General features: G+C 39.4%; 2 protein-coding genes across 2 annotated transcripts in view; one reads left to right on the plus strand and one right to left on the minus strand.

Annotated features, from left to right (window-relative positions):
• The first annotated feature begins 21,265 nt into the window (after positions 1-21,265).
• Positions 21,266-59,591, plus strand: LOC111668801 (dynein axonemal heavy chain 11). Its single transcript, XM_087178950.1, has 82 exons — positions 21,266-21,590; positions 21,772-21,915; positions 22,067-22,260; positions 22,350-22,539; positions 22,644-22,743; positions 22,848-23,059; positions 23,237-23,458; positions 23,548-23,715; positions 23,864-23,980; positions 24,080-24,217; positions 24,309-24,424; positions 24,564-24,759; positions 25,211-25,315; positions 25,461-25,856; positions 26,437-26,769; positions 27,430-27,684; positions 27,779-27,948; positions 28,029-28,251; positions 28,412-28,528; positions 28,645-28,731; positions 28,822-28,980; positions 29,210-29,293; positions 29,422-29,580; positions 29,675-29,797; positions 30,318-30,440; positions 30,951-31,175; positions 31,260-31,351; positions 31,443-31,569; positions 31,662-31,814; positions 31,903-32,136; positions 32,469-32,600; positions 33,059-33,219; positions 33,331-33,487; positions 33,598-33,743; positions 33,840-33,956; positions 34,042-34,180; positions 34,386-34,478; positions 34,590-34,784; positions 34,866-34,943; positions 35,050-35,182; positions 35,304-35,431; positions 35,746-35,894; positions 36,154-36,304; positions 36,398-36,529; positions 37,046-37,219; positions 37,798-38,002; positions 38,254-38,419; positions 38,537-38,639; positions 39,119-39,358; positions 39,444-39,605; positions 39,720-39,913; positions 40,261-40,423; positions 40,910-41,033; positions 41,302-41,444; positions 42,316-42,477; positions 44,045-44,278; positions 44,429-44,575; positions 44,704-44,817; positions 44,903-45,046; positions 45,899-46,081; positions 46,207-46,308; positions 46,415-46,549; positions 47,811-47,984; positions 48,150-48,385; positions 48,520-48,642; positions 51,232-51,436; positions 51,584-51,748; positions 51,980-52,120; positions 52,429-52,599; positions 53,025-53,147; positions 53,236-53,429; positions 53,520-53,668; positions 53,747-53,874; positions 54,228-54,455; positions 54,550-54,741; positions 55,781-55,909; positions 56,715-56,957; positions 57,055-57,237; positions 57,325-57,440; positions 57,677-57,789; positions 57,867-58,007; positions 58,125-59,591. Exons 1-82 carry the CDS (start codon positions 21,375-21,377, stop codon positions 58,370-58,372), a joined length of 13,386 nt encoding a protein of 4,461 aa, XP_087035076.1. The 5' UTR covers positions 21,266-21,374; the 3' UTR covers positions 58,373-59,591.
• Positions 59,592-61,175: 1,584 nt separating this feature from the next.
• The window catches only part of LOC111668812 (rap guanine nucleotide exchange factor 5-like), an 18,931-nt gene continuing 8,017 nt past the window's right edge, over positions 61,176-72,089 (minus strand). Inside the window, exons 4-18 of the mRNA XM_023424947.2 lie at positions 70,309-70,387; positions 69,960-70,104; positions 69,772-69,869; positions 67,395-67,425; positions 67,106-67,184; positions 66,683-66,832; positions 65,972-66,069; positions 65,482-65,604; positions 65,174-65,352; positions 64,826-64,916; positions 64,671-64,721; positions 64,280-64,367; positions 64,063-64,127; positions 63,921-63,975; positions 61,176-63,505 (exon numbers count right to left, since the gene is read on the minus strand). Coding sequence (XP_023280715.1) covers positions 63,387-63,505; positions 63,921-63,975; positions 64,063-64,127; positions 64,280-64,367; positions 64,671-64,721; positions 64,826-64,916; positions 65,174-65,352; positions 65,482-65,604; positions 65,972-66,069; positions 66,683-66,832; positions 67,106-67,184; positions 67,395-67,425; positions 69,772-69,869; positions 69,960-70,104; positions 70,309-70,387 — 1,451 coding nt within the window. The 3' untranslated portion in view covers positions 61,176-63,386. The remainder of the gene's footprint in view (positions 63,506-63,920; positions 63,976-64,062; positions 64,128-64,279; positions 64,368-64,670; positions 64,722-64,825; positions 64,917-65,173; positions 65,353-65,481; positions 65,605-65,971; positions 66,070-66,682; positions 66,833-67,105; positions 67,185-67,394; positions 67,426-69,771; positions 69,870-69,959; positions 70,105-70,308; positions 70,388-72,089) is intronic.

Below are 72,089 nucleotides of genomic sequence, written 5' to 3' on the forward strand. Positions count from 1 at the left end.
TAGGTAAGGGCCTGAGGTGTTGGCTGGTTAGCTATGAAAAAACACTTCCGTTGGATTTAAGCGCTTGCAACAAGTGCCATTACACTAGGTTTTGGATGATGTAGGTGGGGGGTAGGAAGATTAGATGGAAAATAAATCCTGCATGCAGCTAGCTGCCGGTAGCCCGCTGGGCATGCAGCCTCTGAATAATCATTGCTGTAAAAGCACGTCAAATTTCCCCCAATGGACACAAATTCGCTCCTTCTATTTTTCAATCGCAGATTTAGAAACTTAAGGTGCTGTGTATTGTACTTGATGACTCTGGGGTCACAGGCACCAGGGGGGCAAGGGAGGGGATTTATCAATCAGGACTCCTCGTCTTTCTAAAGCTGAATAAAAAGCGACCCATGAAGAGACAAACCAGTCCCCTTTTAACCAAAGGCTTTTCTTATTCATTAGATCCGGATTCTGGCTTCTCCCTTTACCTCCTTTTCTAGAGAAGGAGGCATCTCAAGCATAGAAAACCAGTCAGTGGAAGGAGACAAAATTCAAAAAGATCCATGAACTAAGGTTTAGGATAACGTCATAGACAGTCTCCCTCTATGGCTGACCGAGGGGAAATAATAATAATTGTTATTATGAGATGTTTTTGTTCACTTATCATAACACTTCAAACAAAAAGTTCACAAATGTTGAAATGCAATAATGTAGAAAATATTGCCACAGTAGTTATAAAAGGATTAACATAAAAATTGTATTTTTTATTAAATCCTATTTTATAAAATAGCCTCTCATCATTAGCGACCCAATGTTGTTTTGCTGTTGATCACTTTCTTTTTGGATATATTTTACATAAAACATGTGCAAATATCAATTTTCTGTTTGTGAAACAGAGAAAGACTTAAAACAACAATGTGGATTCAGTAAGTGAAGTGTGAAAAACTACCTTTTCCGCCAGCATCCAGACAACTGTCGCCATGACACAACTTTCACCAGCATCACAACTGAGTCAGGGCAAAATAACTGGCAAAAATGAAATACACTCTGTGCAATTTATACACTCTTTAAATGGCTCACAAACTGTCAGTGTTTAATCAGTGTCTTCCTCAGATGTTTTGCTACAGTTTCCTTATCAGTGATTTTCACATTTTTGCAAATCAAATCCAAGTTGTTCAAAGCTGATGCAAATAAAAGCACAAATCACAATTATACAAAATATATGATTCATTCTGGTAAACACTTTAAAAACGTAATTTCGGATTTTCTACGCATCAAACAGTAATTTTTAGACTTCAGAGAAAGAAAAAAGTGATAATAAAAAGCATAAATAAGAAATAATGATTTATTTTTCTCTCTCCCATAATTTGGTGAATGAACCACAGTGGGGATTCAGTTAGAAACCTTTCTGACCTAAGTGGATGAGGGTTTAGATGAGAAAATCCACCCTAAGTAAACGACTTCCCATGTGACCTGGGGCAAGTCACTTAACCTCTGTCTTCATGCCCACCACCCAAGTTTAAACAAGAGGATTGCTCAGTTCCATCCCCATACACTCTTCGGGTCCCCTTAGACCAAATCATTTTGCTCAGGGTGAAAAGCCCACTACACACAGCTCTCAGAGTAAACAAACATACCATTTTTTATTACAATACCCAACTTTTGACTACCCCTAGAAGTCTCATCTAAAGCAAACATAAATAATTTTGCTGAAATTGCTGCGTTCGTGCATATGATTGCTACTGGTTATCCAACTTAAAAAAAAAAAAACATGCAACAATTGCTCCTGTGCTGGTTGGATGTTTTGAACAAAAAATTTGAAGTCAATTTGTGCTTTGATCTGCATCTTGTCCTCTCACAGCAAGAGGAAAATATAGTGCTGATATTCACATTGTTTTAGATTTGTGATTCTTTCCTTGGTTTGTCCTTTAACTTTTGTGAATCTTCTAGAAACTGTTGCAAGCCAATGAGGACCACAGATGCCTGTGAATGTAGCATTATGGCCCAATCTCTTTCTCACTCCCTGAAAGACTGTTTAAATGGTTTGGTTTATTATTGCCCAAGGAAGGCTAAAGGCTTCTGTCAGCATTTGGGAATCACTGCCTCTTTACTGGACAGCTGTTCCGGCCTTACCCCACTTTTCATATGGATATGTATGTTAATGACAGGCAATGGACTGGAGATGAAGAGGCCTGAGCGCTAGGCCCTCTCTTCAGCGCACTTCTAAAGCTTCCACAAAAGGAGCAGTAAAAGAGGCTGCAATGGTGAAGCTCCCACTTTTGTGCCCTGAATTAGTTCTGCAAGCAATGAAAGTGATCTTTTCTGGACGACAGGGGAAGTCTGCCGATGGCTGGACCAGCTCATTAGCACAAAAGTCTGTTGGGACGTATAATTGACTGACACAGATCCCCCGCCTGTCACAACACAACACAGGCTGTGGGACAGAGCACATACAGAAAAATACCTATCCTCTTCAAAACTTACCTAACAGTTTACATTAGAGCTGCCCTCCCCCTGTCTGTAGGTGCTGTTGTGTTTACTTCCTTCATGCAAATGTTGCATCCTACTGACGGCTGTGGAGCACTGCTTCCTCTTGCTGTCAACACTGTTGATATCACATCTATTGACTTTACCCAGTGGGAAAAGAAAAACAGATATCACAATCTGTGTGTGTGTGTGTGTGTGTGTGTGTGTGTGTGTGTGTGTGTGTGTGTGTGTGCACCACCCTAAGACTTCTACATTAAAGAATCCAACAAAATTGAGGGCAAAATTTAGATTTTTCATTATTTAATTCAAGTTAAATTACAGCACTATTTTATTTGTAGGTAGTTTTTGCAATGAATGGTTGGATTTTTTCATCTTGTTTTTTTGTGGATATTTACTTTGTAGAGTCTTTTTTAAGAATAAATTAGCTAAGATGTGCATTTACTGGAATATCAAAATTGCTCACCTGATATGCAGCAGGAATCTCTTTCTTTTTTGTTTCATTTATAGCCTGGAGACTAGAGTAACAAACATGCTCAGCACACCAGAAGCCCCTAATGGCTGCATCATGGTTAAATTGACTGGAAAATGCTGTTTTAATTTCCATGTTAATTGAAATGGACTAATTGTTAATATATTCTGCGAGCAAAGTACCAAAATGGAATAATTTTCCCAAAATTTAATCCATTTAGAAATTGCTTTGGAACTGATTGTGGTTTCAGGATGTTTGTCTGGCCATGCATTAAAAATGAATTGCAGATAACTAAATAATTCAAGTCTCATAAAGTTATTTTAACTTTTTGCATAGCAGACATTAATAGATTTTTTTCTAGTTAAATTCAGAGACTTGGACAGTGTAAAGGAGTCCACTTGAAAACAATTGCCATTGTTTTTCCATTTTTAAGCAAAAGAATTTTGTCAAGCAGCTAAATAGGGTATTCTTCATGGTCTCCCTTCTTCACAGGCAACTATAGAAATTAGCCCTACGTTTCTCGGCTCTCACACATGGATACACACGCTTGCATGGACACAAGAAAAATTTCTTTTCTTCTGTCAGCATTCCTGGCCAACAATGGCTAGATTAGTGGACGTGAGGGCCCCCTCGGGGGCACGTATTGTGGCACAGAATACCCTCGGCAGGAACAGCTGGTAGGGGTTAATGGCTACTGAACCTCTCAGCCGGAGCCCTTTCTCTATTGTGTGTTCCGCTCATGGGAAGGAAGGAGGCCACTGACAGCTTCTGGGGTGTGAGGAACCCTCAGAACAGCACCCGGGTCACCCCAAATGGGGAGCAGGGCAGAGGGTGGGGGAAGGAGTAAGGGGGAGGGGGACCTTGATGCTGAGGGTGGTAGGATGGTGGCAATAGGGAAGTCTCTGTGGACCAGAAACCAAAAGCTGCACATCAACACAGCCAACAGTGGAATTAGCATCAGTGTATATTCAGCAGATAACAATAAGGGCTGGACAATGGGAGGTGCAAACTGTACACAAGGAGAGGGCGTGACGATGACAGTGGGAAGGGCAGGGGGCAGCTCTGTGGAGGCTGAGTGACATCAACCCATCATGTGATTTGATGTTTACATGAAACAAAAACACAACCAGTATTATTTTTCATTGCCACTTTACCAAAATTCAATGCATGCCAAAAAAAATCTATTAGAGTATATTTGAAAACCTGACTTTTATTTTACTAATTGAGAATATTTTCACTATTAAAATGTTTGTGTGTTTTTTTTTTTTTTATCTAAGTAATCTTCTGAAAACAGTCCAGGGTAATGAGCCTCACAATTTGTATGTAAATGTAGGCCCTACTGTATACTGGAAAGAAACAAAAAAACACCATCAGAAAGCACTGTCAAAGCTCCCTCTCACACAAATGATGTCTGGTCCGGAGTCTTGTTGCATCTTAATGATCCTGTTGCCTCATTTCAACGATAGCCTGATGTGATCTAGGGCTGGGGTCACTCTGCCGGGGCTTCTCTCCTCCTGTAATGGCCCCATGCATTAGTATTCAACTGAAGATACACAGGGGTAAGCAGTCCTTAGATGTGCTGCCTCTTTGCTGTCTGTGTGTTTCAGCCATAAGAGCAGCTCTCCCCTCCAGTCCCTCTGACGTGTGTGTGTGTGTGTGTGTGTGTGTGTGTGTATGTATGTGTGGGGCCTGTCGCTGTGTCTTGTCAGCATCACAGGGCTCGAGCCTTGCCACCCAGAGGAGCCCCTCTGTCAGGGCCAGAGGGACCGCACCTCCGATTTAATCCCTCAGTTACTCACCCCCCGCTGGGCAGCGTGGAGAAACCCTTCTCCCTGATCCATCCAAGCCTCTCACACCAGCGGCCACACTCATTAGACGGCTGATTATGATAGTGTGCCGGTGTAATGTTTAATCGAGTCTGACACCTGATTCGCCATGTTACAAATCCTGTCATGCAAATTGAGCCATTTGTGTTGTTTGATATGGAGAGATGGGCTATGAAATGAAAGATTAGCCCTGAAATGAGGCACGGGGGACGTGTGCCCTCTGCTCCTGCCGCTGTGATTACAAAGATGAGAACAAGCATCTTTTTCCGTGCTTGTGTATTGCGTAGGGCCAGGACACATTAAATTAACATGGTGTTTTTCTCCCCACAGGAATCAGAAAAGCAGCCTATCAGTGAGAAAATGTCTCATCTCCCCCTGCAAACAAGGGCAGGATAATGGGCCTCTGGGAGCATTCTTTGAAATCACACCAGTGTGTGACAACTGATGTAAATAATTCAAATGTCCTCAGCCCCCTCAGGTTGTCTTTGCATGATAGAGGCGATATAGCATCTTATGTGGCTCCAGTGAAATCAGTCTATACATGAAATATTTCTATAGCAAATCTTTTAGTAGTGGTAAAAGTCATTGGTATGCTGTGGGAAAGTATTTCTATTTCATTGTAAAGACGAAACAAATTGCTGATCTGAGTGCTGCATTGAATTGAAATTGTAGGGGGTTGGTTGACATACAGATGGGGTAAATGAAATGGGGAAGTGCACAACTTGCCATTTTTCACTGCCCTGTAATGACACTTGTTTTAAGAATGACCGCTTCTCATCTGTAGCAAAAAGTGACAGTCCGAACAAGTGCTCTCGAATGTCTCGTGTGGCCCCACTTATCAGCCCCCTCACTGTAAACATTTCATTTCCTCATCCTGTCAGAAACGTCTTTGTCGCTGGTTGTTGCTCGGGCTTTAATCTGAAAGACAAAGTCGGCCAGATAGCTCCCCCGCTTTCTATTTGTCTTTTGCTTCCTCCTCTCTCATCTCTTGTGACAACCTTGTCTTTACAGCGACTTAAGTTCATGTTCCAGTATTTCTTGGCCTTCATTGAGAGTGCAAAGGTCCTTTAAAATATGCTCTTTTAAGTGGCTGACTGTTTGTCTCTTTGTCAATCTGAGGTTATAGTGCTGATGTTTATCTCCCGGTCAACAATGGATTACATTACCGCAAACACTGTCAGATGCTTTCACTCGCACAGGGGCTTTTTTATATTCACTCCAGTGAGGATATTTGTGCAAATTAAACACTGCTATGATTTCAGTGTCTCTGGGCAGACAGCCAAGACTCAGTTGTGAGTTATTGCAGCAGCAGAAGCCTTTTATGTGAGTCAATTCTCGTCTCAGTGGAAATCTACCTGTTTTTACAAGTCATCTCCTCTGAGAAACACCTGTACTGAGCAACAGGCCCATTGTTTTCCTCTTAGCTACATCGTAAAGATTGAGAGACCAGAGAGACAACACCAGGCAGGTTTGCTGAATCACTCATCCTTCCTGGCGCCACTCGGCTGACTGAAGAGTTCCTGTCAGAAGCACTCCATCATGACTGATGTTGGACTAGAGATGGTCTAACTTGTTAGCACCATTGCATTGGGCTGTTTTGCCTCACACAAAACATAAGCTCATCTTTTGGAACCATTTCAATATGAAGTCTCGTTGATTGATGATTGCTAAATTATCGTTTTTCTCAGATGGTTAAGTGACAAAATACAAATGATTTATCTATCACTTGAATATTTTGGTAGATGGGAAATTCAGCACATAGAGAGGAGTTGATAGGTCTGTGCACATGATTTGAATATATAAATAAAAATATAATAGATCACATTTCTGTTTATTTCTGGTTGAAAAACAGGTTTAGTCAGAAGTCTTTTTATTGTGAAGGACAACAATTTCTCTCCAGCAGGCAGTGCAAACACAGTGTGACTTATTTTCAGCCTAAGTTACAGTCAAGCTCCTTTTATCCATAGTTTGAGTATAAAAGAGTGACTTGCTCTTTTCTGTTAAATATAAATGTTACTGTTTTCCCAAACTGCCGAGAATATTGTAAAGTTATTGATTAGTTGTCATGTTTGGCGGCTCTTATTGATGGCACAAGAATGTGAAAGTAGCCAGCAACCTGGATGTAAAGATCAGGATTTATTGCCCAGAATCTCTTGAACAATTTTATCAAAAGCCCATTCCACTGTGACATTTTTTTTCTCCCATAAATCAGCGAGGGGAAATCTATCAGTGGACAGTAGTGAGAGATAGATGAGCAGAGGGATGAGAGGGTCAGCAGAGATTTTTCACTGGTCCTCCCCGTCACAGCCGCAGCCCCATTTTTTCACCTTTATGAATTGGTCTTTTACTGACTGTCTGGGCTTTTAATTTGTTCTACACACTTATAAAAAAAAAAAACTCTGAACATTTAGACTTTGCACATAAGATAATGTATTGATTGTTAAAGCACTGGTGCATTGGGTTTCTGGCTCATATTTAGATAGCACAAACTTTAGATGAATGGTTCCTGGGAGATGGATCAACCCCTATATTATTAATATCCTGGATATATTCGATTTTGGCAGCAAAGATATGAAGCTGCATCAGGGGTCTTAATACACATAATTCGTAAAATCACCTCAGTGAAAATTCAAATAGCTTACATAAAGAGACGAGCAAACAGACAGAGTTTGTATAGCTGTTAACATTTTGCAATAATGACAAGGTAGTAATGTATGGCACCATTAGTCAGACATTCATCGTTGTCCTCAGGCACATGCAAGAGAGATGACATTTCTCAATATAAAGAAAAAGTATTAAGGGTGAGGCATTACCAGGAAAATGAAAGAAACGCACGCACACAGAAACAGTTAGTTCAGATAAGGATCACATATTTTTTGCTTACTTTGTTTTAATTGTATCATTTTGAGATATATTATTTAGCCACGTACTAGAACAATTAAGGGGTTTTTAAATGGAAACTGTTTGGAAACAAAAGCATACCATTAACTTAGTTGCTTTATTAAAATTTGTCCAAACAGAGTATTATGTGGTCTATCTAGAAACAGTATTCTGTTGACCATGTAGTTCCTTTTTTTTCTCTTTTATTTGATGGATTTATCCCTTTGTCATTACTCTCAGTGCTGTGTGTTGGTGTACCCATAGTCCATCTACCCAATCTGACTTGATTGAAGGCCTTCATTTGCTATGCGGCCATGTAAAGTAGAAGCCTTGAAATATCACACTGACCTTGGTGCTCCTTTCTGATTCATTTTTCCCTGACACCCTATCCTGCAAAGGAATTTCTCAATAGATAGACATCCGACTGACATGCTGGTACAGTAGCTCTTCCCGTAATTTTCAGATATAATTCAGTGATGAAACATCATGAAGTTGTTGTGCCACAATCTAACTTTCCTTTAGTTGGTGTAAAATAGTGCAAAATGCATTTTGTTTATAATAAATATAGGATTTTAAATGCATTTTCTGCATTTACTCAATTATTCAAAGAGATTTTATGCAGTTACACCTACTGGGAATTTTTTACATGTCTTTTGACACAGTTTAAGGGTTTACACTCACCATATAGACAACTTTGTTTATTGTACTGGATGTTTTACAAAGGCCAGTAAATTATGATTCACTAGAATGTGTGTTATTTTCAAAAAAAAATTTTTTGAAAATGAATACAGCATTGAATTTGCTGACATTTGCTGTTGTTAATGATAATGCAGATATTTTATAGCAAAAGTTTAAATATGAAGTTAGACCAGAATGATTTAATACATATATATTCATAGTTGTGTACTGATGTTAAGATTTTGGAGGCAGATATGTAAATATACTTTAACAGCACACAGTTAAATAGCAAAGTAATTGTGTTTTGTGTAGATTTTCAAACGTGTAACTTTAGTGTGAAAAACTGATCCTCACTATATTTTGGAGAATGTCTTTCTGTGTAGGCACATAACTTGCAGCCCTGTAAAATGGTTTTGTAGTGAAATGGCTCCACGGTGTTGTCAGGTGACATTGTTGGCATACTTCTTTCCTGTGCCCTCAGGAACACAAGCAGTGAACACAGAGGATGAGTGAGCCGCCTAGTGTCGTCTACCTGTCTGATTTACTGTCCTGCTGCGTTTGAAGTAGGACAGGCGGAATTCACTTCACTCTGGTTCTTTGTGATCAGTCCTCCCAGATTACAGCCCAGGTGAGGCCCCTCACCATCAACCACAGGATATAGGAAGTACCTGTCTGTCATAGCCCCTGGACATTGCCCCTGAACTGGCTTTCCTAATGTCAGCATGTGTAACATTGCGCTTATGTTTCAATGTACAACAGCCGTCTGCTTATAGATGATTAATTATACATGCGGTGACTAACTTTAAAGATTACAATGTAATGATTTCACAATCCATGACAAGTTAAAGTATGCATGTAGCATGAGAATAGCCTAGAGCTGTGGCACTGTGGTGTTTTAACCTGTTGTGGACTCAGACAGCACAACATGAGCCTGGCGTCAACAATGTTTTCTTTGTCAGACCTGTTCAGCGCATGGATACACAAGCCAATACATGTGATGCGTTTGGCTGTAGCTCTTTTTAACAACAAGCTTTTTGACAGCAGTTAACAGTCACGGCTGCTGGCAGCAAACGCCTCTTTGTTTAAATGTTACTGTTGATGTTTCAGTGTCGACTGTTGGTCAAAGAATGGAAACAATTTGAACCTAAAACTACTGATTTATCAACACACAAGCCCACAACATAGATGTTCAGACACTATAAGCCCTGCAGACCACATATGCCTGTACATGTATGAATCAAAACAGCCTTCCTGGTGTTTATAGAGCGTCAAGCCATGCTAAATATTTATGTATTTTGCAATTCCCCAGTCTTCCCACCTAATCAGTCACCAGTGTATATGGGCTTCAGGACAGAGTGATGTTGGTATGGTGTGGCTGATTAGAGTCAATCAACAGGGGGTGAAACAACATTTCCTTCAAAACAACCACACGGACAGAGGTCTGGAATTTCTCCTCTCGGCACATCGGCTAATGGCGCAGCCAAATTTTCATAGACCAAATGACAGCTTGATTGTGAGCAGCATGTTCATGTGGAATTGGGATGCTGATTTGGTGCTGTTAGATGGGAATCCAGGAGAGGAAAAACATCAGATATAATCAGCATCTCTAAAAGTTAAACAGAACACCAGCATCAAAGAAACTGATTGGGGGGATTGTAAGGGAGCTGATCTATCCCAAGAACAAAAACAGCCTTTAATCTGACATTTGGATGTGGAGCGGCACAATCAGACTGTTGAATCAACAACATCATGTATTGTCATTATATTAATTTGAAACATTGGTAGAAGTTGATATTCAGACTTGATTATGCAGGCAGGGAATTCAGAGTCATTTAATACACCAGCAGGCTGGCAGAAACAAAGAAAACACTGTTACTAGAAGGAAAACTGGAGTAGGTGCATGAGTTTGTATAGTTAAAGTAAGTAAGTAATTATTATGTTGTATTTCACATGTTTCTGAGCCCATAAAATATATAAAATTATACATTAACTCGACCTGCTGCCTAAATATCTACACGAATAACTCTGAATACACTACTACTACTACTACTACTACTACTACTACTACTACTAATAATAATAATAATAATAATAATAATAATAATAATAAAAAAATAATAATGATATTCCATATTTCTTTCTTTCTTATACTTTCTTACTTGCTCATTCACACACACACACACACACACACACACACACACACACACACACACACACACACACACACACACACACAGACTATGGACATGATTTGCAGCAGAGTGTTGGATTGTGCAAAATGTATTTTGATAACAGGACAAATTAGGCTGTCATATGAAGGGTGAAGACCAGTGATTTTCTAGCACTGTAGCAACAGTAATGAGGTCTACTTGGCTGTTGGTGTGTGTTGCCTTGGCGTGACCAAGTCTCCGTCCACACCCCGAGTAGTCTGAAATACTATTTTTAGAATCCACATATTTATGTGCTGAGACACTACATGTCACACACAATTGATTTTTTATTACCAAACTTTTTTTTTTTTAAGGCACACTCGCTTTTTTTTTTCTCAAACCAAAGCTATTGAATTGTTTTTTAATTTAACCAAAAAATCATGTCTATACAATAACACAATTAGATAATGCAAAACGAATTATAACAACAATATGTTACCTTTTTTTCACAGTGATGAGGTCAAAGGTCAAATTCAAAATAAGAAATGAGATTTCAGATGCAAACACAGTCTTTTATTCAACAATAAAGTGGATGACCGCTGTGAAACAAACATCACTACAGTGACAAACATTACCATGTGTCAGATAAGAGACTTTCAAGCATCTTTAGAGAACTAAATAACTGCCATTGATATTTTAGCATTTCAATGGCTGCCATAACTCTCAAAGCTGTCATTGTTTTTATTTAAGGCCTTTGCTGCTGGTATCAGTTAAGTTTCCCATTGAAGGGGAAATCAGAAGAAACCAACATTTAAATGAAGGATAAGAGGCTTCTATGTGTCAAGAGCTAAAAGGAGCTGTTTTTGTCTTGCAGCAATGTATTGCCATTTCAATGGATTACTTCAAGGGAAAAATAAGTAATAGTGACCTCACTCACTTACGGAAGCTAATGAATATTGTTTTCTCATAAAAAGGACTTACCCCTCTCAATTTATTTCTGCATAATTGATATTTCTCCCTTGTTGACTGACACTTCATAATAAAACATGCACAAGAAGTGTTTTTCTTTTTTCTATTTAGGGAAATTCAAGACAAAAACCGGCATTTGCACTTATCATCAGTAGTAAAAGTTAATGGACTTTTGATTGAATGTTTGTCTCTTTATCTTCCCTTGGATGACCTTTCAAAATAAATGTGTATTTTGTCTTTTGAGTGCATTCCACTTCACCTCATGTAGTTTTATAATATTTGGTTATAACAAAGGTTCACACACTTTGGGAGAGCCAAAATGTCAATTCACATAAGGTCATTTTAGGTCAAAGTTTGGTTTTTGGATCACTTATCCATCACTGAATAGAAAATAATCATTTGCTGTTCCTTGTATCAAAATAAGATGTTTGTATTAGTCCATTTTTTTGATCGCTGTTTTTTGCTTGATTATTATTTGGTATTCTTTTTAAAGTATACTATATATTAACAAATGCATCCATTCATATTCTCTGCAGATCAGTGCAGTCAGCTTTGTCAATATTAACTGTTCCAACTGTGTATGAACTTACAGTGGATTGACAAATCTTTGTGTGTGGTTCTTGAGGCAGCAGCGAGTCCCAAATTGAATTACATGCACATTTCTCAGCCACAAAGGGGAGCCATCACTAATTAAAACAATGTGATTGATGACACTGACGCTTCATGCCAAAGGAGGATAAATCACTCTCACAGTCACTTTGCTGCATTGCTTCCTGTCTCCACACCACAACCTACTGTAAGTTCGACACTTCCGCAGCCGAGAGGAATAAACAACTGGAGGAACACAGCGCTGTTACTGATGGTTTGTTTTTAATGTTTTGTTGTGCATTATGTCCTTAAGTCTGTAGCTTCTTAGTCCCATATGTGAAATAATCTGTGGAAACAAAGTCACTTGTGAAGGCCAACATGGGTGTATGCCTCTCTGACTAATGTATATGAATTTGTCCCTCTATGAGCATACAGTACATGCTCTTAGTTACGTTAAGCCAAGTGAAACTTTGACCTGTTAAAAGGGAAGCTGTCACCCTATCCGTCCAGGGACAGCACTTTGTGAGTAATCGCTGTCTAATGGCTTTTATACTGAATACACACAAACCTATATGCGCCTACTCACACTCACACTTGTAAAGCTTCTGATCCTTCAAAACCAGTAGTTTTATTAAAATCCTTTATAGACAATATAAAACAGGCTTGACAGAGGTTTGCTTGAAGAAACTAAGATCAGAGGAACCATAAATGATTAACCATAAGTGTCCACAACACCAATTAGATAACAGGGAGGTCAGCTGATTGGTTTGTTCAAGATTTAGATACACTATTATCAAATCTGTTCCATTTTTAAAAGGAAATCTTGAAATAATAATAACTGATTAAAAAGAATACAATTCCTGGTTTAGTATATAGGTGTACTAAGTACAAAGTACTTGTTACAATGTAAAAATTGTGTCAGATATCAAGTGTCTGTACTTTGTACTTTTGTAATTTCAAAATTTTCCACTCAAAGCAGTCTAGCTGGGATATTTGCTCAACATTCAACTGTTTATTTTTACTTCATTTCAAATTTCACAAATGTTTATTTTCATACAATTATGCTGAGAAAATATTAGCAGGACCACTAATACCTCTTCTTGACTAGAGCATTATTTTTCTGTTTCCACAGTGGCTTACAGAATATCAATCCAATTAAGGTCTGACAGAAAACTGAAATCAGCGCAACTTGGCACATGTAATTTTAACAACAGTCCTTCTTGATAAAAGTGTTTTCAAATAAAAGACCCAAACTATAGAAAGAAGTTTCTCCCCCTTTATAAATCCCTCAAAATATGATCACACGTATGCTACCACCTTTCCAGCACATGTCCATGTCGACTCTCTCTATAGGTGGACTATTACAGTGGTTTAAAACTGCTGTCTATGGCCAGGAACAATTTTGCGCTCTTAAGCTGCATACAAGTCAGATCCTGTCAGTGGGTTAGTTTTGTTCAAAGGACCAATTAGTGGGTCCTACCTTAGCCTGCAGCTAAAAGGCCTAATGGTGGGGGCATCCACCTGAGAGGTACAGAGCTCTCCCCACTGGGCTTTAATTTGAGAGAGGGGTGGGTGGCAGCTTCTGAGGCTTTTACCATTACACAGGACTTCATTGTGGCTGCTGACCGTTTGATCTTAAAATAATTTACTTAATGATCTCACCACGGGAGCAATTGGTGCTGCTCGATTAGTCTGCAAGGTCTAATGGACATGGGAAAGAAAGAGGAGGAGAAGGGGAAGGTGGGAGAGGGAGAACGGGGAGGATGGGGGGTGGCAAAGTAAGGACTAAATGAATCTGCTATGTAACCTTGGGGAGGTACATTTTTTAGCATAAATTCAGAGGTGAAATTCTGACAGTGCTACAGAAATTCAGGGTATGTATCAGTATGAGGCGTTGCAGCAGTTTAACAAACCAAAATAATAAGGAAACAAATGTCAGTTATTTATTTGCTCTAATATTTTCACATAAAAGGCTAAAAAAAAAAAAAAAAGACAGTGACATTCAAACTCACACTTTCAGTTTGTGTTGAAAGTATGACTGTATTGTGTAAATAACAATACCACAAAAAAGTCACTTTCATGAACAAGATTAAAATTGAAATTTTGAGATTTATGATATTCAGAGCAACAATAATTTCAGTGTAATTTGGATATACAATTTACAAAATATTTTTTCAAAGGTGAAATTCAGTATTTACCTTGGGATTGACTGAATTAAGAATATTTCATTAACATGGATGTCTGTTCTATTATAATAAAGAGCCTAAACAGTAATTTAAATCATTTAATTTAATTTACATTTGTTTACATTTAAATCCATTAACTACACATAATTTCAGTCTGTAAGACCAAACATTTAAATACTCACTCCCTTCAATTCTGATCAAAGTATTATCTAACATACTGTATGAAGACTAACATGAGAGTTAGACAGCCCAAACCACAACGGCTTCAGGGATTCACTATAAAGAGGAGAGTTGAAAAGGTCACTTCACTTCCATCACACACTCAGCTACAAGACTGAAAGTCCTTCCTGACCTATGCGTCTAGATAACAAGTCAACTGGGGTGGGGTGGGGTGGGGTGGGGGGGTGTCTAATGCAGCCATTAGAAGACGAGATAGTTGCCGTTAGGTAAGTTGGTGCAGTTTACAGTAATCCCTCTGGCAAAGTATGAAAAGCGGAAAAGGGAGGGTGGGTGATTACCACAGATCACTATTATTAAATCATGCACGAAGGTTGTTAGAGCACATGAAGTTGTCTGTGACATGTCATGACAAAATCTGGCCCACCGGCAGGAAGAACCCAAATAAATCTCTGAATGGAAAATTTTTTTAATGGGAAGATGCAGCATAATTAGTGTCATCAAATTTAATGATGAACTACATCTGTTTCTCTTGTCAGCACTATAACCTTATTCAGAAAATGCACAATTACAGTAATAGTCAAATGATAGCTGCTTGTGCCTATGGAGATTGGCACTGCTGTACTTTTTTTTTCTTAACACATGCCAAAACTATCAAAGACAAAAATGAGAAATAAATGTAGCATATCCGCACAACTGCAGTGCACAGTGTTATTGTCATTCATTCACACAACTTTTAGTCTGACAGCAATACCAATGGGAAGTAAATCACTTTTTTCCCTCTTTATTTCTCAAACTTTATGGAACAGTAACTTAAAATAAACACTTGATTTCACTTTGCATGAATAAGGGATGATCTCTCAAAGCTAAATTAAAATATCAAGTAGATGTCCAATGATGTGGTGGCTACAGAGAGGACAAACACTTGAGCTCTGAATGAATGGCATTCAAGAGTTTGCTCTCCTGATTTTATGCTGAGACTTTTACTGTGACATGAGCAAAGGTCGACCTCTTCACTTTAAAGTGGGCATTAACCACACAGTCAACAATGTAATTAACAGCCAATATAACTACTGCCAAGGAATTTTCAGGTTTATTTTACATGTGGTAAGACGCTTATATATTATTTCTTCATCTCTATTATATTTTATCATCCCTATAAGAATAGGGAATTTTATGAAACATTCTAAAATTTAAATTCACCAATTTCCTTTATATCTGTTTTATATTGAAGTAAACCACACACTGCGTATCCTGATAATGATCCACTGTGATACTGTACCTCTGCTGGAAAAACACATGCATGGATGTTTGTATAATAGCTATCTGACTGTAAGGCCTCAGATGAATTTTAAACATTTATTGACCCATCCCCCCAGTGAATAGCAGTAATCCTTGTGCAGGGCCCTGCCAGAGAGCACGAGGTGTGCATATTAAAAGTTTTTACTGAGACTCCACAACACCTGTGATCTCTCACCATTGAGCCTTGCACCACAAGAACATAAATCACAGCTTGTGAGTGGAATATCTCATGGAGAGCCAGCATTCCACAGCTCGTGCTGGGATTAGGAAATCAAAAGGGCACGCGCTCTGCAAATGCTACACAAGGCCCCAAGGAAGCCAGCGTGTTGAGAAACAGCCAAGGAGGCTCACTCAGCTCTGTCATTTATAATGGTGCCGGACTGACAGAAGCCCCTGGGACATTACCGCTACAAACCCCAAACCACTGACTGTATGTGCCATCCAAACAAGTACAAATTATGGTCTAAACGAAGCGGAAGAGCTACTGCAAATTGCAGGAAGCGTTCTCCTGTGTCTTCATTATCTTGTTAGTTTTTAGATAAATGTATTTTCAGCAGCATGTGGCTATGATGATCACCCTAAGAGGAGTTAATCTTCCCTACAGGGACAAGCAGAATTTACCATTTCACGTAACATCATATGTGCAAAATTATTTTACAGGATATGGATATGTTTGCTTGTCATATAAGAAAGGCTATAATCTTGTCTCAGCAGGTGTGTGTGTGTGTGTGTGTGTGTGTGTGTGTGTGTGTGTGAGATTAACATTGCGCAGAGGACATCCATGATTTGCCCTTCTGTATAGTCCATTATGCAGTCTCCAGGAAGGGAACTGTACAGTGAGAAATCCAAGCATTTGATATGCAAAAATGCTCTCTATGTATCCTTGCCCTGTGTTAGTCAAAACATTGATGAGATTAATTTGCATTTATGGAGTGAAAGATTACACAAGTACACTATATGAGGAATAAAGGGCCCAGCTCAGGTTAAGGCTGATTGACAGCAGCATTGTCTGGTTGGGCTTCACTTCATTTTGAGAAGCCCACAGTGACCTCAGGCATTATGGCCATGGGGGCAGTGCCAGTGTCTCAGGATGCTGATTAAGTGGGATCAACCAGCCCCTCAGTCACAAGTGGCCTGGCTGTCCTCAGGGGAGTCCTACCTATAAGCGCCTGGACCCAGCTACCTTCACAACACCCACACCCCACCCTGCCTTGTAGATACAATCATGCACATGCAGACATACCACAGACACATATGCATCAAAAAGTGTAAGGTGGCTTTATGTGCCATTTAATAATGCTGGAGCATTAAATTAAATGCAGTTTTGCACAGAAGACCTAAACCAAAACTACAAATGATGCTAACAGCAGAGGTCTACCATTTGATTTTATCTGAGGATTTTCCTCAGTTTAAACCACTTAAACCAGTAGGCTTAAATTTAAGCATAATTCATGCCATATGCTCTAATACCAATGTGTGTGAACTGACAAAACAATGGGGGATTGTACAACAATTGTAAGGTAATGGGTGTCCTTAAATCTTTTGTTTCCCAGCAGAGGAACACTTAAAACAAGCCCTTCAAGATAAGCGGCCGGCTGTTGTACTGCGGCTTCCCCGGTCCCCCAGGACAACATATCCATCACCAGATGCCCTCGGGTGTGGGCTAACAAATTTGTTCATTCTGGGGCTTACATAACACCCCAAGAGCTTTAGCACTATCTGGTAGGATTTTGTGTGATCTGCCAACACTATCAGGTTGAGCGCACAGCAGTGCTGTTTTTTAACATTTCATTACAGGGGCGTTAATTCACCACAGTGCAAAATTCCCCACATGTTGTCTAGGCTATTATTTACCACCAACACATCAAAACTAGTTTATCGTGTCTGTATTTCCGGAGACAGATGGAGCAATGACTTATGACGGAATGACTGACAAGATATTATTATTTAGTCAATGTGATCAATTATATGGACGACAGGCCACCAAACAACAGACGCACGCAGCGTGCTTGATTTCGGGGACCTTTGTCAACCAACTGCTTGGCATTTATTTCACTTTTACGTAGGTCTATAACAATAATAACAATAGTAATAATAATAATAGGCAAAAAAAAAAGAAATTTCGTTGGCTTTGGCAAAATGAAATCTATCTATCTATCTATCTATCTATCTATCTATCTATCTATCTATCTATCTATCTATCTATCTATCTATCCAAAATGAACACAAACTCAAACTGTCTACTCTCCGCGCTGGATCTCCAAGTCCCACGGACCTACGTGAAGATCTGTCAAAAGAGAAAAGCCAGTGCCCTCTACAGGACGCCACAGATGGTGGCAGTGCAAACACCGAGGGGCGCATGATCTGCTCTTGAAACTCACATACACCATGGTTCCCAAGCTGTTGTTGTTTTAAGTAACTCCATTTAATATCGTAATATTTTTTCAATTTTCACTATCTACTTTATCTTTATCACACAGGAAAGAAAACAGTAAAATAATTTCAGAAGCAAAAATTGATTTTCCATGTCAACTAGGACATCGTCTAATTGTTTGGGGACAGAGAGTCAGGTTATGTTGTTCACTCTGAGATGAATCTGTGATTTTGTGCTATACAAATACAACACAGCTACCTCATTATAGGCTATATAAATGTTTTTCACTGAGAGTAGGCCTAACATATACCGACTCCTGTAGAGGGCGTCTGTGTGTTGTAGACCCTCTGACAGCCATGGGTCAGTTGTTACATATGCACACAGCAGGTGACTGGTAACTTCGATTTGATTTATGCATGCTACAACAGGATTTAATCATGTCTGTACCTTCAGTTTATAACTGTGAATTGTCAAAAACAGCTACAAGACAACAGAAACAAGAAAAAACGTGTGTAAATTAAAAATGTGTAAATTAAAAATTATAAGCAGCAGTAGGGAAGGTAGCAGTGAAAATAGAGTTCGGCAACCTAATATGACTTATTGTTGTCACTGTAGATGCTGCATTTCCCTGTCTGTACTTGGTCTATCCCTTACACAATATCACTAATCTGTCTCAATACTGCAATTTCCATTCATTGCAGTAGTACTATATCTAACTGCTGAGTTACTACTACTACTACTTCTCTTAGAATTGGAAATGAGATTCTAGTGAGCTTTTGGAAAAATCATTTCAAACTGTAATGTACTGATATTTACACACAGTAGCTTGGTTCTGAATAAGGAAGTGCACATCATTAAAGAAATATAACTGATTTAAGTCTCAGATAACACATTTGCTTGTTGGATTGACTGGGCTGTCATGATGGAGTGCTGTTTTGGGATTCAGCTTGGGAATCAATACAGCATCATCAACAAAACTCTGTTGACATTGCCAGTCATTGATGAGCTGCTTCATATTACAAATGTATGTAGTGCAATTTTTGAAGGCCAAAAGACAAAGTGCCACACATACAATAAGAGTACAGACCATTATACATACACAGTTTCAACTTGCTTTAAGATATATGAAGTGCAGTATTATTAATTAGCAGATGGATCCAAGAAAACAGATTATGCAGTACAACAGGACACCAATTTTAATACCAATGACAATGGATGCAAGTGATGAATGAACTTAAATATTTACAGTCAGATTGCAGCACATCCTTTGTTGTGGCAGACTGCACAACAAGCAGTGGATGGAGATATTAGAAGGGCTAGCTCAGCAGTGTAACAAGTCTTGGCAGTGAAATGGTTGAGGCGGTAGGTATAGTGCCAAGTTTGAACAGCGTTGTTTGCAAATGAATAGTTTTTGGTTGCTCAGTAGGGCACATGGTGCAATCTGTCTTGCACAGATCAGAGGCAGATGGCTGAAAATAAATTGAAAAAGATATTTCTTTCTTTCTTTGTTTTTTTATTGACAGGGAGGCCAAACTATAACAAAGGGAAAGAAAGATACACACACAGCTATAACTATACATGGAATGCATTATGAGATGTTGACCTTTCTCTCTCCCTCCATAATGTGGTGATATTTGTAATGATCTTATCCCATTTGAGGCTAGAAGGGTTTTCTTAGCAAATTGAATGACTCATGTTCTCAACCATGTTAACATCTGCACTGATTTTCAGAGTAAAATGAGCGTGTGGATTACATCAGGAGCCATCTTCATCTTAACTGCTTGAATGCATTGCTTCCAACTTGTTATTACCACCATGGCAACAGGCAGGCAATCTCTTCCTCGTAGGTGGTCTTGTCATTGTTAGTGATGAGGTCCAAAACTGTAGTGCCACCTGCAAACCTGCGGAGTTTGTCTCACTCTCCTCTCCATTTTCCCGAGGCTCTTTTTTTTGATGTGAAAAAAAAAAGAAAAATAAAGATATAGAAAAAGATGGAAAAGAAATCATGCTACAGTAGTGCATTTTCTAGAAATTGTCCAAACTATTATCAGTGCTTTTGCCAAATCCCTAGTGTATCTGAGATATCTTTATAGAAAAATACTTAACTTTAAGCATTCACTATTAGCTCAGGATACCAGTCAGCCAGTCAGTTAATTGAATTTCTTAGCTGCTCTAAAAGTACAATTTGTTTTTTTATTTCAAGCATTCAGACCCCCAGGCTGCTCTGAAATGAGGTGTAGTAAAGTGCCTTGTAAATGGCAGTTGCTGGGTACACTGCTGTGCTGCTAAGACAACAGTCAAACTAGTCACACACTCATATATCACATACATTTTACTACAGTCTGCTGCTCCAACACATAGGCCCCTTCATGTCCAGTCCTGTCCTAAAGGGGGCATATTTGTCATAAAAGGGACCACAAATATTCACCTGCTTAAACCAGGAATGTTTGAATACACTGTAGGCTACTTCATTGGTCAAATGACTCTTCAGTATAGGTCACGGCATACAGTACATATGTCAATGAGTAGAAACTTCAAATAGACATGAGGTTTGATGTCCATCAAACTAAAATGAAAATTATTCCAGGCTATGTATAATTTCAAACTAAACTATTTTCACTTTAACTTGAAAAGCACAGCAGCAGTCCTTTCTCTAAGCCACATCTGTGACATGCTATCCAGTACTGTAGGCCTATATAGCCTGCCCTAGTCAAGTCAAGTTTACAACACATACCAGTTATTTGTTAGAGCACTTACCAATGATAAGCCTACATAGATTTAACTAATTAACATTCAGCCACAAAGCAGAATGTTGTAACAGGCCTAAAGCATGCAGCAAGTTAAAACACAACAGGGCAGGGCATAAAAGGTAGAAAGACAATTAGGCCATTTTAACTCATGGACTGTGGGAAACAAATTAGAGTATCCTTTGCAACTATATATATTATTTTACTCTAAGTAAAGACCTATAACCCACATTGATATGTCATCTTAGATAATGGTAGAGTCATAACGTTAACTGGGAAATATGATCATATAAGAAAGTTTTTTTTCACTTTAGAGCTGGTCAAGGCAACTGGCAGTGATTGAGGGTCATAGTTGTTGCTAAGCAACGGAATGCTGAACCGCCCCCAAGACTCTACAGCTCATACCAGTCCTCTTTGCACACAGACACATGTCGTGAAACTAATGTAAAACGAAGTTAATATTTAAGGAGAAATTATCCGGAGCTTACACGAGTAAGTTTTCTCTTTTCCCCGTTTTGTTGAAGGAAGTGACGGGGAAGAGGCATGTCATGGGCGTAGAGCAATCATGTCCGACGACGAAACTGTGCCCACTTTTCTTGAGGACGTCAGAGTAAAATTTGTCGAGGAAAAAGTTTGTGGGCTACTACGACTGCAGCGTCACACATGGGAGAAGAATGCTGTCAACGAAGAGTTTCAAATTCTTCTGAAAGACTTCCTTGAAAAGGAGTCTGTAATATTTTTCTCCTCATCAAAAAAAGGTTGTCTGGTTGCTTCTAAGGAGGTACGCCTGTAACATTACATACTACATTCATAACTAGCTTAGCATGTATACGCCTGACAAATAAGCTAGCTAACGTAAGAGTAAGAAATGTTATAGTTTTTAGCATGACAGATTTTATTTGATTACTTGGAAGTCCCTTAACTGTTTGTATTGAAATCTTGTTATATTATTTCAAATGCAGGTCCCATCTGTTGCTCAAAATAAGAAAATCTATTTTCTTAAGAAGAGAGTTGATCCTATCAACTCTGAAAACTACAGGGAACTCCTGCTCTATGGCCTCTTGTCTCCATCACCGCTTCTGCAGCTGTCAAGCACAATTGAGCAGGTGACTGTTATACCCCTCCTTTCATACACCTATCTCATAAACAGGCATTTTACTGTATCTGCTGTGAATTATACATATTGTTATTTTTTGTTGTCGTTTCTAGCTTGCCTTTATGAGCTCTAAGTGAATTCATTTTGTTTCTCTTTGCAAGGTATGCGTTCCACTGCTGTCAAACAACAAAAACCATCAGATGTGGCCAAATCTGATGTCTGAAGACATTATTCGACATGTTGAAAACATTTGCAGTATAACATCAGTTGTGCAGGGACAGGTTTTAGGGAAAACTGTACTCCCTGTCCCAACTGCGACAGATTGGATGGAAAATTCATACAGCATCTTCAAAATGTAGGAGAACACATATTTTGCTTTTGTTTTATAGGCTGTGAGCTTTGTTAATACAAAGAGTAACTCTCAGTATGTATTTTCACACTCAGGTATAATAATCATGACAGGACACTGGCCCACGCCATAGAGACCCAGGTCATCAACTGGACCAATCTAATCCAGAAGATTTTAAAGGAGGATTCATCAGATCTATTTATGACAGGCTGTAATCCAGGGCCCGATATAGAGCTGAAGTTTTGGGCTTCCAGGAAGAACAATGTACAGAACATTTATCATCAGGTATTCTCTCTTTTCCTCCTGATCTTCACTAAAATATTGTTTAATTTATTTTTGTCTCCTGATGTTCCAGTCTTTGTTAAAGTGTTTGGAACTGTCACTTGTAGCTTCAGAGTCCCATTGTTCAAAAGATGGCAAAGATTTTGGAGATGATGGATAGCAGCTATCATCCAACAATCAAGACACTATTTGGAGAAGTATTTGATGGTAAGATTAGCTGGTCTCTTTCTGCAGTTTGCACCTTCTCAAATGTCAGATATACATAATAATGTGATTACCAAAACTTTTTTTTTTACCTCAATCACCTCAAGCGCTACAAGAAGCCCAGGACATTGACCTCCATCTACAGCCACTGCATGCACATCTATCTCAGCTGGAAAAGGAAGAATTTTCTAACTTAGAAACATTCATCCCTGCACTGTTTCACACTCTGTTTCTGATCTGGACCAACTGCCAGTCTTATCAAAGACCAGCACGCATTGTGGTGTTACTGCAAGGACTTTGCAATCTCCTCATTGAGCAGGTAAGAATCCTCATTGCAAACTCCTGTTATGTTGGTTTACATCAAGTGACACATACATGTGAAATTATTGGAAATATAATTAGACAGTGCATGGAATTTTAATCACCATTACTCTGACTTCAGTTATTGGCTGTGTGTGTGAACAAATTCACAGATATAAAATCTTTCACCCTGTAGGCATCTACATACCTCTCTGCAGATTTGCTGCTCAGAGAGGATCCAGTGGAAAGTCTACAAATGGTAAAGATGGTAATACAAGTCTTCAGATGTTTCAGAGACAGTTACCAGACCCAGAGGGAGAGGTTGGCCAACCATGTGAAACATGCACCCTGGGATTTCCCATCTGCCATGATTTTTGCACGTTTCAACCAGTTCCTTAATCGTATGCTACAGCTGGAGGTGAGATCATTTTTTATTTTTTTTGTATTCAGGTGTCACAGTGAGGTTGTATGCAGTTTTGTTTCCAATTCAATATGTTATCTTTGCAGGGTTTGTTTGACATTATGCTGGACTTTCAGAGGATGGAAAAGCTGGAATTTGGTGGACTTAAAGGGAAACTATACAGTGAGCATGCTGCTCAGATGTACAAAGAGTTCACTAGCCACTGCCAAGTGTTGAAGCACAGTGAAAACAGCCCATTTGACTTAAACTCTCAGGTGAAAATGTCTAAAATGTCGTTTGATGACATTTAAAATGCTACTTATGAATTTCATGAAGAGCTTTTGCACACTGTAGATTCGGTAAATTCAGCTGAGATTCATGATGCAGAAGTTTAACTGAATTAATTGTTAAATTTGTCTTAAGGATTTTGAAAACGAATACAAGGATGTCAAAGCATGGATTGTAGACTTTGAATGCCACCTCGCCAGCCTTCTATGCTTGGCTTTTAAGGATTGTTCAGGACTGGAATCAGCTTTCAAAGTAAGCATGACTGGATAATAGTGGGATATTGATGACTTAAATATTAATATTGCTAGTTGGTGATAATTCTACCAATATCTGTTGTCTTTTGTTCTTTAGCTGCTAACTATTGTTGGACCCTTCCTTGAGAGAAGACAAATTCGACAGATTTTCAGCCCCAACTTCCTTCTGCTGCAGCAACATTTCAGAGAAGAGCTGGAGAAGTGTAAATGTCTGTTTAAATCCCAACTCTATCAGGTATTCAATGCTGAATTTGGATGTTAGTAATATCTATTCAAGGCACTTCAACTGAAAAATTATTTCTTTTCCATTCTCTTTTTGTTTACAGATGGAGAGAGGCCTGACTAAGAACATGGCTCACACATCTGGAGCTTTGAAGTGGGCAAAAATGCTCAGAGAACGTATTCAAACACCATGGGAAAAAATCAGATTACTATTTGATAGGTCAGTAAAAACACCTCAATATTTCAAGTGAATGAATGAATTAGTTACCAACACTAGCTAGCCAGATACATTGATTTATTGACAGATAGATACAGTTAATTATCAACGGTTAAGCCATGACTATTTGCAACATTTCTAGGTCTGCAGGAGGTGTGGAGATGGCAAAGGAGCACAACATGTACATAGAGATGATGAGTCTCCTGGACCAATATGAGTTGGACATTTACTCTGACTGGTGTAATCGTTTAGAACAGGCCTGCTTGATAAACCTGGACCAGCCCCTTATCTCCAGAAATACCTCATCTGGCCTGGTCTCAGTCAACTTCAATCCAAAGGTAATTGATGTAATGTCCCTGCAAACTAGAAAACACTCACAGTGCAACCATCCTCCAATGCTGTGAGACTGATGTAGTAATGTCTCTCTTAGACAAAATTGGGATCATTGTTTCTTTTTTGTTTCTTTTTTTGAACAAAATCCCTCAAATGTTTCAAACTCAGATGCAGGACAATTTGCAGGTCAGTTTTAATCAATTGACCCTGGGCTCAAGCTCTATTTCTTTTATTATGAAAATATTTGTACAGAATTTTTTAACTAACTGCTGACAAAATTGATAACAAGGGGAAAAAATTTAACCACCTTGGCAGAAGGAATAGTTATTTATTATAGTTATTTAATATAAGTTATTATATTGTCGAAAGGTTTCTGTTAGTTGAGACAAAACATTTTGCCACCACCCCACTGTGATTATGCATATGAGTTAATCACTATTTCCTTTCAATTCTCAGCTGACTGAAGTCTTGAAAGATGTGAAGCACATTCAGACTCTCAGTCAGGTCAACATCCCTGCAGCTGCAATGACTGTTTTTGATAAGCGTGACATGTTCACAAAGGTAAGAACCAAGCCTATTACTTTAGGGGCTGCCTTACACTCATGCACACCTGTACGAATTAAACAATAAGGAGCATGCCTTTCTTATTATCCTTTACATAGAAGAAACTGAAAATATATCTTTTCTCCACACTTGCATTTTCCAGTATGTGACCAGTCTGCAGCTGTTAGTACAATGGTACAATAAACTCAAGCAGACAGTGCTAGAAGTAGAACTTCCTCTCATCCAAGCTGAGCTGGAGTCAATAGACCTGCAGCTGACCAGAGCAGAGACTGACCTGACATGGCAGGATGTGGACTGCCGGAGCTTCATCAGCACCACCAAAGACCTGGTCCAAGACCTCGTATGTCGAGTCAGTAGAGCCAAGGAAAACTGTGAAGCCATTCAGTCACTGATGAAAGGATGGAGTAAACAAGCCATGTTTTGCAGAAAAGACAACAAGAGAGGCTGTCTCATACAGCTGGAAGACAGAGGAGACCGTGTCAACAAGAAGTACAGGGACATGAAGAAGGACGGAGATTCTATCCATGAGCTTGTGCAGGTGCTTATGGCTGAATTTATGATAAAATTCACTCGTGTGTTATAAAATTTTCAATACAATACTTGTTTTGCTCTACTGTAAGTAAACAATAGAAGTCTGAAAGGACTAGCATTGTTCCAAAGCCTTTTACTGAGATATACATCCTAATCAGATTACAGCACATTTAAAGAACAGTTCTGGTCACAGGTAATTTAAAGCTTGTTTATTCACATTTCATTCAGTTCATGATTTGTTCTTTTCTAACCTTTATTTGAGCTGTTACATGTAACATGTTCTGTTCAAATTTAAAGTTTTAAAATACATAACAGAGTTTTTGATGCTGTTAGTTTATGATCTTTTAGTTCTAAGCAGTTAATTTTTTCTGACTGAAATAATTTAACTTGATATATTTTAACATGGTCAGATACTTAGGAAGCGATGTAAATAAACATCCTGTTTTTTGTTAAATCAACGAAAGCCTTAAAATAATTAAATGTAACAACCTGTACTATCACTAGAAATCAAAAGTGTTATAAGTACAAAGCAAAAATATTTAGAGCTTTTGTGCTGACCATCTCTCCGATGTCCTACATTTCATCAGGAGAATATGGTCCTTTTCCATGCTGACCCTGCTTCAGAAGCATGGCAGTCTTACCTGGAATATATGGATGAAATGCTGGTGGAGGGGCTCTTCAGCTACCTCAGCCACTCTCTTCAGTTCTTTGTGGACAACATGGAGTCATGGCCAAACCAGGGCCATCTGTTTGATGCTCAGTTGATGCTGAATGGCTCAGGAATGGTCCTACTCCCCTCACTGGAGCGAGATGCAGGGGATGGCCTCTATGAACTGATAGAGGGACTGGTGGGGGACATCTTCAAGACTTCAGTTAATATCAACAGAGTGGCTGCTCATCTGAGCACGGAGAGCTACCAGGTACTGTGCTTTGGTTTTTGAATGTTAAAACAGACTTTTTTACATAACACACTGGTTCTATTCTGTTAACATTTGTTCCCTTTTCACCTGTGCTGGAAAACAACTAGAAAATCAGTTCTTTGGTATTATTGCAAAAGTCACACAGTATATCAGTGTTTGTTGCAGACTTTTGGATGGCTGTCTGTCAGACTCTCATATTAATAATAAAATAAAATAGAATAATAATTCACAGAATCTCATATTAATAGTGAATGCTTGCCCTTGTTATAGGTGTTTATAGACCTTAGGCTTGTCCCTACCAGAGCAAAGACTTAGGCTTTCCTTTTTTCTATCAGCAAAATGAATGAATGTGTATATAAACCACGTGGCATTGCATGTTGTACAGGTGTTATCTATTTAATTATGATATGCTTTGATACTTAATTGAATTTGTAAGAGGCACGAGTGGTATCAAGTAATTTTCTGTTTAGCAGTCTGACGGCTGTTTGTAAATTGTTTAATATAAAATAGTTAAAATAAGTCATAAAAAGTATTTTGTACTGACAAGAAAATATATTCACCTTCTTTGATAGCTGAAACTTTTGAAAGTCATTATAGTGTATTCCTCTACAAATATAAGACACTCCAGATGTTATATGTCATGTAATAAAACTCTTACAGGATGTAATGGATGACATGCTAGATTTGTTGGACCTGAGACACGAAATAATGGAGAGAGTGGAGAACGTCCTGAGGAAAGCCATAAATTACCAGAGAAAGTTTGACTGTTACACCCATCTGTGGCAAGATGACAGGGCTGAGTTTCTCAGCCAGTTTCTCCTGTATGGACGTGTACTTACAGCTGAAGAGATGGAGGCTCATAGAGCAGATTTACTCCCTGAGAGCCCGCCTACAATCGATAACTTTAAAGAACAGGTAAAAAAACACGGCTTTTTTAAATCATGAATGACATTTTCTGTGCATGGCAGGCATCCTAATTGTAATCTCTATTGTGGTCTTAATTTTACAGATAGATTATTTTGAGGATCTCTATGCTGAAATTTCCAAGCTTGAAGATTTCAGAGTTTTCAATGGATGGTTTCGGGTGGATATCAAGTTCTTTAAAGTCAGCCTCCTTAACACTGTAATGAAGTGGAGCTGGCTTTTCAAAGAACACCTCCTGACTTATGTCACTAACAGGTAAAATTCATGTCTGAATGGCTATTAAATACAGACCAAACTGTAACATCAGTTCTCACTGTGCGTGCTTTCCCACTCAGTCTTGATGAGCTGCAAACATTTGTCCAAGCCACTGTTGAAGGACTAAACCATCCTTTGGCTAAAGGAGACCACCATGACTTGGTGGAAGTTATGAGTCACCTGCTGGCTATCAGAGACAGACAAACTGCCACAGACAAGATGTTTCAGCCTCTTAGAGACACAATAATCCTCCTGGAACGATATGGAGTGACCATACTAGATCAAGTCTATTCTCAAATGGAGGTAAAGAACGGAATGGTTTAATGCTACTCATTCCTTGCCATTTTCAAGTACCAAAATAATAAATACGTGATCATTTATTCAGAGACAAAGAATCAGAAAACTGCATTTTGATTTTTATGGCCATTCAACCAATAAGAAATCAAACAAATTCTCTCCATAGGAACTCCCTGAGAAATGGTGTGGGGCTAAAAAACTGGCTTTAAAAGTGAGGCATGAGGTGGCACCCATGCAGAATGCAGAAGTGATGGTTTTACGAAGACAGTGCATGGCATTTGAGGTGATAAGTCATTTTTAGCTCTTATTTCTAGAAACATCATATGTGCATCCTTTTGAAGCTATTGTATTGTATACCCAGTGTGAAGACCATTGAAATAGTACCTGTTATTTTTTCAGGTAAAACAAATGAAATTCAGGGAGCTGTTCAAAGCAACTGCACCCTTCAGTTACAATGCAGTGCATCCCTACATCAGTCTGGAGAAAGTAAGAGTTCAGCCATTGTTTCATTATAGCATTAAAAAAACACTACACTACATTCACCATGGATAATAGTTGTCACATGTTGTTTCCTAGTCTGAAAATGCAATTCGAGACATGGAGAAAGAAGTAGCAGAGCTTCAAGAGTCCACAAATCTATTTGATGTTACTATTCCTGACTACAGAGACATCAAGCTCTGCAGAAGAGAGATCACTGTCCTTAAAGAACTGTGGGACATTGTTGTGTTTGTGCAGGTGAGTAGCTTAATGTATATTGCATACTTAAATGTCTCTATTTGTGATGAAACGGTAATACAGTTGAAGGCCTCATCACCTCACCACGCTACCCCAATAATTCAATAACTTGACCAGCCTGTCCTCGTGGAAGCTGTTATTGATTCTTTGAATACCCTGAAGACTCTAAATGTCCCCATTAAGCACCCTCAGCCCATTGACCCCTTCGCATGTGACTTTATCTATACAGAGCAGTGTGAAAAACTGGACAATGACCAAATGGAGACAGATAAACGTGGACCAGATGGATGCAGAATTGTGGAGGTTTGCCAAAGTGAGGTCACCAACAGTGCTACATCACACCAGCACATCTCTCCTGCTGTCTTGCTGTCATGCACCATTGCTGTTTGTAACAGATGCCCCTAATAACTAATTATGTTTACCTGCCTTCTGTTTGTGTAGGACATACGGAAGCTTGACAAAGAGGCTCGTGCTTGGGATGTGTATTCTGGGCTAGACCTTTATGTAAAGAACCTGTTGGCATCACTGCGGGCCGTGATTCATCTACAGAATCTGGCAATACGAGAGCGCCACTGGGTGCAGCTAATTAGAACAACACAGGTGCATAAGTACACACAGTAGAGGTCTTGCTATAGAGCATTGTTTTTCTTGCATGGTAGAACTTTGCATCATGAAAATAATTCTTTTTAAATAGATGGACATAACTGTGACTGACAGTACCACCTTGGAAGACCTCTTGGCTCTGCAGCTCCATTTGTTCGAAGACGAAGTTCGCGACATAGTGGATAAGGCAGTCAAAGAAATGGCCATAGAGAAGGTTCTTCTTGAATTATAAATAAATGCAAACACATTAACATCAAGTCTTTTACTCATAATGATCAGTTATATAATGTAACATACTATACCACACAGCATTTCTTGACAGAGCGCCGTATTATGAATAGGGTTCCATATAACCTCTTGAAAATTGAGGTCTAGATGTCCTGTCTAGATGTCCTGTGAAAGCCATGCATATCCAAAGCATCAGCTTTTCATGAGTTAAACACAGGTCTTTTTTCAGATAATGTAATTGATAATGTATTTCATATCAGATCATCCAATTAGTTTATTTAGCATAAGAAAAATTTAAATTTTCTCAAGCCATAAATGTACACCTAATCCTGCAGATTACCTGAAATATTCAAAATTACCCAATATGGAGAGACACAGTTTTCATTGGACAGCTAGAGTCACTATATTTGGTTATAGTTATTTTAGATGTATAGGTAGTTGGAATTACAGTTACACAGTTTGAATTTTAACACTTATCATTGTACTGTCCATTTTTTACATTTCAGGTTGTAACAGAAATAAGTCAAACATGGGCATCAATGGAACTTTCATATGAAGATCATTACCAGACCTCTGTGCCACTTCTTAAATGTGACGAGGAACTTATTGAAACTCTTGAGGATCATCAGGTAAATATTTAAGTTACTGAACTCGTTCTCAAGACCAGTTGTCTGTGAGAGGCACTGATAGTTAAGTACTGAATAGAGATGAGAGTGCAGAAAGGGGCCGCCCCGTTTGACTGTCTAACAGCACAGCTGAGAGTAGAGAGGTCCCTATTGAGTCCTTAGATTTATAGCTGCTGTAGGACACAGGGCATTGTTGCACTGTGGCGGTCTTTGTACGTGTACACCAGATGTATGGGGGTGGGGGGTTATAGCCAGCAATTAGAAGTCTTGCCACTTTAGTGCTTCCATCTTTGTGTAAACAGACTGTTTCCCTCCCCCACCTTTTTATGGCATGGCATTCTGATGAGGTTGAATGTGTTTGGAAATTAAACTGATACATGTTATGATGTCTGGTAATCAAGATATGACTTTCTCTTGCCACCAGTTGGGTGGTAGTTTGGTATATTTGAGTTTCACATTGTACTAATTCCTTTAGATAAACTATGCAAATTTTTCGATGTTCTCATCCTCAAGGTTCAGCTCCAGGGTGTCTTTCAGAGCAAGCACGTAGATCACTTCCTTTTCCAGATGCTTGAACTACAAAAACAGCTGACTGTGGCTGACTCTGTGCTGATGGTCTGGATGGAGGTCCAAAGGACATGGGCCTACCTGCAAAGCATCTTCAAAAGCTGTGATGACATCTGCCAACAGCTGCCTGCAGATGCACACAGGTTCCAAGCTATAGATGGAGAATTTAAGGTCTGCACATATATGCCAGTCACGCAGTTATGCAAATTCTATTGTCCTCATGATTGTAAACATGAGGATTTTTGGTTCTTTCAGGAGCTAATGTTGGACAGTGCCAAGACCAAAAATGTAATTGAGGCTACCAACAAACTTCATCTATTTGAACAGTTAGAGGATCTACAGAAAAGGTTTATGTTTAGTTTGGCATTCATATATTTCATCATACTGTTTTGAGTTTAAAGTTTTGTCCTCACTCTTTCTGTACCCTCTCTCTAACAGGCTAGCATTGTGTGAAAAAGCTCTTGCTGAATACCTGGAGACAAAGAGACTTGTCTTTCCACGATTCTACTTTATTTCATCTGCAGACTTGTTGGACATTCTTTCTAAAGGGAGTCGTCCCAGAGATGTACAGTGATTTAGAATTCCCCTTCATTTTTGTTAATTTTCTACTGTACTGTATTTGTCATGAAAAAAGCAATGACTGATTGTGTTTTGCAGGTAGCTGTCCACCTCTCAAAATTGTTCGACAACATGTCAGATCTTGAGTTTGCCAAAAATGGACAGATGGATAATCCTAAACTTGTGGTGGGCATGTACAGCAAAGAGAGGGAGTATGTCACATTCCAGACTGAATGTTACTGTTATGGGCCGGTAAGACGCTGCATACATTCAGAATTGAGTGATCTAAATTACCTATCACATTTAATAGAATAACATGGATAGGAATACTTTGTTATAGGTGGAGGAGTGGCTTACTGGTCTGGAAGAGTCCATGAAGGAATGTGTCAGGGGTAACCTCTCTGAGGCTGTGTCTGTGTATGAGGACAGGCCCAGAGAGCAGTGGATTCTCGACTTTCCTGCCCAAGTGGCTCTCACTGGGTCTCAGATCTGGTGGAGCAATGATATGGAGCTTGTGTTTAAAAGACTGGAGGAAGGATTTGAGTCTGCACTGAAAGACTACAACAAGAAACAGGTATGCTCTATGTTATGTTGTTGCTTCTTCTTAATGTGTTTTTAATCTCAATTTGTGTAACTCTGTACGGTGTCCTTGAGTGCCAAGAAAGGCGCCTTTAAATAAAATGTATTATTATTATTATTATTATTATTATTATTATTATTATTATTATGTATGAGACTCATAGAGAATATTGGACCTGAGTTATACAGGACCAGCTACAAATGCAGGCCATCCAGTGATGTTTTGGTGAAAACAAGAATTCAAGACTTCCTTTTGACTCTCTTATCTCTGTAGCCTGTCTGTTTTCTTCAGCATTGCTTTGAATCTGTTTTTCTCCCCTCCTCCAGATTTCTCAACTCAACTCCCTGATCAGCATACTACTGGGAGAGCTGAACTCAGGCGACAGACAGAAGATCATGACAATATGCACGATTGATGTCCATGCTAGAGATGTTGTTACCAGCCTCATTGCGCAAAAGGTTAACACAACTGATTCATGCTATAATCAGTGTTTCATTATGGTGTGGCTGAACAAACTTTGGAATTACGAAAACATTTTACTCAATAAGTGTATAGTGTAAATACAATGACAAGTCAAAGTGTTTTTTTATTTTGCTTGTCCGAAGTTAGGTTGCAAATTATTGTAAATTACTTTCTCATTTCCCATTGGCCGCCTATATTTGGCAACAAGAGACATAAACTTACTAAAAATTGGATTTAATCAAACTCAATTGAAAAAATAAGTCTTTATATCACCAGTACATTTCCTGACTCTTTTTGTAACTTTAAAACTTGAACAGCTTATATCATAATGAAGAATAGACTTAACATAGACTATAGTCTTAGACTAAAACAAGACAATGTTGACAAGTTATGATTATCATTATTCATTCATATCTCTTCGCACTAGTTTGATGGTAAATATCTGTGTTCACAGGTCACCGCCTCACAGGCCTTCCAGTGGCTTTCCCAGCTTCGACATCACTGGAATGAGCAGCAGCACCACTGCTATGTTAACATCTGTGATGCTCAGTTCCTTTACTCCTATGAATATCTTGGAAATACACCACGCCTAGTCATCACTCCCCTCACAGACCGGTAGCTCTGCTACTTATCAGTGCTCAGTGTTCAATGTTTCAACGCATTTGCTATATCCAGCTTTGCTAACCAGCACACTTGTGTTTTTCTGTGGGTTATTACCAAGTTTAGGTGCTACATCACCTTAACTCAGTCACTCCACCTGACCATGAGTGGAGCCCCAGCAGGCCCCGCTGGAACAGGGAAGACTGAGACCACTAAGGATCTTGGCAGAGCCATGGGCGTCATGGTATACATCTTCAACTGTTCTGAACAGATGGACTACAAGGTGTGAAATTCATTCAACGGACAGTTCATAATTCTCTTCACAGAGTTCATGTCTTGATTAGATGTTTCAGGAAACATATATATTTGAAAAATGTTTTTGGTTATGTTTAGTCAATTGGAAATATCTACAAGGGTCTGGCCCAGACTGGAGCATGGGGCTGCTTTGATGAGTTCAATCGTATCGCTGTGGATGTTCTGTCAGTTGTAGCAGTGCAGGTTAAAACTATACAGGACGCCATTCGCTCTAAAAAGAAAAGGTGAGTAATTGAAGCTTAATACTTTTTAAATTTAAATTTTAATGTTGTGACAGCTTACACTTGTTCAATTTTTCAACACTTTGTGCAACGTCACAGGTTCCTGTTCCTCAATAAGGACATTGTCTTAAAGCCCTCTGTGGGGATTTTCATCACAATGAACCCTGGCTATGCAGGCAGGACAGAGCTACCTGAGAACCTCAAGGCTCTTTTCAGGTGGGAATGATACAGTAATGATCCCTATAGGGTGCTTTTATTCAACATGAAGTTCATTGTCTGCACCATCTGTGTCCTGCTGTAGACCCTGTGCCATGGTGGTGCCTGACACTGAGCTTATTTGTGAGATAATGTTGGTGGCAGAGGGCTTCCGTGGTGCTAAGCTTTTAGCCAGGAAGTTTATCACTCTGTACACTCTCTGCAAAGAACTGCTCTCCAAGCAGGTAGGAGAAAACCACTTAGCACTGTTATATTTCATAATGTTGGCTTAGAACAGAACATCAATAATAAATCTTTTCAGCTATGCCTCAGTAGCTCAGCGATGCATGAAACCATTCAATAACTCTTAGTACTTTGTATGACATGATTTATGGTAAGCATAAACACAGGAGTACACATCTTTACTGTCTGCCCTCATTTGTCTATTAGGACCACTATGATTGGGGTTTGCGTGCTGTCAAGTCTGTTCTGCTTGTGGCAGGGGCACTGAGAAGGAGAGACAAGACAAGACCAGAGGATCAGGTGACCATGAGCCGTGATCATGTGTATATGTATGGCACTTCACAGCAGCAAGAAGAAAGAGCATTGTCTTCTGTAATCTATAAATGCACTTTTCTTCCCTTTACTTTACAGGTGCTGATGCGTGCTCTTAGGGACCTCAATATGCCTAAAATTGTGACTGAGGATGTGACTATCTTCTTGGGACTGCTGGGAGACCTTTTCCCAGGCCTGGAGGTAGAGAGAGAGAGAAGCTGTGAATTTGAAGAGGCCATCCGGATGACCACACTGGAGCTCCGACTCCAGCCTGAGGAGACATTCATCCTTAAGGTTTGACAGTATATGGTATATACTATGCAAATACTTAAAAAAAGAATAAAAATCTTTTCATGAACAGCTTTGTTTTGTCAGGTGATGCAGTTGGAGGAACTCATGGGAGTGCGTCATTCTGTGTTTGTTGTTGGAAATGCATGGACTGGGAAAAGCCAGGTTAGACTGGTCAGATTTCTATGATTTTTTTATGATTGATGTAAATGCTCAGTTAAATTTTGTAAGGCGGATTTGAAATATCAGGTGTATATATATATATTAACAGGTATTGAGAGTTCTCCACAAAACCTATGTAAACTTGAAGAGGAAGCCTGTGTGGAATGACCTCAATCCGAAGGCAGTGGACAGAGATGAATTGTTTGGCTTGATCCATCCTGCAACCCGAGAGTGGAAAGATGGTAAGCAGAGCAGGTTTTAAATGAGAGAACACAAGAAACTGTTCTAAATCACACTGGGTCTAAATAGTGCTTGTACCTTGATATCTCAGTTGTTGTTTGTATCCTTTAATCTCTGTGTAAGGTTTGCTTTCATCACTGATGCGAGAGCAGGCAAACATCTCCCACCAAGGACCTAAGTGGATTGTGTTGGATGGAGACATTGATCCGATGTGGATTGAATCACTCAACACAGTGATGGATGACAACAAGGTACCTCCCTCCTGTTCACTCATACACTATTGTACAACACATAGCAACTAAGGTGGTATAGATAGAAAAAGATGTTTCTTTCCCCCTCCTTCAGCAATCACTTCCTGGAGTGTGAGTACTTGGAGGTATTTTTCCAAAGCAATGAATCATGTCATAGTGATCTTGTGCCTTTGAAATATTCTAAAGCAAGTCTGTCAAACCTGATGAGATATGAAGGTGTTTACCTTATCGTTTGGGTAGAGTGTTGTCCATCATATTGACCATTCAAATGTTATGATATTTAGAAACCATAATGCTTTATACAATTTTTTCAGGTCCTGACTTTGGCAAGTAATGAACGTGTGCCACTTACCTCTTCCATGCGACTGGTGTTTGAAATCAGTCACCTCAGGATGGCCACTCCTGCTACTGTGTCCAGGGCGGGAATCCTCTATATTAACCAACAGGATCTGGGCTGGAATCCGTGAGTTACACAGTTTATATTCACATAATACCAAAACATTTTGGGGGTTTTCAGTGTAAAGCTCTATTTCTGTTATTTTATGTAGCATGTGTTGTGCTTATTTCCCCAAAGTGACTATGTTGTTCGGGTGCCACAGTGACACTGTACCCAGTATATATTTGTGTAAATGTATTCTATTCAAACACAAGGAAATCTGGTGGTTCAGATCCTGATTAGATCAGTCCAACAGTATGAAAGGATTTCTTGGATTTTTGCTCAGGTATGTTGCCAGCTGGATTGACCAACGAGAACGGCAGACAGAAAGGGCCCACCTCACCATACTGTTTGAAAAATATGTTCCTCGTTGTCTAGAAAAAATGAGAAACACCTTCAAGACCATCACTCCAATCCCAGAGAACTCTATGGTGCAGGTACGCAACACACAAGCACGCACAGTGTATTTATTTCTTCTTTTGTATCGCTATATAGTCAGAAAATCGCAATAAAATTTTCTTCTTGTTCAGACACTCTGCATTTTGCTTGACTGCCTTCTAACACCAAGAAATATTCCGTCTGACTCTCCGCGTGAGCTCTATGAGACCTACTTCACCTTTGCCTGCATCTGGGCATTTGGTGGGGCCCTGTATCAAGATCAGGTATTACTTTGGTTTAATTCATGTGGATGAACTTGAGTATGGTATAACAATTCTAATTTCATTTTCATTCTTTTACATATCAGCTTATATATAGCAACAGTAAGGTCAATTTGGGTGCATGTGTTTTGACATGACAATGACATCCTCCACAAAAGTATTAGTGTCCTAATAAAGGCCATAAAGCTCAGACTTTGTCTGTCTTGGGTGAACAAAACTCCACAGTTGTCCCTTGACAGAAATAATGCATTTTCCACAGTAAAATGCGTAACTGGGCATTACTCCACTTAGTTATCACTCCACTTACTCCTTGCTTTGTCTTTACATTCCTATCTTGTTCTCAAAGGTATAAATATAGCAGGAGGTGCGACACTTCCTTTTGTTGAGAGGCATGTCAAGAATGTCAAGTGACCAAGAATAATATACACTTAACTGTCAGTCATTTGGACTAATGGTGGGGTTGTCCATTGAAATGATATGAATTAATGCATGATATTATATCTTCGATGATTTGTCCAGCTCTGTGATTACCGGGTAGAGTTCAGTCAGTGGTGGACCAAAGAAATGAAGACAGTGAAGCTACCAGCACAGGGGACAGTGTTTGACTACTACCTTGACTCTCAAACCAGACGATTCCTGCCCTGGAGTGATACTGTGCCTCCATTTGAAATGGAAACTTGTACACCATTACAGGTAAGAATATATACATAGAATAGGAGTGTAGGACCCTTCAACTTTTCTAAGCAATTTGACAAATAATCACATACACAATCATAAGAAGCAGCTTTCTTAAAGAAAAATAACCAAAAATGAACAATACAGTCATATTAAAAATACATGTGTGCTTCAGTGAACATAATAAAAGAGGGTAAAGTCACATCATGAGGTTATGGCAGGGGCGCAAGAATGGATGATAGGCTTGCCACTGTGTCTGATTACCATCTACTACACCCCATACCAGACTGTGTGGGGGTGAAGGCATGAGCAACAAGGCTTGCGCTATCACCCACGCGCTATTGTCTTTCTTTATGCTCCTGCGTACAGCTGTGAATGCTCCAAAGGCTCTTGCTGAGCCATAATTAGTGGGGTTTTGTTCTGAACAAATGATGCTATTATGACAGAATAGTTGTGGTGTACTGGGGAAATACAAGAAATTATAAATCACATACAATTCACTGAACACATGTCTGTCAATAAATCACACTCAAAGAAAGCCATAATAACCATGTATGTTTCTGTTCTCTGTCTTCCTGCTGTTTCTATGATTGCAGGCTGTTCTGGTACACACAGCAGAGACTGTGCGTCTTCGGTACTTCATGGACTTGTTGCTGGAGAGGAGACAGCCAGTGATGCTTGTGGGGAATGCTGGAGTGGGAAAGACTGCACTTGTCAGGAACAAGTTAGACTGTCTGCCAGAGAGTTACATGACCACAAAAGTACCCTTCAACTACTATACTAACTCCCTCATGTTGCAGGGTGAGTGGGGCTTTTTGATTGCTCTGTGGTAGCACATCAGGTAAACTGTAGCACCATCTGCTGGTAATTTTCAGATTGAGAGAGTGGAGGGGGAGAAAGCTTCACCCTCAAGTATTGTTGCTATCATTACTTTTGTCAAATTACATTCCCACACTTCCAAAGTTGATTTGAGTAGGGTAAGCTGATTCTCCCTCTTTAAAAAAGCCTTTTTGTTGTTGATTTGAGACATATCACTCTGCTTTCTCTTGTAGGGATCTTGGAACAACCATTAGAGAAAAGAGCAGGCAGAAGCTACTCGCCTGTTGGCAACAGAAGGCAGGTCTACTTTATAGATGATATGAACATGCCAGCTGTTGACAGTTATGGAACAGTGCAGCCTCATACACTTATACGCCAACATCTGGATTATGGGCACTGGTGAGAATATCCCACACACTTAGTTGTCTTCAGTTGTCTATTGCCACAGCATAAAAGATTTTATAAGTGTCTTTTGTGTATTAAACCAAGCATTCTTCCATTTCTTGCTGCCTGCAGGTATGACAGACAAAAACTGACCCTAAAAGAAATACACAATACCCAGTATGTTGCCTGTATGAATCCAACGACTGGGAGTTTCAGTATCAACCCCAGACTACAGGTAAGTTTGCCAGTATAATTGCCCTAAATCTTAGTTTCTGAAGATGAATTAAAGAAACTATACCAGCACAATTTATTTTTCCAATGCAAATCTGTGTTGTTGACAGATTTAAAATAACAAATTTAAAAGTTTTAAGTAAAATTTAATTTAAAATAAGTGTAAATTAATGTATGTGTGAATTCGGATTAGTGCAGGGGTTGGATCATAAATAAATCATGCAGCAGATTTCAACACAATATTTTATGCTCAAGTGACAGTATGGTGAGAACTACTACTACTTCAAAAATAAGCCTGTAGTGTGTAGTTTAAGTACTTTATATTTCCCGATAAATTAGTTTTAATTCAAAATTCCTGACCTGGATGTATTTGAAGGTTTGGGGGTTAGATGGAAGTGATCCTTAAACTAGTATCTTTTGATAATTAAAATTGTACCCTACTATACATTTTCTGAAATTTGGTTGTGCCTGTGCTTCCTGCAGAGACATTTCTCAGTGTTTGCAGTGAACTTTCCTTCATCTGAGGCTCAGGCGTCGATCTTCAGTCAGATCCTGTGTAGCCACCTGAAGCAGCAGCTTTTCAGTCCACTGGTTCAGAGGAGTGCTGCAGCTGTGGTCCAAGCTGCCATAACTCTTCATCACAAGATGGTTCACAGCTTTCTGCCCACAGCCATCAAATTTCACTACACATTTAATCTACGAGATTTGTCTAATGTCTTTCAGGTAGTGATGATTGCAGGCAAGTTGTACTTTGAATGGACTTTTGAATGAAATGTGAAATATTCATTTTAGTAACTGTGTTATTCAGGGTATTCTCTTAGCTGGGCCAGAGACTGTGAAAGACAGCACTGAACTGGCACTGCTGTGGCTCCACGAGTCCTGCAGAGTGTACTCAGACAGACTGGTAGATGACAAGGACCTGCAGTTCTTCCGGAAGCTCCAGATGGAGACTGTGCATGAATGCTTTGAGGTGCAATACAGATTCTGATTAACAGTGTAAACTGTATAAATTGCTGTTCTTCACCTTCAGATAATAACATTGACTGAAAGATTGAAATGATTTATTATGCTTGTCCTCGTCCAGGGACTGGAGGACAAAAAGGTGACAAAGCAGCCCCTCCTCTATTGCCACTTTTCCCAAATGGGTGAGGAAGCCTCCTATGCTCCTGTTAGAGACTGGTTTGTGCTCAGAACCATCCTTACAGATGCACTGGAGAGTTATAATGAGCTCAATGCAGCCATGGATCTGGTACTGTTTGAAGATGCCATGCAACATGTGTAAGTAGTGGGTTTACATATTATAACAGTTACATTATAATATATAATAATGAACTTATTTTCCCTTAATAAACAATATCGGATCACACGTCAACTAAAGAAAGAACATATAAACAGAACATAACAGTAGTAACAAGAGGACATAAGCTATTTAATGAAATATAAAGATGGCCGTTTTTTGCAGAAAGGGGAATTCATGTGATGTGAGGTATAGAAATATGTTAAAAGGTTTTTGACTGCTGTAACGGGTACACCATATTACTATTTTTAAAGACATTCTATGTAGATTTTAATATTTGGAGAGACACATGTATATAGTGGCATAATAAAGATTATGTTGTTACCAGCTGTCGCATCAGTCGCATCCTGGAGTCTCCAAGGGGTCATGGGTTACTGGTTGGGGTCGGGGGCAGTGGGAAGCAGAGCTTGACTCGTCTGGCTGCCTACATATCCTCTGTGGAAGTCTTCCAAATCACTCTAAGTAAAGATTATAGCATCCAGGACCTCAAGGTAAATATTGATGTCATTAATACAGAATATCAAGTGCAATATAACTTCATAAAATATGCTTTTATGAAAATGTATAACCCTAAAGTGATATGCTTGTTGTTACAGTTCTCAGGCACGGCTTTATTATACATTATTATGCAAAATGTAAATAATTCACTTAAATCAAGGTTTCTTTCAAAAATTCTCAAGATCAATTTTCCTTCTGGTTTCATGCAGGATATTGATGAAATTCTGTTTTGTTCAGCTTCTCCACTGATGCAGGAAATAAATGTCAGATACTATTAAAAGCTACTGGGAAATATTTCAATATCTCATTGATGAAGCAAGTTTGTCAATTTAATCATTTAATAGCCTATTATCAAGGCGTTATCATGGGCCTTGTGCTATGCCGCTGATTATTGTTGGACAATTTGAAATTCTCTAGTGGACTCAATATTAGTGTGAACAGCATAGATGTCCATTCATGCCATTTGTGGTTTTATTTAGATGGATCTGGCAGGCTTGTTCCTAAAGACTGGAGTGAAGAACCAGCGTGTGGCTTTGCTCCTGACAGATGCACAGATACCTGATGAGCAGTTTCTGGTCATTATTAATGACTTACTGGCATCAGGTCAGACCCAAACTCCATCACGCTCGTACTGTTTTTCAGCTCTGTCGGCCTGAGAGAACAGTGCTTGTAGAATTGTGTGTTGTTATCCCCATCACACTGCTGTGTGTATGTATTATTGCCATTTTGTGTGTTTCAATTCATTAATGTACCTTATCAGATATTAAAATTATTCCGTCTTTGCTGTCATTCTAAAATGATAACATTGTACGGTGAATATTGATCACTACAGTTTTTCATTCTGTGATTATGACTATGCCTTTCCTTCCAGGAGAAATTCCTGAGCTCTTCAGTGAGGAGGAGACTGAAGGTATCATGCTGGGTGTGAGAGCTGAGGTCCGAGCCCTCGGACTGCTGGACAACAGGGAGAACTGCTGGAGATTCTTTTCTGACCGAGTCAGACTACAGCTCACGGTCTAGTCTTTCAAATTCCCTCTACTATCTTCTATTATCCACTAGTGCTTCTAACTTTATCTTCTGAATATACTGTTATTTTGTTGCTTTTCCAGTCTTTGTCTTGATAAAATATTAACGATTAACAATTATCTTGAGAGAACCTTAAAATGTTTCGGTTCAAGTCTGTCATAAAGTGGGCTTTAAATGGTTTCATCAGACCAAGGGTGGTAGAATCTTTGCAAATAGAGAGATCGGGAAAATAGAGATTTTTACAGGATAGCTGCAACGTTTGCCACGAAGACAAAAATTGTAAAGAAGATATTAGAAATGAGCAGCTGAGGAAAAACCTATTCTTATCTTCTTATCTTATATACTAAGGATGACATTTTTGATGGCACTTAAATGTGCCATCACAGCCAACATTCACAATAAGAAATTAATGAGCAAATTTTACTCTAGCCATTTTGAATTAGAAAATTAAAAGCGCAACTGCTGTGTTATATTATTAAATATGTTTGACAGGCTGAATAAACAGAGCCAGACAAACTGTAGGGGTTAAAAGGAAGGAAATTCTTGTCTCAGTACACACGTATGCCGTCCAGCTAATCTGTGCGCCAGGGCCTCTGGTAGCGTCACCGTCTGCTCCAGCCAACTGGGAATGTGGCTGCCTGTCCACATGCCAATGTGATGGCAAATGGGGGCACAAAGGGCTGCCAGTTATGGGTTCCCCTCTTGAATGCATCTGTGATATCTGTGATCTGTGTTGATTTTCCTATGTGCACTTGGCTGTATGTTTTGATGTGTTCAAGTATGGGGATGTACCTTTGTACATATATGTTTTTTGTGTGTGTCTAGATGACTCTTTGTCTCCCTGCTTCCTTATTTGTAGGTGGTTCTGTGTTTGTCTCCTGTGAGCGATGTTCTTCGTGTTAGGGCACGTCGATTCCCAGCCCTTGTCCAGTGCACCACCATTAACTGGTTCCATCCTTGGACCACTGATGCTCTGCAGTCAGTCAGCTACAGGTTCATCCAAGAGATTGAAGGCATTGAGGTCAGGCCTTTAAACCCAACTTCTTAATGTCACCATCTCTCTCATTCTAATAGACATTCTGAATGAAATAATAATGTTTTTGGCTCTCTGCTTTCCACCATGTGTGTGATATTACTGCAGATAGTAGTATTAGCTGTCAGAGATGCAGCTCTACGTGTGATTTGCAGTATTTCCCTTGGTTTGCCATGTACCCCCACATTCCAGACTGAGTTAGACTTAAATGAACACCTTCTAATTACTACGGTGCAGCTGGATTAACTTTTCCATAGATCCCTCATCATTAGTTCTCTGCTGAGGTACTGACAAATTGCTGAACACATGCCTGGAGACTCACAGTGAGTGCAGGCATATCATTGTTTTCCATCATAGCAGTGGAACGATCACAACCCAGGATCATTTATGTTAATGAGAGAAGAGTGATTAAGCACATAACGACCCTCTAAGGAGGCACAGCTGTCACAACCAGGAAGTGTCATCACATATGTGAACATGTGCCAGACTATTACTTTCCACTATGTGTGTGTCTACATCTGTCCATGTGTGGATGTTCATGTGCAGAAAAAATGTTTTATCAAGAAGTAGCTGGAGTACTTAAGAAGTTGTGGCACTATTAGTGTTAGTGCTTCGTAATAGTAGTGGAAGCAATGCCAGCCTTAATATTATAAGTGAAGAGAGGTAGAGCTAATGATTATAGAGCATTATTTGAGCGTGGTGCTAGTAGGAAAGTTGTAGTAATAGACACATAGGAGGACTTGAATAATATAATAAATCATACAATTTTATGGAAAAATAAAGAACTTTGTGCAAGTTTGTACATTAATAACAAAATATTTTTAAAAGTTGAAACACAAATATGTAAGACCTTATATTTAAAGTCATTAATGATTGTTTATCTTCTTAAAGAGGCAGGAATACAAGAAATAAAATGATCATTTATTTAAAGTTTGAAATGCACAACCCACTAATAATTGTTACACATGGCCAATCAATGAGAACTTCTTTCGCATCTCAACTGAACATAGCATGCTTTGTCAAAAAGCATTATGTCAGATCTTAATTAATAATGATTTTTTTTTTCCTACTGGCTCCATGATCATTAACAATGGCTTTTTGTGAATTATGTTTAGGCTTGATCCTTGTATTCTCTGCTCATTTGTTTTTGCTTTAATTGATCGCTAAATGTATGATTAATGGAAGTTATGTGTCATTGAGCACCATATGATGAATACCTCGTTTGAATGTAGTACAACAGCAACTGAAGAGCGTTTAGAAAGTTGGAGGGCATCAGAGATAATGTAAACGGTGTGCATGTCTTACAAGCTGCATGTCAGTGGTCTAAACACATTATTTTCATAGAGGTTTCAAAGCCTAATCATTCCTGGTAGCTGCACCTAAATTTCAGATTGAGTAAGTCAGGGCCAGCCAAGTAAGATGGCAAAACTTGTAGATGAATTCAAAATTTATGAAGATAATATTTCAGTCCCCATCAGGTTGTGGATGTTAAACTCTACTCAATCCAGCTCGCCCTGCTCTCCCCTCTCCCCCCCTTGTCTGCTTATTTTTACAGCCTGCCGTCCAGGAATCCATCAGTCTTTTCATGGCCTACGTTCACACCAGTGTCAACCAGGCAAGTGAAAAATACCAGCGCAATGAGAAGAGGTACAATTACACCACCCCCAAGAGTTTTCTCCAGCAAATCACCCTGTACAGAAACCTTCTGGAGAAGAGCCGGGCTCAGCTACAACACAAGATGAACCGGCTTGACAGTGGCCTTCAAAAACTCCAAACCACTGCTGCTCAGGTAAACGTCTTTATTATATACTGGAGGGGGCTAATGTTAGGGTTTAAGGTACAAGGTTGAGGTAGAAAAAATAGAAATATTATTAGTCTCTGATTTAAACGGTGTGGGTTTTTACCTGCTATTATATGTAATCATTGTTCTCTCTTTAAGGTTGAGGATCTACAAGCCAAATTGGCATCCCAAGAAGCTGAACTGACCTTTAAAAACCAGAATATTGAAGCTCTAATTACAAAGATCGGACTGCAGACTGAGAGGGTTAGAAGCAAGAGAGAGGCTGCAGATGTCGAGGCACAAAAGGTGAGATTTCCTGTCAAATATTGGTTGTCATATACTTTTTGGCTTTGCACTCTTCATACCACACCATATCACACTATTTACTGCATAATCTTTTTGTGATTTAATTAATTATTGTTGTTTTCATAAAGGTTGCTGCGATCCAGGCAGAAGTATCAGTCAAACAGAAGGACTGTGAAAACGACCTAGCCAAAGCAGAGCCATCACTGACAGCTGCCACAGCAGCACTAGACACCCTCAACAAGGTGCTTCATTTTATCAAATTAGGCAAAATTCCATCAAATCTTCAGTCATTGTAAAGATTATATAATGTTTATAATTGTTTTTTAGATGAATCTTACGGAGCTGAAGGCCTTTCCAAACCCTCCAGTGGCAGTGACCAATGTAGCGGCAGCTGTGATGGTTCTGCTAGCCCCCCGCGGTCGAGTGCCTAAGGATCGGAGCTGGAAGGCGGCACGGGCCTTCATGGGCAAGGTTAAGCTGTCATAATGTCAATCACATCTGCCTGATTAATGCCAATCTAATTTGTGTGTGGGCCTTGACCCTGGCCCTGCCCAGCATCTCTCCAGTGCTCACATTACAGCTGGATGGCTCTATGAATATGCTCACTCACTAGGAGAGCAAGTGTGTTGACCCGTTTCGCAACCTCCACCGACTATTAATGCAAGTGTGACCATAAAAGGATGTACTTGATTTTTAAAAGCCAGAAGAATTTTAGCATGAAATGAAGGTTAATTCTTTCTTTTCCAAAAGTATATTTAAGCATTTTAAACCTCATGTTTCTGAATGTATTAGTTGGTTGAATTTGGTTAAAAATGTAGATGCATCTGATACATGCCTCTTATATACATAATTAAAATAATTAAAATAATCAATGACAGCATAAGCTAAAAAGGTTATTTTCAACAGCTGGTGTGAGTAGGTAAAAGGTGAAAAAAGAGAGGCTATTTTACAAATTTACATACAGTATATATCTAAATATATTCAAGTAGTCACTGTTAGACCAGTTTGCTTTCTCAGTATCACTATATAGTCATAGAGTGTGTAGTATAATCTTCCAGTATGACTGGAGTGTTAAACTTTAACTATTCATACATACCAAGTCAACTCAGAAATTTCACATCACAACAGAGATTATTTCATCTGTGTGGAGTCTAATGAAGAAATGGGATCAAATTATAATCCTTGTTGTGTGGGCTGTTTCTTGTACTCCATTTTTAGTAGGAAGGCCTTTTTTGATACAGCCCCTGATTTTAGTCTGGTATAGGCCCAGATTTCCATTATGGGTATTAATGTATCCCCTGTATTTATATTTATGTCTGTCAGGTGGATGATTTCCTGCAGGCCCTGGTGTCATATGACAAGGAGCACATCCCTGAGACCTGTTTGACTGTGGTGAAACAGCAGTATCTGAGAAACCCAGAGTTTCACCCTGATCTAGTTCGCACGAAATCTACAGCTGCAGCTGGTCTCTGTGCCTGGACTATAAACATTGTCAGATACTACGAGGTCAGGCAATGCCTTCAGATCACTTGCAGTCATAATAAATGTGAATGCATCTTCTTGCATTTTTTTGAAAGGTTTGCTCTTCATCGTGGAGATTTTTTTCATGAGGTGTGCTTCATTTTTTTTAGATTTATTGTGAGGTCATTCCAAAGAGGCATGCATTATCACAAGCTAATACAGAACTAGAAACGGCAACAGCTAAACTGCTATCAGTTCAAAAGAAATTGGTGGTGAGTGAAATTTTATTATTATACTTATTTAAGTCACTTAGTCTAAAAGCTAGATTTTCTTAATAGTGTTTCATTTCCATGGCTTCCTTTTGGTTTGTTTCTCCAGGATCTTGATGCCAGTGTCCAGAGCCTAACAGCTCAGTTTGAAAGGGCTACAGCTGAGAAAATCAGTTGTCAGGAGGAGGTGGCGTGTACCAACCAGACCATAGAGCTGGCCAACCGACTAGTCAAGGGCTTAGAGGTAAACACGGAGAGATAGAGGAGTTTTGGTGGTGTCACTGTGGTTGACCTGGCATAAAGTAAACTGTCAATTTGCCGGAGGCATGCATGGACAGGTGCTGGTAATCAAATTGCATCAGTAATCTGGACTAGAAGTTGTTATGTCCTGGCAGGATAGCCTAACATTTGTATGAGTAGCTCAGGCAAAGGGAGATTTTACAGCCTGGCCCAGCAGCATATCGTGGACTTGTGAGACAGGTAGAGAGGGCTGGACCACAGAAAACGCATGGCTGAACTGGGCAACTGGCTGGCTGAACGGTTTCCAAATGGAGAAAGGAAGAGAGATGGCAATAACGCTACACTAACACTGCTCTCAGTCAGTGCAGCAGACAGCGTGTGTGTGTGCACGCGTGTGTGTATGTGTGTGTATTTCTTTGCTAAAGTCCTTGCACAAGCTCTAGTTTGTCTGAGGTGTAATAATAATTGATTATCAAGATTTTCTTTTACGAATTGTCATGGAATGCAATTGTATCAAATGTATAAATGTCTTGTGTTGCATATATTTTAGTCTTTTGCATTGCTGTGCGTGCCGTTTTGGGCTACGGTATCTATTATCTTTATGGATGCTAATATGAAAAAAAGATTGCCATTTCAGTGACCATTTTCCAAGTTCAACTTTTCTTATTCCACAAAATAAATGTAGTTTGCATGGAACAGCTTGGCTTTTAAGCATATCAAGATAAATGTTTTGTCTTTATGGCATTGACCTGGAAGCAATAGTGTTCAGACTAATAAATCAGGCCGTCTATATTTAATCATTAACTTACCTCAAAGCCTCAACAGCTGTTGGAAATTAACAGTGTCTCACCCCGAACTGAGTGATATTACAGGCAATCCATAATACATTAGAGTAAAATTATAGTGATTTTTAACTGTCTGAGAATTTATTATGTGACATATTCTAGATCCACAGCCCCTTGTAAGAAAATGTCATGCATGATTTATTGTTGTAGGGCTGTCACAGTCATAGTATTGAAGGTTTAAATGAATGCTAAATTGATGCTGAGTGAATCAAACTTCTAAAGCTATTTTAAGGGAATTGCAGTTGTATGCTTTACTGCTTACATTTTCTTAGTTTGTAAAATAAATGGGAAGTTGCCCAGCGTGTAAATTTCTCTGCATTGTAGATTCATCTTTAGTCCTTTGGTTTAACTGTCTTCAGAGGAATCAGTTTTTTGTGTATATTTTAAATTATATTGAAGCCTGGTCTTTGTGTCTTACAGTCAGAGAAGGAGCGCTGGTCCCAAGCAATTGTTCAGTATGAAAAGCAACAGAAAACCCTGTGTGGTGATGTCCTCCTCACTTCAGCATTCGTCTCTTACATGGGTTATTTTACCAGGCAGTATCGTGTGGATCTGCTTAACAATGCATGGATCCCTTTCCTTAGGTCTCAGAAGGTATGGTCAGTTTTTTTACTGTTTTAGATTACAGTTATATATTAGAATAAATCTTTGTCTCACACTATACACATCTACTGTAAAGTCTATGAACTGAAGCTCATCTGTCTCAGCTGCCACTGGTTCTCCAACTAGAGTGACATCATTCTTTGGTTTCTGTTCCAGGTCTCTGCACCCCTGACAGACGGTCTGGATCCCATCCTCATGCTTACAGATGATGCCACTGTGGCTGCCTGGCATAACCAGGGCCTGCCAAATGATAGGATGTCCACCGAGAACGCTGCCATCCTGACCACCAGTGAGCGTTGGCCACTCATCATTGACCCACAGCAGCAGGGCATCAAGTGGATCCGAAACCGGCTAGGGTCAGAGCAGAGGGTGGTGCAGCTGGGACAAAAAGGGTGAGAAGGAGCTATCTATCTATTTGCAATCACAGTGGCCTGTTTTAATATACCAGGGAGTGCTAATATTATAAATGTGCATGTCAGAATACATTTGTTCTGTTTTTTTTAATCTATTGCTTTTGATTCAGCAGGTATCTAGATGTGATTGAACAAGCCCTTGGTTGTGGTGATACAGTTCTGATAGAGAATCTACCAGAAAAAATAGACCCAGTCCTGGAGCCTCTACTGGCCAGAAACACTATCAGAAGAGGAAGGTTAGTAGTGAAACTGCAACATTACATTTTTAGTAATGTTGTACAGATTGTGCTGAGAAAGATAAAAGAAATAAATGCAGATATAAGGCATCAAACCTGTTCACCAATGGAAAATTATTTGTTTTGTTCTTACACACCAAAAGCATTTTAAATCAATGTATGGTTTTTATATCACTGTTGATACTCAAGTCGATATGCCCACAACCCATCACAATGTGTCTGTGGTGTGAGACAATAGGAGCAGATTTGCCAGATGGTTGACTCTCAGTGAGCATTGAAACACCAGTAAGACATGACTGAATGCATTATTATTGCTCACTCTTTAGATTATAAATGAATTTGTGGCGCGTGTTCTGAATCCCTGAGGCCAACATATTGATTAGCCCCTCAAGAGGGGTGATAGATGTATATTTGTGTGTTCATGTTCTTTAGATGTGATGAATATTGAACAGCTGAGCTTCAGTGTAAAAGCTGAATTGAGGACAGTCATGGTTATGTATAAGGACTCCTGTCTGCCACAAAGAGCTGGCATGTAACACACTAAATTCATGGGTCCTCCATCATCATGGCAAACTCAATTCAGCTTCAGTAATTTCATAACCCTGATTTGTTGGCATTTTGCTGCATTTATTTATTTGGAAACAGAATAATAGGAATTACTTTAGCAGCTTTACACTCACTCAGGACTCATCTAGATTATCTTAAATCATAACATGTAATTTGTAAAGTAATGAGGTCATGTTATGGTATTTTGTGTCATTAAATCATAAATAAGGCTTTACCGCAGATACTATTTGACTTAAAATCTTTATCAGCAACTTACACATGCCATCTAAACTTGTACTTGCTTGTATTTGGTAAATCTATCTGATTTCAAACTTAAACATCACTCCCGCTGCCCACTGAAATCTACTTCCTTTGTTCAGTTACCAGTTACCCTCAAAAGGCAAAATCCAGCAAATTTTCTATCCAGGATAACCTACAGAAAATAAATAGAAAATACTCTATATGACCTACTGGTTTGACTTCCTTCTCAAAATGTTTACATCTTTTTTGCACTCATCTATGTATGACAATGACTGTTGAGTATCTTGGTCCATGTTCACTGATCTTATTCTGAAGTCCTGTCTGTCCAGACGTAACAATTCATCATAGTAAATCTGATTATAAGTTTATCCCTTGTAGATGACCCACACACTTGTTTCTGTCGATGATTAATACAACCTGCAGGGGCAGCCATGATGGATCTGGTAGGGCTCCACAGCTGAAGTTCATTAATAATTGGAATGTTGTAGAGTGTGAAGTAATGAATACTAATTATTCCTTTCATGGCTGACGGAAGACTACAAGCCAATCCATCAGCAAGGACTTTAATTTGGTGGAGTAATGGTTCTATCAATAGTACATTAATTCTGGCTTGTGAAGATATAGAGTTGAACCAGACCCAGGCCATGAGGAACCTGTGCTGTAAAATTGGGGCCTTGCCTGACATCTAAGGGGTAATTAGAGAAAAATGAAAAGCCACCAGGTTCGTCAAGCCAGTGCTAATTTAATTGAAATGCAGGAACAGATAAATATTGGCTGCTGTGGTGGTTAATATTTCATATTTAGTCAAGATTATTTGTCTACACTATAAGTGACATTTGGAGTCTACATGAAGTTTATCTGTTGAAGTTGCATGAAAGCGTGGGGTCGACAAGCTCAAATGCAAACAGATAGGGTTTGCACTGCCGCAATTGAAGTACTCCTCATCATCATCATCATCATCATCATCATCATCATCATCATCCCAACATCATTCTTTTATAATTTTATAAATCACCTGCAGCGTTCTTTAGAGAAAAGTACTGATGATATTTCTAATCATCCTCACTTTCTCACTTGAAAGTTAACGCAATAAAACTTATTGATGGAAAACCAAAACCAACTAGAGCACACTTAACTCACTCGCCCTTTTTTTTAGATTCTTTGCTCTTGACGGGCAGAAAATATAATATATTATATATATAATAATAATATATATAAACATTATTATACACTGTTGCCCATAAGTTGAAATAATTTTGTTTTCAGACACAATCCTCTGTTTATTCCTATTTAAATTCATCAGTAATCACTTTTGACCAGGTGCAATGATTACATTATGTGTCCCAATTACCTCATTTCATGGAGAGAGGTAAAAAAAAATGTATTCCAACTTTATGAGCAACAGTGTATTTACATTAAACTTTGTTTTGTAACTACAGACATGCAAGAATACATTTCTTGTTTAGTCCTTTAAGATGAAGGCTGTGTTATACAGCTGAAAGTTCAGAAGAGGCTAGTAAGTTGACCTTGAGTTAGGGTTCATTCTTCAAGTAGGTATAAAGCTTCATTCCTCAAACAGCTTTTTACAACAGCAGTAAAGGTGAGTTTTGCCACGTTTTAAAGAACACTTCCTGTACTTCATAAAATTTGGGTTGTGTACTTTTTTTCATTAAATCTATCATTAGTGACCTTTCTTTAAGGAATATAACAACACAGCAATTACTGTAAGTTGATATTGGCTTCAGCTCATTTTTTTAAACTTGTACTCTCCTGTTTTTCCAGGTACATTCAAATTGGGGGCAAAGAGTGTGAATACAACAGTAACTTTCAACTTATTTTGCACACCAAGTTGGCCAATCCCCATTTCCCTCCTGAGCTCCAGGCCCAGACCACCCTCATCAATTTCACAGTGACTCCTGTAGGCCTGGAAGAACAGCTGCTGGGACAGGTAGTGTCCCGGGAAAGGCCCGACCTGGAAGCCCTAAAGGTGAACCCTTAAGCATTTGATCAAAGATGTACATTGTTAAATCTACACTAAGCCATTTTGATTTTAGTGATTTTCAGTGCAAGACGGCAATCTATAATATGAAATAGAAAAATCCATCAATCCGAATATTGTGTATTGTTGCCCAAGATGAAGCTGACCACACAACAGAACCACTTCAAGATTGAGCTCAAGAGTTTGGAAGATGACCTGTTGAGTCGGCTCTCTGCAGCCTGTGGTAATTTTCTGGGTGATATTTCTTTGGTGGAGCAACTTGAGAACACCAAGACCACAGCTGCTCATATTCAGTACAAGGTGAGGCTATTGCACCAACAGGGTCCTCTCTGTTCTCAGACTGTAGTCGAATACATGTGTTTTTTGGGGGTTTTTTTGTCACTCAAGTGTTTTTGAATGCCACACAGCAGCAAGCGCCTCATTTTATGGCATTAGCTGCAAATGATGTGTAGTTGGGAATATGTGTAATGAGAGGGTTTTGGAGCATGACTGAGAGCCTAATAGCTCATTTTGCGCAATTGGAACACGCAGGTGGTGGAGGCCAGAGAGAACGAGACAAAGATCAACGAGGCTCGAGAACTATACCGCCCAGCAGCTGAGAGAGCGTCACTCCTCTTCTTCATCATCAGTGACCTCAGCAAGATTAACCCCATGTACCAGTTTTCTCTCAAGGTGAAGCCTTTATCCCTGAAGCACTCTCAGGGGACAAACATTGTTTTGTGCATTATTTCAAACAATACTCAACCTCCTTTGACCATTGTTTTTTTTTAATTAGTGTTTGTGATTGTTGGTTCTCTTAGTGATGAAGATTTTAGGCACAGCCCTGTTTGTACAAATCAACTTAAATGTGTGTTTCTATACCAAAACATCGGCATTTGTTTTGTATTGTTTAATTCTCAGTCCAGTTAAGAGCTCTGGGTTGTGGTTTTATGTATGTATTCCTTATGATAGTACTAATCCTCCCTTTGGTTGTGTTCCAGAGCTTTAACTCAGTGTTTAACAAAGCGATGGACCGTGCAGAATGGGATGAGGATGTGAGGACCAGAGTGCACACCCTCACTGAGGCCATCACCTATTATGTATTCCTGTACACCAGCCAAGGCCTGTTTGAGAGAGACAAGTTAACCTTCTTGTCACACATTGCCTTCCAGGTGAGGGACTCAGGGCCGCCTCAAAGGTGGGGCCTCCTGTCATCCTCATCAATCAAAGTACTTTTCTGCCCCCACATTAACTTCAATTAAAAGCAGTCAGCAGGACCATACGCTGCTATTGATTACCTCTCACACTTTGCTCCATAGCTGCTGTTCAGACAGTTGGTTCTGACAAGGGGGTTGGTTCTGATGGCATAATGCAATTATCTGTCATTGCGCCAACTGTTTTCATCTTAGGAACTGTGGTGCTCTGAAGGCTGTCCTTCATTTGGCTTTTTCACATTCAGAGGCACTTTTTCAGCCTGTAGGACTTTACCCAATCCCTTTGCCAGAGTTTCTTGCAATCTTCAATTGTTGTAAGAATGACTGAAAAGAGATCAATGCAACACAGATCATTACAAACTGCTCTTGGTCCTTCCCCTCAGATTCTGCTCAAACAGGGCCTGATTGATGCTCAGGAATTTGACTTCCTCTTGCGTTTTCCTATGGAAGCTAGCAAATGTAGTCCTGTGTCCTTCCTCTCTCCATATACCTGGGGAGCCATTAAGGTACAGTACAGGCTATAAACATTTCAACACTATTTACCATTTTACACAGCTAAGAAATTTTTTTACAATGTCTGTTATTTGGATATAGACAATCTCTACAATGGAGAATTTCAGTGGACTGGACAGAGACATGGAGAGCTCACCAAAGCGCTGGAGGAAGATCATTGAATCCAGTTGTCCTGAAAAGGAAAGACTGCCCCAGGAATGGAAGAACAAGAGTTCCCTCCAGAAGCTCATTATCCTTCGAGCACTTCGCCCTGATAGGATGACCTATACACTAAGGTGAGTAAATGACCAAATTATAGTTGTATTTGTATGCATTGAACAGTATTCTGTACAGCTCACTCTCCTTTTGACTATGCTTCCTGGCAGGAACTTTGTGGAGGAGAGCATGGGAAAAAAATATTTGGATGCTGCCAGGCTGGAATTTGATAAGTTATATGCAGAAAGTGTCCCTTCAACCCCTGTGTTCTTTATCCTCTCACCTGGAGTGGATCCACTCAAAGATGTAGAGAAATTAGGTACTAGAGTACTGTTTGTTATTTATGCATACTGATCACTTGGTAGGGATAATTATTCAAAATATTCTTTCTTTGCAGGTTTGAAGCTGGGATTTTCCATTGACCAGGGCACTTTGCACAATGTGTCCCTGGGACAAGGGCAGGAGGAAGTAGCTGAAAGGGCTCTGAGGAATGCTTCTAAACTGGGACACTGGGTCATTCTGCAGGTGGGGAATTTTACTATTCAGTGACTAGATTACTTTAGTGATTTCAGGCTGCTCTTCCAGCCAGCCTGTAATGCATCTAATGATATTATCTCACCCCCTGAGCAAGGGAAATAAACTCAATTTGGTTCAATAAAAAACATAATTGGCTAGATCAGCTCCATAAATGCCTCCTTTAAAGGGAGCCAAGTAAGTCACTGAAGGTTTTCTTACTAGTTCAGAACATGGGGAGATCTTTTTTGGAGTTAATCTTCCTCATACGAACACAAGCATATCTATAAATTAAAACTTTAAAAATGTATTCTATGAACCTATAACCTAAACTTTTTGTATAACATGTTTTTGAAAATTTCCAGAATGTACACCTCGTGGCTTGCTGGCTGCCCTCTCTAGATGCTCTTCTGGAGATAGCAGCGGTGGACAGTCACCCCAACTACAGGGTTTTTATCACTGGGGAACCAGCACCAAGCCTTGAGAAGCATGTGATCCCCAGAGGCATACTGGAGAATGCCATAAAAATCACCAGTGAGCCACCCACTGGCATGAATGCCAGTCTGCATACAGCCCTCAACAACTTCAGTCAAGTGCGTTGCAAATTTCAATTAATTTCTGAAAACATATTACGTTTAATATCATTCACTGTAATTTGTATTTCTTATGCTCTTGCTCTCTTTTCAGGACACTCTGGATATGTGTACCAGAGAACAGGAGTTCAACTCGATGCTCTTCTCCCTCTGCTTCTTTCATGCTTGTGTTACAGAGCGCCGTAAATTTGGTTCCCAAGGGTGGAACCATAACTACCCAATCAACAATGGAGACCTCACCATCTCAGCAAATGTCTTGTACAACTACTTAGAGGCCAACGCAAAAGTACTTTTACCACTATTTTTAAATATAATTCTACATTTTCATTTTTTTATTTATATTTTAACCAGATTTTTTATTGATATCAGTAAAACTTTTAATTTGTTTTGTACTACTACTTTCTTAAGCTGTGTAAATTTATAATGATAATGGTGTTTGCAGTGGCATTATTGTCAGACTGGGATGCTGAATTACAGTAGTGTCTCCAATTACTTATTGAAATCTTTTGTTCCACTGTTATTTGTGAAAAATGTTCATTCCCATATTTTTTTCTACATTTCTTCTCTTACAACGCAACCTATAATTTAGCTTTATTTCATGAAGACAAAAAATCCATTCTTAGGGTGCTGCACCCCTCACAACTCCTAATGCATTTCTCTTAGAACTCCTATTACTCTGGTCACAACCAATTATGTCTCCTAGGTATTCTGCCCTCCAAAAACGAATGTCCTTCATTATGTTAACCAAACAGTAACCTGTATGTGCGTATACAGAGAATTCATTAGGAGGGCAATGAAGCGTTATCCTAAATGTAATTACATGCAGCCAATGTGACAGTTCACAACGCTACATAAGTGATCACTGCAATTAGAGCTGATGAAGGAAGCAATTTGCAAAACAATACAGGTACAAATGATTGTGAACCTCCAGCTTTTGTAATTTGTTATGAATCACAGGTTCTTTTCTTCCTCCTTCACCCTCACGGATCATAATCTCCTGCTGAGGAAAAGACTCTTCTGTCATACCTTAGATCAGTGTGTGTAAAGAAACATAATTTTGTTACATTTCCCTACAGTTATCATTATTAAAAGTTCATTTGGTAAGAGATCATATAGATACCGCTTAAAGATATGATTTGAAAGGAGTGGAATAATACAGAAAAAATAAAACTAGTGTGAGATGATCCTGAAATTTTTTAATAACCTTTTTATTTTTTTTTTATAACATTTGTCTTCACTCTGTATAGTGTATCTAATTATTTAGGGAAAACAGTATTATTATTTTTGCAAAGTTATATTTGCGTACAAACTTAATTCTGTTATAGTCCATGCAGGTGCCTTGGGAGGACTTGTGTTTTCTTTTTGGAGAGATCATGTATGGAGGACACATTACTGATGACTGGGACAGAAGACTATGTAACTCTTACCTGCAAGAATTCATGCATCCAAAAATGGTGAGTCAGTGTTGATGTTGCAGTCTAAGAGGAATCCATTAATTTTTTTCTGTTTGGTTCGAGCAAAACTATTGCACTATAAATTTTAAATGGTTTCACTTGATAATTTTCAAAATTTAGAAAATCTTAATTTCATTCAACTCATTCAATACAATCCATTTGGACAGAGACTTGACATAGGTTCATGTTCAGTGTTGTGATGCAAAGTAGTAAAGAAAATGTGCAGTTCTGAATTTCTTGTTGTTGTTGTCAAGGTAAAGGGTGCCCTCTTGGGATGTAAACCTAAACTGCAATATTGCACTTAAAGTCTTTGCTACTGCTGATTTCTCTGCCCTCACCTAGGAAATGTCACCACTCTGTGCATTGCACCAAATTTGACTGCCAGCTGCTGCATGACACACCACTACAGGCAATTTAGCAGATTATTTGGTACTTTTAGTGGATAGATGCCTCACTTGGAATTCATCTGTTTCACTCCCACTGAGGACTGATTAGCTCTCTGCCAGTTTACCTTTTCTATCAGGCTATGCCACCGTTCTTCCTCCCAAAAAGCAGTTTGAACAATCAGACATCGATCAATGTGTTTTGTTGTAAGTGCAGCAAATTGCTTGTGCATGCACTGCCGTCCACCATATTGAGTTCTAAAACACACAGGATAAGCTTTGCTTGCATTAAGCTTTGCTAAAATTTATGCGATTGGTTTAGGTTAAATTTTCATCGTCATAATTTTTTGCTGTACATTAAATATTGTGCTCTACTGTATTTTTTTTAATCTTTGTATTCTTAATTATTTTTCAATTCTTAGTTTGAAGGAGAGCTCTTTCTGTGTCCTGGGTTCCTGGCCCCTCCATTCATGGACTATGGTGGTTACCACAGTTATATTGACGAGCATCTCCCATCTGAAAATCCCATTCTGTATGGTCTACATCCAAACGCTGAGCTCGAGTGCCTCACTGTCACCTCAGACAACCTCTTAAGGACTCTGCTGGAACTGCAGCCACAGGACTCCTCCAGAGCACAGGGGGCAGCTCAGAGCACAGAGGAGAAGGTGTGAAGGCAGAAAGAACTATTACTAGAGAAAAACAGCTTAGGATACAATGACCTACCTGCATAAATAACCTAACCATGTTTATTATATTTATCAGGTCAAGTGTGTCATCGAAGACATCCTTGACAAGCTTCCTGAGGAGTATAACATGGCGGAGATAATCACAAAGACTACAGAGCGAAGCCCCTACATTTTAGTGTGTTTCCAGGAGTGTGAACAAATGAATCTTCTGCTAGCAGAAATAAGGAAGTCCCTTAATGAGCTAGATCTTGGTCTGAGGGTACAGTCTATTGTGACACTGTTAACAAATCTCTGTTCTATCACCAGTAAGATCTTGTGTCATTTATGAGGATTCCTCTGTCCACAGGGAGAACTCAGCCTCACTGCCAGTATGGAAACTCTGCAGTCTGCCCTGTTCAATGATTCTGTCCCAGATTCCTGGGCCAGACTGGCTTATCCCTCCACTAAAACACTGGCACAATGGTAACTACTCTTTCCAAATAATACTGTATTTTATTCTCCATCTGGCCTTTACTATGTTTCCCCACAACACTGCACTGTTCAAAGTAACAAAAACTGTTTTTAAATTAAAGAAAAATGTCTTAAAAATGTCTTGAATCATAAAGCCAATATTACCTGGCAGACACATTGTAATGGTGTCAACCAATGATACACCATGCTGTTAATTTTTTTTTTTTTTAATTTGAATTTTTTTATAGGTTTAGTGATCTAATGTGTAGCTGTCGTGAGCTCGACAGCTGGACTCAAGACTTTGTTCTCCCTGCAGTTGTTTGGCTCTCAGGACTCTTCAACCCTCAGTCCTTTCTCACAGGTGAGGTCCCAGTCTGTGAGCAATTTAGATGATGAGTGCATCAGAAACATTAACATTCAGATTTATCTTATTTGCAGCCGTGCTGCAGAGCATCGCACGCAAGAATCAGTGGCCCCTTGATAAAATGACTCTGACTGTGGATATAACAAAAAAGACAAAAGACGACTTTGGACATCCACCACGGGAGGGAGCCTACATCAACGGACTCTTCATGGAAGGTTAGAATTAATCATCCCTAATATCTCTCCAATACATCCTGCTGCACTGAATTAAGTAACATCAATTTTTGAAAGTATTTTGAAACATTCGTTGGTGAAATGCAAATCTCCCTCTAGGAGCACGCTGGGACACTCAGTGTGGAGTCATCTGTGAGGCGGTTCTGAGGGACCTTACCCCAGCCATGCCAGTGCTGTATGTTAGAGCTGTGCCTGCAGAGGAGCAAGAACTCAAGAGTACTTACGAGTGTCCAGTGTACCGCACTAAGCAGCGTGGGTCCACATATGTTTGGACCCTTCACCTCCGAACCAAGCAGCCTCCTGCCAAGTGGATATTAGCTGGAGTGGCGCTGCTCATGTCTGTTTGAGACAGTGGGAGTGTCAGGCAGTGAGTCCTTAAGTATTTTATAATATTTGCCAACAGTATTCTGTAAACAGTGTTTTTAGATATTTTTAGACGGTATTGAATCGTGTTGAAATCAATTTCCTCTTTATCATGTTTAATAATAATTACTAATATAACAGACACAGTTACACACTTTTAATCCTCCATTATTATTATTGTGTCCAGTTTGGTTTATATGTGACAAAAACAAATTTGTAGTGTGCGAGTGTGTGTGTGTGTGTGTGTGTGTGTGTGTGTGTGTGTGTGTGTGTGTGTGTGTGTGTGTGTGAGAGTGTGAATGTGAATGTGTGTGTGAATGTGAATGTGTGTGTGTGTGTGTGTTTTAGATTTAAAGATAAAGTAAAGAAGTAGATACATGTTTAGCAAGTGTTGAATCTGTTGTGTCTGTGTGCGACACTGTTGAACCTCTCCCCTGAGATGGTTCAGTCTGGGCATGATTTGTTGGGAGCTTATGTCTCCATTTTAGACCATGTAATTCTGGATAGGGAGCATATTTTATTGGAAGGTCAAGATTAAAAAAGCTCTTTGGCTGCCCTCTACTAACTGAATGATACACAATGCCGTCTGGAGGGTTCCCGGACAGAATTCCCAGGAGATGATGTGCATGGTCGCTATTGACTTTTAAATGAGGTGCATTTGACATTGACCTTTTGTACGGCAGAGGCAGAATACTAACAGACTAGTGTAATTCATTCAGCTGGGCCTGTTGGAGAAACCTATTCAAAGACACTGATAGCTTTCTATGAGAACGCAACACATTAGATTACCCATCCTTTATCTGTCTGCACTCTCTGTTAGCATCTGATTAACTTAATAAGAACCAAATAAAACCTTTTAGCTTTGAATGAGCCTAAAGAAACAGTTTTCTTATCTAAAATGTTAGTTTTTTTTAACTGATTTTCTTGAGATTAATTGAAAACCAAGATGTTCAGATTAAAGTTTAACTGTTTTATGCAGATATTCTGAAGGAGTTGTGCATAGGACGTTTCATATGCTTTAAAGTCTCCTGTATGTCAGATAGATTCAAATATTTTAAGAGCTCCAGAGGAAAAGCTGAGATCATACAGCACAGTACTACATTAAGAAAAAATATTTTTAATCCACAGAAAAGGTGCCACATAGAAATTTTGTGCAGCTGTGAAAAGAAGAGATAATGACTGAACAAATATAGATTGTATTTATTATTCAGGACAAGCCTGTTTTACGCTTTTATTTCTTTTTGAACAGTCATTATTAAATAGACTGTGTTAGAGTAGCACTTTATGATATTAATACACCCACGAAGAAACAGGACAGGTGTAATATTATCTGCTACGATAAACAAGTGACATTATGATGTACAATTTACATCCACAGAATCATCAATTGGATGGAAATCAGCATTCTTATCTTCCCAAATGAGATTTTCTCCAACTCTAATAACTGCTGTGTTGCTCTTAATTTCTCCCTGCAGCCAAAGTGGCTACAGACAGACAAGTGGAGGATGGAGGATTGATTCTGTGTATTGTATTGCACAGGGGAAATGAAGAACCAGTCTTCCTGTAGTTTCTCTTCATCTGCCCTCTCTTCCCCTCATTAGCACGCCATAACAGCTAGCCAGTCATTTGGTGACAGGGAAATGATACAGTGCTGGCAGTGTTTGGGAGGAAATGGCAGGGTACGGGGGCCCGTCGCAGCAGGGGTTGTGCCACAGATAGTCACGTTAAAGGCCAAGCAGGACACCTGGTTAAAGTCAGCAAGGGCATCTGGGTCACACCTCCGCCTCACAGCACCCAAAAAGAAAGACATTGTGTACTAAGGGGTTTTGCTAGTCAATAAAGGATCCCACAATTGTAGCTTTTTTTAGGTCACTGATTATGTAAAGAAGCAAATTCTCATCAAGTGAAATACTGTGCATTGACAGAACAGGTCTCCAAATTTTACTTTTTTTTTTTAATATACTGGCAAATGATATACCTACCCGTATTATAAATTCATGAAAGATATGACCAAAATTAGTGTTGAATTTTAGAATAGTGTATTGCACAGTACCCTTTTGCAGCCACAGAGAGGCAGTGAAGCTTCATTAGTGACGGCGATTGTCTGATATTTAATTAGAAGGCAGATGAACCCATCCATGTTGATGTGATTACAAAAATTCTTATTTAGAGAACAGTAGCTGTTGAATACAGAAATGTGAAAGAATATGATATTCTCATGCTTGGTGCCAAGCTTGAAACACTTTGCTGTCCAGAGTAGCTGTCAGTCTGTGCCTTTTTTATACTCTTCCACCATTAAATGCCGGTATTTGTGCACATATTGATCATATTAAATGTTCTCACTTCTGTGCATTCAGCTGCTGTTTGTGTTACTTTACTGACCCACAGTTCCCTAAAGGTTCTCTTTATCATGCCCTTACAATGATTCATGTCTGTTTCAGCCTTTAACCATATTCAAAACCACAACACGTGAGAGGTTAGTGACAGTACAGAAACCTGTCCTCAGATTGTGTTCATATGATTTTACAAACAACACAGTTTAGATTCTGTGTTATAAATAATAATAATAAAAGTTTGTTTGATATAGTTGATCTTGTATGTTTGATAAAGTCCTGTTGAGTTCTCTTGGGTGCTTTTCCTTGTACCAGTTTCACATTGGAACTATTGTAAATGCATTTGAAATGGACAGTGGAATCAGTCAGAAAGTACCACTTGACTTTGGGAATGAATTATGAATGTTACGGTCTTATACATGGAGAAATGGCCTTTACAATAACCGGCTCATGATGATGAAAAATATTTTATTGCATGCACAGTTGACACTGGTGGTCAATCCATGGGTTTATGCCATATCATGCAGACCAACCAAAACAGTGTGTACAAAAAAAACAGAAAAACCGAATTAATAAAAGTAATATCTATAGAACAAATAAATAATTCTGAAATAAATAAATATCCGTATCCAGAATTTCAACATATATATATACAGTATAAATAGAATCAACTGTACATTGTTGATGATATAAATGAAATTCAAAATAAGATAGATACTGCTGAAGCAGCTCCATGTTCACTGTTGACTTTGAAATCCAAAAATATACAAATAATATTTCAAGAATATAATGCAAAATTCCATCTACAACATTTCACAACGCCTATTTAAAATGGCCTAACCTTAGGGCAGAAGTGAGCATTTTTAGCTGACCAATTTAGAGAGTAAATACTGTATCTTCTATGACTACACACTATACAGCTGTATACAGTGGTGTTACTACACATTGTACATGAGCAAATGGCTTGTTTTTTTCTTCCTCTTTCTCAACTTATTTTTGTCCAGAAGGTGCTGCAGTATTTGATTTTTCTATTGCTCTTTATTCATAGAGACAGTTCACCCAAAAACACAAAAAAACAAATTTTTTTCTCTAGAAAATGTTTCTCTACAGTATCTGTAGCTCGTTCAGCTGTAGCACTGTGATGAAGCAGAGTAACATTTGGTCGAACTACAAAGCAGCTCTCACTGAAACTGTTCAGAAGGAGGGTTATCGTGGGCTGCTGAGTCACCATGTCATTGTCTCTGGAAAGACACGTCGTTGCTACGGTGTTTTTCAAATGCTAATTTCTGGTACACTGAGTCCCACAAAAGCAAAAGCTAAAGCCGATTTCCAAACCTGAACAAATCAAGCCAAAATGATCTGGATGTCTGATCCTCTGATACAAGGAAAAATGCATTGTATTGTGTTTTAGCCTGAACTTTAAAGACCAGCATAGAGCTGTAGCAGGATGCATCTGTTGTTTCATTTCACTGATTGTCCACAGCTCAGCTACGTGGAGATCCTTCCACCAATGCTTTTAACAAGATGAGCAATTAGTAGTAATTTGAACGGGCATTTTTTATGGTGTTTGGCACTAACGTACGTGATTATAACTCACACACAGAGACACACAGCTTGTCACACACACACCAAAGAAATACATTATATTGTATTTCCGTTTCTAATTTCGTGCTCTGAAACCATCTGAATTGTGTCACAACTCATCTAATACACTGCGCTTTAAACAATAGGAAACCGTAGGGTGAGTTCTGCAAATGTAAAAATAGATCATGAAAACAATATATATGAAAATTTTAAATATTTAACAGGGTTAAATCAATCGTTTTCACTTTTTCTATTGTCTTGATTCAGTTTAGCAAGTACAAACACGGTACTGATTCAGAAGTGACTGTATGTGCAACATCAGGCAGAGAGAACATCTGGATTGTGTGACTGAGAAAGCAGAGGTGTGTGCGCAGTATAGGACTGAAATACTCTTTGGTTAAATCTTATGAAACAACCCACTTGTCTGTAAATACATATATGATGTAACATGACTCAATTTGCATCTGATAATCTTCATCACTGTATGTGATGTGAGCTGTGTTAAAAGCTCTGAAAAGGCTAGTAAGTGGATCTTTTTGTGACGTGTTCTGTTCTCGATGTTGGGAATGAACTTCCTTGCTCAACACTGTTTCCGTGTTTGTTTGTTTTTTTTGTAGCTTTTAATTGGATAGGAAGGACTTCATCTGCAAACCAATAGTTTTTACAGGCTGCTGATTCACCACAGAGGGGAGCTGTTGGGTTGTTTTCACACCAGCTCTTTCTCTGCCAACCTCTGCCACCTGTAGGAAAGTAAAGTAATAGCACGAGCAGCAGCAGCTTGGACCTGCAGAGCCAGACACACTGGTTAACACCTGCAGCACCAACTTGCTGCTGGTGTTGCTTTTCCTTGCCAACAGGCAGCACAAGCCGACCTAAGTCTAACCTAAGATGTGTCTTCTGCTGCGTATTCCTGTCTCTGGCGAGAGTTTTCCTGATTGAGAGGCTCTCTCCTGCAGTCGGCCGGGATCATGCAGTGTTCCTCTGACTTGAGTCCTGAGAGATAGATGAGACAGCGATAGATTGTTCCGCGGCAATCCGACAGTCTGTCTGACAGAGTGGGGAGTGCAGTGAGAGCTGCTCTCTAAGCACGAGGCTCCAGCCTGTGCGACAGTTCGAACAGTGTCTGCTGATTGTCGATGATATGAAGGTAATCAATGTAGGCTCGCACTTCAGAGCTGCTCTTCTGGGTGATGCCATTTCCTGGAAGTAGAAAGAAGATGTTTAACTCCCAAGGAAAAAGACACCAGCTTCCAGGGCAACGTTGCACTTTTGTCCATTTTCAACTTTGTAATCATTCAAACCAGCCTTTGTTGGTGATTTCATACATGAAGTTATTCATGACACAACAGATGTTAAGTAAAATGACATGTACATAAATGCAAACAGCATAAAGCGGATTCAAACTATATGGAGATTTCTTTGAAAAAGATAAATTTAACTTGGTTTGATATTGACTTTGCAAAAATTGGTGATACTTCATTCCCTTTTTTTTTTTTTTTTTTTTTTTTTTTTTTTTTTTTACATCATTAATTATAAGCAGTAGACCAGAAGTACAAAGAAAAGTACCATCACCATAATCACCATTAAATGAGGCCTGACAGATGTGAATACTGACCCATGTGATCTTTCTGACACTGCCGGATGAGCCGCACTGCGTCTGCAATCATGTGCTGGAAATAAAGATGGACACAGGTGTCATTAAACATGACATCCTCCATTCAGCCCTACTCATTGCTATACAGGATTCACAAACTCACCAGCTTTTCAAAATTCACCAGGTTATCATGAAACGTCTTGTTGCCTTCGTGAATGAATGTGATATCTAAAACGGATGAATATTTTGTTAGTATTCACACGATAAGATGTCAGTTTGTTTCTCCACATCAAATCTGCCTGATAGAAATATGTCACAGCGCTCTCCTCCCAGGGACGGACTAGTTGTTGGTTATTGGAGTGACAGAATAATGAGCGCACCTTTCAGTAGCAGAGGAAGAAAGGGGATCTTTGGCGCCTTCATCTTCTTGAAGGAGTCCCTGTAGGCCTTGTGGTTCAGTGACGGATCCTGTGAAGACATTTTCAAAACGAATGAGTCTAATCCTCTGGAGGGGGTGGGGGGGCGGGCATGTATGCCTGTGCATGCATGCTTTGTTAGAGCTGAATTATGACAACGTCAGGGACTAATCATCATCTAAAACACCTGATGTTTCGCCTGATGTTTAGAAATGAAAAACATCTGTTTGTTTCCCCTCATATACACTGGAACACGGGTGAGTATTCCCTGTTACAGTGTGGATTAATGCCAGTGCTTTTCATTTCGATTCTTACAAAGAAAACATGCTGTGTGAGTGCCATGAGTTACACTTACTGTAACTGTCTCCAGCTCTGAAAACAGCTTTTTGAATTTCCCAGGAATTTTCTGCAGAGGTAAAACCAGGATCAGACGCCATATAACAAATTTTTATGGTGGCACAGGTGAAAATAAATTCCTGCCTGTGGGAAAAAGAAAAAGGACATCCTTACCTCCCATGTGTGACTGAGGCGGCTCACTGCTGCAGCATTCAGGCCCATTATAATGGCAAAGAAACAGTTGAGGTTCCTCTGTGCCTTACAGCTATAAAAGATCAATGGAGCAAACAATTCAGTTACTTCCACGGGCACGGTTCAACAGCACAAAAATGGATGCAGTTTATGGATTTGCCACTGGAGGGGGCAGCATTCCCATGCAAATCTAAACCTCTCGGCCTGCAGATGAAAACTTGGCTGCTTGCTTGCAGCTTTGGCCAACAGTGTGAGAGGCCAGTTTGTATATGATTAAAATCGATAAACCACTAATGAAAAATACACAGGGAAGTGAGTAAAGCTACTAACTGGGCAGCGATCTTGATGAACTTCTTGATGAGTTGGACCCTTTTGCACAGCGTTGGGCACAGCAGCACCTCAGTCATCACCCACAGCTGGACTTCGTTGCAGCGTTGCAGCAGCAGCTCGAATGCCATGGTGTGTCTGCTGCTAGCGTGGCGACTGAAGGTGAAGTAGACCAGTTCTTGCTGGAGAAGGACAGCATGTATGAGTTTGGAACAGGGCAGGGCATGTGGTGCTAACAATTCAAACAGTTTTGACCCTTGACATTTTAAAGGGAATATTTTATTAACAAGGCTTCAAAGGATGGGACGAACCTCATGTATTGAGTCAAAGATGGTCCAATCAAAGTTGGTGAGGGCAACAGCCACGTCCCATGTGTTTAAACTGAGCATGCGAGCCGTCCTCTGTTGCAGCTCTGAGTTGTCTGTGAACGGATACTGAAGCAGGAAAACAAGAACAAAATGAATCAGAGCTGTTAGTGTTTGTGTAGATTTTCTTTAGAAATACCACCTGGAAGATTGATATGATTATTTAATTATTATTTAAGAACATTTTGGCAGAAGTGAGCTCATGTTTCCAGATTTTATGATTTAAAGATGACATGACAGTGGAGCTTTGAAGCTTCTAACACAACCCCAGCTATGCTGCATATGCAGATGTACCTATGTATATACTGAATTATGGATTGACTTATTCTTTGCATGCAGTGGATATTTATTAGAATGAGCTAACAGAGGGCACTATTTTGACACTATAGTAAATGGATTTTTAAGTCAAAGTGTCTTGTTGCAGTCATATTCCTACCAGGACTTCTCCCGGGTTGTTCCTGCATATGTGCAACCTCCCCACCGGCCGTAAAGAATCGGCAAAAACTCTGTCCTGAGGCTGCAGGAGGAGCCTCCCTGCAGGGGAGAAAACATATCACAAACAGCAGAATGCCATGAAAAATCTGCCAGGCAGCGTGTAAGCAGCTATCAGTTGTTAGAGATAAGACTCTGTGTGCCAGGAACCACTATGAGGTAGCCAGTCACTTCAATCGCTGATAACAGAGACTGATTTTATGCTACTGCTCTGTACATGCTTCTCCCTTTTAAGTGTTGTCACTGGGAATATATTTTCCTCTTTCGATTGCAATCTCATGCATTCATGTCAGGGCTCAATATATAACTCAATATTGGAAAAAAAACAAGTATGAAATATTGTTAGAAATTGAACTATGTAGGCCTAATGAGTTTTTCTTGAGAAATATGTACTTTCAATTTCTACCAGGATCGTTTATGGCTCGAGGCACTTCAGAATTGCCTATTCTGATTTATTATGGACTGGATAGTAAATAGGTGTTAAATTGTAGTTCTGTTTTTGTTTACAATAAGCATAAATAATGAAATCTACAACAAATTATCTCCAACCATACGTCATGTCCACTGTTCAACATCTTCAAATGCGCATTACATTATAGTTGTATGTACTGTAGAGTGGTGTGTGCTGTAGCTGCTTGATTAGAAGGGTATATACCTCCAGGATAAGTCACGGCCACAAGTACTAGATCCCCCTGGGGGACATCCATCCTTTCTGCCACTGCCTGCAGCAGCTCCTGCGCCACTACTCCAGCATGGGCCCTCATACTTAGGTATGAGTCCATAGTGATGTACACATGACACAGCACTGCAACAGAGACAAAATATTATGTCAGTAAGGTGTAATTCAAATTACACAGCGTGTGAACCTGCCCTTAAAAAGAAGCAAAAACTTATCCCAATAAGGCCAAAGAAATTCACAAGTCATCACTCAGGTATTTGCATTTTCAAACCCTCTCATTCATTCCCTGGATAGATTCCCATTGTTCTAATGTTCAGACTAAATGGCTCCCTTCAAGAGACGTTGGAAACAACGTATGATGGGAGGAATGTGTGAAAAACGCAGTGTTTTACGACTTACCTTCCTTGGTCTCCCTCTGTGTGCCTCTGGACTGCAGCCCGTTCTCTTTCAGACTCAATTGGTGGAAAAGTGCTTTGCCCTAAAACAAAGGGAAATGCGTGGATTTTGACACACATTCATACTTGCCTGAGAACATTGAGCTTTTCAGCTGAACTACAACACAATGTCTTTAGCAGGAAATGTGAGAACAATAGCCTTCACACCCAAATCAGTGTTTCAAAGAGGGCAGCCAGTTCTGCTTAATAAAATGATTTCGGTCTTAATGTCATGAAGAGATCTTTCAACTTACCTTTCTCTGAGGGGAATAGTCATCCACCGTACTGGAAAAGGAAGAAGAAATACATCAGTGAAGTGCACTGTCATGTGCCTACACATGTACAAAAAGAATGACTGTACTTTGTCTTCAAGAACCTGATCTGATTATTTTCCTTGGGCTGTAGCTATGTGTGATATAAAAACAGCTTCACTTTCCACCCAGGCAATAATCAAGGTAAAGTGAATGTATACATATACTGCTTTAAGTCCATTATTTAAACCCAATGTCAAGGCAAGATTAGAGTGCTTAGAAGATTTTAGACCTTCCAATGTGATCCCTTCATTTAATCACCCTATTCTCATCAGTTAGTTCCTTCTAGCGTGATGGATAGCCCCGTGTCCATTATCATCCCTCAGCTTTTACTGGGCTCTGCATCACAATAGGCATGTTGGCACAAAGCCTGCCCTAAGGGATCCCCTCTCGCTGGCCAGCAGCAGTCCTGCACTAATGAAAAACCTGACTCCCACTGTCATGTCAAAACAGAGCTCAAGATCAAATTCACGCTCATTCTCTCTTCAAAACCCAGAGTCACCGTGGATGTCAAAAAGCTCAGCCCACGTGACGGGAGAGCACAAGAGGAACGAGCGCTGTGTGGTTTCTAAGCTTTCAGGAACATATGACTCGAGCTTTCTTTTGCACACAGGCCAGATGGAAGCTGATGTGAGCAAAGGACTAAAACAGTCTTCTCTCTATAAAAAATGACACTTTTTAGCTTTTCACTCGGGAGCAGATTGCGAGAAAGCAGTCAACCTCGTCCTCCCACGGGATGAGCCTGATTGTGAAAAGCTCATAAATAGTAGAGTATGTCAGTTAGTGACACCCACACAAAGTCCACTACTTTAAAGGAGGGGCTGTTGTGGAGCTCCCTCCCTGGATATAAACATGAATATGTCAGATAATGGCAGCAGAGTCAGGTTGAATAATCTGCACTGTGTCCTAATGGGCGCAGGTTGTGGCGTCCCCGGGGAGAAGAGCTGATTGGAGGCTGTGGTTGAGGGAGGGGGAGTGAGACACGGGTGTGGCAATGTGTCTGGTGGTGCCTGGGGGTTGTTATAGCTGTAATGCCAAAAAGACACAGTTGCATCATTTGATTCCAACAGTCCAGTGGCCGTACATTTTATGAAGCTGTGGCACACTGACGTCTGATTTGGTGATAATATTAGTATTTTTTTGTCCAAAATAGATCTAAAAACTCGCCATATCTGCAAAAGTGATTATTATCAGTATTACTTTATTTAGGTAGTTATATTTTGTAGTATGTCTGGACAATGTCTAACAGTCTAAAACTTCCCATAGGTGTTCAACTGGGTTGAGATCTGGTGACTGTCAGGGCCATAGTATATGATTCACATCATTTTCATACTCATCACACCGGTCAGTGACCCCTCTTGCCGTACGGATAAGGCATTGTCATCCTGTCTCTCCACTCAGCTTTCAGGTTTTGTCCTTTCATTTGTCACTCATGTGTATCTATGTGTTCATACTGTATGTCCCCAATATCAAATCCTCAACATAGCATATCTGCCGATGCTTAGCGCTTGTCTGATACCAGTATGTTCCTTTTCCCAAATGGAAAATCTTGCTGTGTGGAACTCACTGGGGTCATTTTCATATAAGGTAACATGAAGCCAGAGATTGCTGTGGCACTAACAAACTTAGTGGACAGTCGGCCATTACTGAATAGATGCGAATGATAGTGGAAATGTGGATGTTAATGTTGATGTTAACTGGTCACATTATGCCTGATACACATTCCACTTTAAAAGGTCAATATCGCAGCTGATACAAACCCAGCACTTTGGATCAGTATAAAGGATAAATTATCAGAATAAATTACATAATGACTTTATTACTCAACAAGTCAGGAGCCATAATGATGTGTAACACTATGTTTATTTATATGGATGTGTGATTATACTCGTGTTTGTCACCATGAATAGCCAGCAGGCTTGCATTTGTGTCCAGTAAACAAGTTGTGGAGCACTCTTTCTATTCTCATGGCAAGTGACAAAAAATTCTTACAGCGTGTCATTAACTCTCAGAATTCCTTTATTTCCTCAATCTTTAAAATTTGAGATAAAGAGCTCTGTGACCTTCATATTTTTGGTCCATAAAACCCCAGAACACTGCAATACTCTTCAATCTCTGAATGGATTCATTGATGAGAAACTAAATAAAGGCACCGAGCAGAAAAGAATCTCTGTCTTTGTACTCTGAGAGCAGCTAATGTCTCTGCTTCTTTTCAGACCTCCAACATTCATAGTTCTTAGTGGCTGTTGTACCCGCCCAGACTTGATCAGTTTTTCCATTTGTATTTACTCCTAATGGAAGTTTTAATATGGACACTCACTGTCTGCGATGCAGCTGGTAGAGTTTCTGCAATTCCCTCACATCCGTCTCTAAGGCTGGGTGCTCGTACAGATCATCCAACACGTAACGACACAAAGTCTGCAAGGAAATGTCAATTTTCAGACCTCTCAAATTAAGCTCACCTCACACCCAGTTTCCACCCATTTCCTCGTACATTATGGCACCTACCTTCATGAACAGTTTGACGTGCTCGTCTTCTCTCAGGAAATCTTTGCAGAGAGACATCCACTGTGACACCAGGTGCAGGACTTTTCGTTTCCTCTCCAGTGCCTCCTTCCTGTCCTCTTTCCCTCTGCAGCGCTTGTTGCAATAGGTGGGTTTCAGTTAAGGCTTCAGCACAGATGGAGAGTGAGATCTATAAAACGCAGTACATGAAGAGTGGATAGAGCTAGCTAGAGCCAGTAAATCTTTTTTGTATAAAACACCTATTTCTGTCTGCAGCATCCACACAAGAGGGTTAATATGTTTGAATCTTTGTAATAATGTTCCCATAAAACCCCCTTGTACTCAAGGATATTGTCCCAGCAGAGCTTGGCATAAATCACTGGTTGACATGAACACCGGGTAGGTCAGCAGAAAGTCATCCAGAAGTGTATCTGCAAAGAGAAATACATTATTAACAATGGAAATAAATATGGTACATTTTCTAGTAATATAACTTAAAAATAGCTCAACTGCCACTAAAGTTCCAAGTCCATATATCTCTCTGAAGAGGAATTACACTGTCCAAACCATATGAATCCTATATACACAGTCTCATTAGGTTCATACTATGTTACAGGATGCTGGAGGGCAGGTGCACCAGTGACCTTGATAACCGTATGATTAATGTTTGCTGAGCTGCACATCCAGAATGCCTAATCATGTAATGACAGCTAATAGAGACTTGGCTTCAGTTTTTCCCATTCCATCTTAATAATACCAGAAGGTGAGCCCATTCTTTGCCGTCTAATACCAGTTAACAAGCATTAAGCAGAGACATTTCATAGGCAAGTATAATGTGAGAGACATTTCGATGGCACTTTATTCTCTGTGGTCAGGCTGAGATAATGACCCGTGAGGATTCTTCAGTTCTATTTCACTTCAAGTTAAAACAAGCCTTCACTGGCTTTATCTTCAATCTCACACATTCACCGTCGCAGGCTGTATCAGTGATGATAAGCCAATAATGTTAATGTGTCAGCTGACTCTCTCTGACCTCTGATGAAGTCTGTGTTTTCATTGTGATTTATCTTGCTCACAGAAAAGCAATCTGATATTGCTTAGCCATCACCTTAATGTGTTTACATGCAGCATTTTCTGCCACTGTATACTGTGTCCCAAGGTTACACATGGGGAAGTGTTTCTGTAAATGGATTAACTCAAAGCTGGTCAAATACATCACCAGCTCACTTTGATAAGTCCCCAGGATGTAAAATGCACTTCGAGTCAACATCATCACAACATGACTAAACATGACTCCCTTCATTTCATCATCTCTCTTAAAAATATACAAAGTCACTTTCTCACAGAATCAGTTTTTTTTTTTTTTTTTTATCCAAGTCAGTATTCAAAGGAAATTATAACAAGCATAAAAGTATGTCTCATAAATTGACATACAGTAACAGACACTAAAATAAATTTCTACAGGATAAAGAAAAAGAAAAGGACAGTAACTCCCAGATTTGATGGTCAGCCAAAAGTGAAAAGCTTTACAAATCCTATTAGGCCCAACCTCCTCTCAGCCCGTCTGTAAGTGTGCCTCACACCCAGAATTGTAAATTCTCTCCTTTAATTTCACACTGGCTTCCCAGGGCCTTTGTGTGCGTTCTGGTCCACAGGACTCCCTGACATCATTATGTTAATCCGTGCAGAGCAGCTGTGGATGCATCACTGACTGCTTATGAGAGGTTACACATGTAGCTCTCATAAAGAATACAGTAACACACCTTAACACAGAGCCAGAAAACAACACACAAATGATCACTCACCCATCCACTCACGTACTGTACTGTACCTCCTCCCTTCCACACACACACACACACACACACACACACACACATTAATCACTCCTGCTGCTGTGTGTTTGTGTATTTTCTGCAAACTATCTTAACTGAAACACTTTCTTGTGAGTAACAGCTTACATACTTCTCCCAAGGCTGTAAACACTGCAAGTTTTTTCTGAAGTTCGAAAACAGCATAAATATTTAATCTTACAACCTTAAGACATATCCTCAAGTTTTTCTTGGTAACACAGCAAAAAAAAAAAAGGAAAAAAAAGTAGTTGATGTCCTGCAGAGAAAAAATGTAATCCAAACA

Source organism: Seriola lalandi, unplaced genomic scaffold (assembly GCF_002814215.2).
Source record: "Seriola lalandi dorsalis isolate HSWRI2012SDOR001 ecotype SW California unplaced genomic scaffold, Sedor1 jcf7180002054762, whole genome shotgun sequence".
Taxonomy (NCBI): domain Eukaryota; kingdom Metazoa; phylum Chordata; class Actinopteri; order Carangiformes; family Carangidae; genus Seriola; species Seriola lalandi.

What these genes read in the sequence shown, in the direction of transcription:
- LOC111668801 (XM_087178950.1), top strand. Translation starts at nt 21,375, where the DNA reads ATGTCCGACGACGAAACTGTGCCCACTTTTCTTGAGGACGTCAGAGTA. An exon ending in ACATTGTTGTGTTTGTGCAG is followed by an intron (nt 28,981 to 29,209) that starts GTGAGTAGCTTA and finishes TTATCTATACAG; the next exon opens with AGCAGTGTGAAAAACTGGAC. An exon ending in ACATTGTCAGATACTACGAG is followed by an intron (nt 46,082 to 46,206) that starts GTCAGGCAATGC and finishes CATTTTTTTTAG; the next exon opens with ATTTATTGTGAGGTCATTCC.